The following is a 67,500-nucleotide window of genomic DNA, read 5'->3' on the forward strand; positions in this document are numbered from 1 at the left end:
AAGAGACTCAGACTCAGACTCAGACTCAGACTCAGACTCAGACTCAGACTCAGAACTTTATTACAAAAGGATAAAGGTTTTAGGCAAAGCCTATTCCTCCAACCTGTCCTTTATACAACACATAAAGACAGACGCACATAAAAAATATAAATTCAATCATATAAAATACAGAAATGAGACAATGACAAAAGGTGACGTTTTCATGTCAGTATGTCCCAAATGACATCACCAGTACATATTTCATTCTATCTAATCTGTTTTCGTTCTATTTTTTCTAATAACATGCGTTAACAATTGATTGCCAACTGGAATGGAAGAGCACAAAAAATGTAACTTGATATGTAGTTTCTCTAGAGGGAAAAACATCTTCCACTTTCATGTCAGTGTGTCCCATGCAACATACATTTGCCAAACAGCTATGTGTAAGTAGATTATTTGTTAGTGGTATAGAAAATACTGATCAACAATCAAAGTCAGTTTTCACATTCATTTTCTACCTATTTCTTATTTGTTTATTCTTTTGGCAATGGTGAAATGTCAGCAATCGTGTGTCATTCGGGACAGTAGACATGACACCTGACCTTTTGTCACTGTCTCAAATACATTGTATGGAATGCAACACAATGTGCATTTAAGGAATTACATAAGGAGAACTCAAAAAGTACAAAATTACATTGACATAGTTATACCTTTCATTTGGGAATAAAGTTGCTCCGATCAGCTACACATCCGTTAACACTAGTACAAAATGTTTAACAAAATAACAATCGAACAAGACATTTCATTCACGAATGATGTGTGAACGTGACTGTCTCTTAAATATTTTCACTGAAGTTGCATTTCTTATCTGTTGGGGGTTGATTGTGTCATCATTTGCGTAAGGAGTTCCAGAGAAACGCTCCCGAGAAGGCTAAGCTCGATTTATAGAGGTCTATGCGAGGTACAGGAGGGATGATTTTTTTGGGACCCATATCTTTTTGTGGCATGTTTGAAATGTGATTGCAAATATTTAGGACAGTCGTCATTTAGAATTTTATACATGAACACAGCCTTGTTTAACGTCAACTGATCTTTTTAAGGGGAAGAAATTCAGGAGCTTTAGTTTATCATCCGTGGAGAGAGAGAGAGAGAGAGAGAGAGAGAGAGATGAGGAGAGAGAGAGAGAGAGAGAGAGAGAGAGAGAGAGAGAGAGAGAGAGAGAGAGAGAGAGAGACCTAGCCAAGTGGACAGGAAAATCCACACAGACAGGCCGGCATTATTCCGTAGCAAGGGAGCCGCACTTGCAAGTAGGGATCAAGCTCAGGGATTTCGGGCCCCCGTGCCGTAACCTGACAGCCGTAAACCTCTCCCTTGGTCTTTAAAAGTCTCCCCCGCCCCACACACCCCGGATACCCCCCAGTCCTCCCCCAAGTCCAGTCAGGCCGGCTTCCCTTGTCTCGGCTTTCGACGCGGGCGTGGCGTTATCGGCGACCTATTCATCGCAAACTGGCTCTTTCACACCATGGCTACGACCGTCAGGTGCGCTCGCTTCAACAGTCTGTCGTCTACTTTTCTGCCGCCACAAGAAACCCCTACTGCCTGTGTTGTGTATGTATGGCAGGCTAGCTAGACCAACCGGCTAGAAAAGTAAAGGGCCCCCCCTTTCAATCGTTCATTGCTGCCCCAAGTTATTCTATTATCTTCTCTCACTACCACTACCGCTGCGTTTATCCGTGTCTCGCTCCCTCCCCCTCCCCCTCCCCCCCCCCTCATTTTTTTTGGTTTAGTTAGTTCTTCCCCTTCTTTCTTTTCTCTCCGATTCTTTTTCTTGTCACCCTGGCTCTCTTCGCTGTCAGGTGCGCGGGTGTTAAAGCCTCGGCCAGGCGACGGCGACAGTGCAGGAAGGAGCCTTCTTCAATATTCAAGCCGCCGCAAATAACATACTTTGCCGTGATCGTCTGGGCCTCGCTTTTTTCAACCAGTTAAGCCTCAGCTCACAGGCGTTTTATGGCGGCTTACTATCGCCAAAAGTCATGGTTAATGCCGGGAGGTTGCATGCACGGATGTGGTTGTTTTTCTCTAGGTAAAGTCCTTCAGGGGAGTCATCTTCTCTCCCTCGAGAAAAAAGTTCGCACATCTGCCGAAATGACAGCATTGCTTTCAGCGATTTGAAAGAAGATTCGGCATTTTGCTGACTGCGGACATCAAACGATTTTCATTGTCAATAACACGCATCACTGTGCTCTGTGTTGGTGTCCTGCATGATATGTAGTTACGACTGTTGGTGCTGATTTTCAGCCTCAGAGGTGAGCCAGAAATAAAACATGGAACAGACAGTGTTACCGGTAATTTGGCAGTGATTTTGTATATAATGCTAATAATCACAAACATTAGTGTGTTCTCATCTTTGCCACGGTACGGTCATCAACCGCCTTATTATGTAATTTTCTTGCAAGATATCGAAATTTCCACTGTGGTTATTCGAAAATAACTCCGTCGAATTTGTTTTATAAACTGTGGATGAGTTGTGCCTCTTGAAACCGAGGTTTGGACTGATCAGCGAATAATGAGCAAGCATTGATCAGTGAATAATGAGCTCTGATGTGCATTTAAATGAATTACATTGAAAGGATTGTGACATGACACTGTTCGCCCCATTGCAAACTTCAAAAACAAATCGGGTGTCACTGTTCGATGCTTTTAAGATAACTTGCCTCACCTTTCAACAGCGCAACTCATTCACAGCCCGTAAAAAAACTAACAAACAAACAAACAAACAAACAAACAAACAAACACACACACACACACACACACACACACACACACACACACACACACACACACACACACACACACACACACACACACGCACAAACACACACACACACACACACACACATACACCCACACACACACACACACACACACACACACACACACACACACACACACACGAACACACACACACACATACACACACACACAGAGCTATAGTTGCAAATATCACCGCCGAAATACCGATACCTTGCAACATAATCACAATTAAGACTTTTGGCGCTGGTATGCCACCATATATGACTCGTTGAATGTCGCCGGGTAGGTTTGGTTGGCCTGGGTGAACGAACACATTGTCTCAGCAGTGAACAGTCTACCCCACACAGCGGTGTAGCGGGTCGTGGGGCCAGCTTTGTAGGGCCTTCAATCATACTTGATGTCAATGGAGAGTTGGAAAAGGGCTGACAGCGCGGGCCCACCTTGTTTGTACCCGGGGTCTCGGCAAGGACAAGGAGGTAGCGAGAGACGGCTATTGCATGGAAAGGGGTTGCATTGCTCGTATTGGATGTAGAGGGTAGAGACATTCGGGAGATTCTGCTCGCTCGCACGTGTTGTTGGGATAGACTCTGAGGTGAAGATTTTTTTGTGAGAGAGAGAGAGAGAGAGAGAGAGAGAGAGAGAGAGAGAGAGAGAGAGAGCACAGGTGTTTGGAGCAGGGGGGTAGGGGGAGGGGGTGGAAGCAAGGAGGAGAAATGTGTGTGTGTGTGTGTGTATGTGTGCGTGTGTGTGTGTGTGTGTGTGTGTGTGTGTGTGTGTGTGTGTGTGTGTGTGTGTGTGCATTTGTGATTATTGTCACTTGAGCAGAACTAATAATGACAAGTTTTTAGAATGAGTGTATAAGTGCATTTGTGTTAGTCCCACGGTGTGATTGAGTGCATGTGTGTTCGTGCGTGAGTGAGTGCATTTGTGTAAGTGCGTTCGTGAGTGAGTGTGCGAGCGCGCAAACGCTCATGCGTTTGGATGTGCGCTCGTGTCTGATTATGCCCCTGTGATTATGCCTCTGTGGGTGCACGTTAGCACGTGATGGTGATAATGCTTTTCTTTCCGTTATTCATGAGTCGTGCCTCCTAAACTTGAACACCAAGTTGCCTTCCGGTGGTCTCGGCTAAACCGGAAGTTCCTTTTTACGTCAAATTTGCTTCAGGTGTGAGGTCTTTTTGTCAGTGACGACCTATTTTCGATTCTAATAACTGATCCTCCACAGATCAACAGTTACATTGAAGACCTCCCCCCCCCCCCCCCCCCCTCCCCCCCCCCCGCCACCGACACCCCCCACCCCCACCCCGACACCGCACACACCGTGGGCCTGTCTTCAATCTCAATATTCTCTACAGTTTCCCCTCCCTTGTATTGACAACAGTTGCTTCCAACGGCAAGTTTTTCACGGCGGCAAGTTTATGAGGCTTGTTATGGTAAACCGTTTACGACACTCGCCGTGTTTTACCACCCATGCAGCAGGCAATATGGCCGCGTCCCAAGGCGACGGAGGGTGAACAATTCATCCGCTCGCTTCTGACCGTAGCTCTATTGTTGAAAGCCCCCGAAGTCACACACAAAGCCATTCAGAGCTTTGAGCCTTGCAACGTTGTCCCCGGCCTTCAATATCGGTGACGAGAGTTCAGAACCACTGAAGGACACAAAGCGTGGTCTGTTTAGAGGTGTGATCGAGGCCCCCCCATCTCTAAGCTGTGGGTAATCCCCTCCCCCAAGGTGGCAAGAGGAAAAACCCCAGCTGGCGATAACTGAAGAGACCCCCGTTATAACGTACCACGGGGTTCGAGTCCCCTCAAGGTGATAGAAGCTAGCACCATGAATTGTGGTGACTTCATTATCGCCCGGGACTTGTATGCCGCAGGGGGCCGAGCCGCAGGTATTTAATGAGGACTCCTGTTTGCATCCATTGTGACAGACTTCACGTCGCTCAGCGTGTAAGTTCTCGCCTCAATAAAATCTGTTGTAATTGGCTAATTGCCTATCAGAGTGCAGGTGTAATAATGAATGTCCCGCGCAGTGTGAAGGATGGCTAAACATTTTGGAATCGGTGCGTGCGAACAGTTCAGGAGCGTCTTCGGACTGTAGGCACATGAAATGTGACCCGTTGTGTCAAGTGTTGGATAATTATTTTGTTCGTCAAAGATAATTTTGTTTTGTGTCCGAATCAGGATCAATGCTAAATCACATCCGACCATGACAATTTTTGAAACATTATAAATGTAAACACTTGTAATAAATAGAGAATACTACATGGCTTGCTGTGTCGTACCAGATTTACACGAGTTGTTTTTTTAAATATTGAACTGCGAGCGAAAGCGAGCTGTTCACTATTTGAAAAAGCAACGAGTTGTAAATCTGGTACGACACAGCAAGCCATGTAGTATTATGTTTATCCAACATACTGTACTTACGTGTATTTTACTGAAAATGTCTTGCAGACGAGGTAGCTAAATTGAAGACGCTTGTTTTGGAATCTCGGTCTCTTCTAAAGCCTCGTGCAATCTATTACGTCAAAGCAAAGAAACGTCACTCTGAAAGTGTGGCGTGACGTGTTAGTGCTAAAGATTCATCGAGGGTAATTAGCGAGCGCAATTTTTGTTTCTATAATGACGTTTGTCTCGGTGACTTTGGCATCATAAGCAGTGGAAAAACAGGTCCCTGCCAGACTTGCTTGACATGACCTCATTTACATGATATACACACGTGTGATTAGAACGATTATTATCTCACGGGTGTCTCTCTCACGTATGTAGGATAAACGTGTATCTTGTTGTGGCTGTATTTTTATGAGTGTGAATATGAATAACATTTTGTTTGAACCAAATCAGTCCAGATTTGCGTTTGCTGGGCAGTCTGCTGTTCCGTGGGAGGGCCTCTGACGTCAGTTCTCCACAGTTCATTGTCCAGATCCAGCTCGCTTGTCCACACAGTGCATGTGAAGTGCGATTCTCATGGCACACTTTCAACAAACTTTTCCCCAACTTAAGTTGGTTTGAAGTCGCCCTCTAGTCGCTGGGGCCAAGTCGGCGAACGTCTGCTATGTGAACGGCACAAACGATTTAGGTTCGATTTAGGACAGATTTAGCCGCGACTCGAAAACTCAGTTGAGCGCTGCTCGACTCGTCAGTGACTTGGCATACGATTTTGCGCAGACTTGTCTTATGGCGCTTACCGATTGGTTTTATCTAGCCAATGAAAACAGCGTTTGGATTTGATCCTCGGGATCACTTTAAAGATGGTGGCGTCGATGTCAGAGAGCAATCGCATTCGCATAGGTAGTTTCGATAGCTGAACTTCAAGACTCAGTTCCGTGAGAAGGCGATGAAACATATTTAATTTCAAGAGAGCAAATTTCACGGATGTTTTTTCCCCTTTACGTGCAGGAACATACAACTAGAAAAAGATTTTTCTGAGACCGTCGTTTTGTTATTTTCATTTTCAACAAAACCTGTTCTCACTGCTTATTACCTCATGGCCGGTGTTAGGTATAAGGTGTCATGACTTGTTTTTCCCCCTCCCTATGAAATGTATACCATCTACGCCGAGAAAAGTCATTAGGATTTTTTTAGACCACACAGGTGCGTGTAACAGGAGATCGTGGGTATTCATTTCACCGGAGGGTTTTCATCATTGTCTCTACTCCTAATTCTGCATGCAAAGCCGCGGCTCTCCCGTTACTGTGTGCTTTGGCATGCAATTAATTTTTTGGGTTGTAGTCCCTTCATTTGTATTGCGTTCTTGTCATCTAGGTCTGCACTTCACACAACGGCTTGAGCGAGTCTCACTATAGCTGTGTGTCTCTGCATTTCGGAGCGTCCTTATCTCCTTTTGTAGGTCAATTCTGGTGGAAAATGCAAAGAGGCACGCTTAAAGGTGCGGTGTTGTTCTTCGTGTAAACGACCACTTTCACCACCACGAGTACACAGGATATAAGAGCATCCTTCATAATTATGCAACACATCCCAAAAAGTGACCGCCTGCATGCATGAATGCTTCCTGTTTAGAGAGAGAGATGATTTTGTTGAAATAATTTGAATTAATTTGAATTAATTAATTTTGTGAATCTCAGTTGGTAATATACTGGACTTGTCATTCGCGGGTCACTGGTTCGAATCCCGGCAGACTCATAGACTGTACCCATGTCCCATCCCCGTGTCACCGCTATATGGCATCAGTCATTCTGTCATTCTGACAGAATTGCAAGTGACTGATTACACCTAAACACACACACTAGATGATTACCCGCTTCGCCGGGTACCGGCTTCGCCGGGAAGAAGTAGAGCCGAATACCAGGCTGCGCCTGGGACCCGGCTTCGCCGGCGCACGAAGGAAGGGAGATCTAAAAATAGTAACGTGCAGTGACCATCTTAAAATAGTAACGTAGTAACGGGAATATGGATTGACGCCACACGAAGGAAGGGAGATCTAAAAATAGTAACGTGCAGTGACCTTCTAAAAATAGTAACGTAGTAACGGGAATATGGATTGACGCCACACGAAGGAAGGGAGATAAACGCGCAAAACAAAACACTGGAGAAGATAAGGAAGAGTTACTGGGAATGGATATAGTGGATCTACAGAAAAACCAAAATTGGTTCAGCGCTGCGCGCTGAGAGCACGTGTTGAAATATCTCATCGATGAGGTTGTGTCCGGGGTGTAGCTGAATACGGTCTCCAAATTTGAAAAAGATCGACCGAGAACTTTGGCCGTGCATCGCGGACAGACACACAGACACACAGACACACAGACACTAGTCGTATATATATATATATATAGATATATATATAAAACATCAGAAATTGTGAAAGAAACAATTGAAAGTCAGCAGAGACTTTCTTCCGAGATTTGTTAAAATCTCTTAGCAGAGAAAGAGAGAGAGAATAAAGTATCCCTTCACAGACAGCCTATTGGGAGCATCAGACCCTCCTCAAGGGGGACCGAGATTTACAGAGCAAAGTCCCTTTGTGGGGGACGTATCGCAAGGTAATCTAGTCCTGAGGAGGACCATTGTATTTGTACCTAGACCAGACACGTGTTTCGACACTATTGTGTCTCATCAGTGGTCAGGTGGTACTGATGGCGAGAGTTGTCAACCCATGGTATCCAACTAAAAAGCAAACCACTCTCTATATTATATTATATTAAATATTATATACAGCATGTGTATATATATGCTAGCTTTCCATTGGAGGAATTGACCCGAATTTTTTCCAGCGAAAAGTACAGATAAACAAGTCGCGTAAGGCGAAAATACAATATTTAGTCAAGTAGCTGTCGAACTCACAGAATGAAACTGAACGCAACGCAACGCAGCAAGACCGTATACTCGTAGCATCGTCACTCCACCGCCCGTGGCAAAGGCAGTGCACGTGGAATTGACAAGAAGAGCGGGGTATTCGTTGCGCTAAGAAGGATAGCACGCTTTTCTGTACCTTTCTTCGTTTTAACTTTCTGAGCGTGTTTTTAATCCAAACATATCATATCTATATATTTTTGGAATCAGGAACCGACAAGGAATAAGATGAAAGTGTTTTTGAATTGATTTCGAAAAAAAAATTTTGATAATAATTTTTATATATTTAATTTTCAGAGCTTGTTTCTAACCCGAATATAACATATTTATATGTTTTTGGAATCAGCAAATGATGGAGAATACGATAAACGTAAATTTGGATCGTTTTATAAATTTTTATTTTTTTTTACAATTTTCAGATTTTTAATGACCAAAGTCATTAATTAATTTTTAAGCCACCAAGCTGAAATGCAATACCGAACCCCGGGCTTCGTCGAAGATTACTTGACCAAAATTTCAACCAATTTGGTTGAAAAATGAGGGCGTGACAGTGCCGCCTCAACTTTCACGAAAAGCCGGATATGACGTCATCAAAGACATTTATCAAAAAAATGAAAAAAACGTTCGGGGATTTCATACCCAGGAACTCTCATGTCAAATTTCATAAAGATCGGTCCAGTAGTTTAGTCTGAATCGCTCTACACACACACACAGACACACACACAGACACACGCACATACACCACGACCCTCGTTTCGATTCCCCCTCGATGTTAAAATATTTAGTCAAAACTTGACTAAATATAAAAAAGATAGTAAAACTGCACATAATGTATCAGGGCTCCCCATGGACGTCCCTCATAGAGGATCCCGGGACCTCCACTTTCAATTTTTAGAAGGTCCATGGACCCCCGCTGCAGAATTTCAGAGGGTTCCAAGGGTCCAAAAGCCAAAACTTCCCGGTGTACTTATAAAACATCGTGGTCACGTATAGTGTGCTGTGTACAATAGCTGCCAATTGCAGTCTGAACAGTCTATATGCGGTTTGCACGATAAAGGAAATTCAGTGCTTTCCAGGACCCGCTCTTTTAAAGTTTAGTGCGTCCCGGGACCCTCTCCATACATTTCAAGCACGTGTTTTCGGCTTCTAGTGCGTATAGGATGCACAGACGCGCACTATGGGGAGCCCTGTGTATAATTATACACAAATGCAACCACGTATATCTGGGATTACTCCACGAGCAAGCGTTGGCAGATCTGTGGTGGTGAGCATGAAGGTTTATACGTGAAGGACTGCCCCTTTAAAGTCTTGGTCAAGACTGCTGAATAGTTACTACACTCTGAGTTAACCATTAGGATACACATGGATTACAAGATTTAACGGACAGAGCTATTTTACTGGCATGAATTATGCTACACATGACTACACGGGATTTGACCAATCCTTGTACTAACAGACACCTTAAACCACGAGTACAAATGAACGATGTGGGTTGGTGGGGAGTTGGAGGGAGGGGGAGGGCTGGAAGCTAAAGTTAGAGAGGCAGAGGGAGGAGAGAAAAAGGGGACAATGCATGGTGGGGTGGAGGGTAGAAAGAAGAGGAGGGAATGATGAGGATGTAAAGAGAACACGAGCTAGTGATAATACAACAAATTGGAATGAAGCTAATTGATAAATAATCAACAAATAAGACCCTCCATTCTATACGACCAATGCAGTTAGTAGAGTAGAGTAGAGTAGAGTAGAGCAGAGCAGAGCAGAGCAGAGCCGCAGAGCAGAGCAGAGCACAGCAGAGCACAGCACAGCAGAGCACAGCACAGCACAGCGCAGCACAGCACAGCACAGACTGAGCAAAGCAGAGCAGAGCAGAGCAGAGTGCAGAGCGCACAGCACGGTACAGTACATCCTGTACTACACGAACGCATTTGGTCCAACATTTTCTTTATACCTTCACTTTATTTACCTCCATTATAAGAGTCCCCCTGTTTCAAGACCTCAGTTTATCACATTTTCGGGGAGATCTTAAAAACAGAGGAATCACTGTATGTACTGGACTGTGCTGTACTGTGCTGTGCTGTGCTGTGCTGTACTGTACTGTACTGTACTGTACTGTACTGTACTGTACTGTACTGTACTGCACTGCACTGCACTGCACTGCACTGCACTGCACTGCACTGCACTGCACTGCACTGTACTGCACTGCACTGCACTGCACTGCACTGCACTGCACTGTATGTACTGTACTGTACCGTACCGTACCGTACCGTACCGTACCGTACCGTACTGTACTGTACTGTACTGTACTGTACTGTACTGCACTGTACTGTACTGTACCGTGCTGTGCGCTCTGCTCTGCTCTGCTTTGCTCAGTCTGTGCTGTGCTGTGCTGTGCTGCGCTGTGCTGTGCTCTGCTGTGCTCTGCTGTGCTCTGCTGTGCTCTGCTGTGCTCTGCTGTGCTCTGCTGTGATCTGCTGTGCTCTACTCTACTCTACTCTACTTTACTAACTGCATTGGTCGTATAGAAATTGTGCAAGGAGGGTATCATCGCCGTGACACTACTGAAGAGTTTGAAAATATGGGTAGCATCCAAAAAGGGGTGGACAGCAAGGAAAAGCGGGTACGGCAGCGCACCCGTTATTTGCCCTCCAACCAGCGAGCGACACGGGGAAGCCTGTCTGTCATATTACCCTCCCCCCCCCTACCCCAAAGCTTTTCCTCCCGGTGATCCCCCCCGACGCTCGGCGCCGTGGGCGTCAGGTGTGTGCAGGTATCGCGTGGCCAGAGTTTCACACCTCCCCCCATGTCGCGACCCCTCGGCCACCCCGCCACCCGACTCTGCTGCTATGTCGTCGAACTAGCGCCAAAAGTAATGATTACAAATGATTCGTATGCAGTCGAACCTGTCCATAACAACCATCCAAGGGACCGACCAGTCCGTTGTAGAGAGGAGGTCGCTATATGGAAAGGTGAATTATTTTGGGAAAATTCGTTGGGAATCTTTTGGGGTGGTCGTAATGGGGAGGTGGTCGTTATTGAAAGGTGGTCGCCAGAGCAGGTTTGACTGTATTTATGATAATGACATAAACCACTGTGATAAATATAGGTATCTTCGGGGGTAATTATGATTTTAACACGGATAATTACAATTGTCAGAAAACACTCGTGTCGCATCCCGACGGAAGCAAGGCATGGGATACAGTTAATGCTCTCTAAGAGTTTACCTCCAGTCTATAATTATAATGTGTTTCGTGTTGGTTTTCACGCATATGTTGCATAGGTTCCTGGTTTTTGTATCTAGTTTCTTGATGTTCTTGATTGTAACGAAAGTTAACCGATCTCTCTTTATTATACCCAAAGGTTTTGATGGGAGGTGGCTTATTCGCTTTTGAATTGTGCAGTGTGCTAACAACGAATTGTTTCTTCTTTTTACTTTCCTAGAGGTTTTAAATGTTTATAGACAGGGAGATAAAAAATCATTCTGAGTTTCCTCGAAACCACCAATCATAAAATTACAAAAACAGGGTAATTATTATAATGATGATTTTTGGTGCTAGTATGCCACCATACTCTTTTCGTCACCGACTTCACCCGTCACCCGACCCCTTCCTCTTGATACCCGGCTTGAGACCCGTCTGACTCCAGCCGTTCTTCGCCGTCAGTGCCACCCGATCTTTCCCACTCCTACCGGCTGCCAGCCACCCGAGCCGGTGACTGCAACCTTTAACCTGTGGGTTATCAGCTTGTGACAACAACGGGCCAGCCATACTTCATTATTAGGCTGTTTCAAATGTTAACCTGAACGAAATAGTGACTGTTCTTGTTTGTTTGTTTTTCAACGCTGTATTTAAATGGCTTGTCTTAATTGTTTTATGTATTCATCTGTTCATTAACCTGTTGGTTATTAGCTTGTGACGACAGCAGTTCATGCAGCCATAAGCTTACTTCATCATTAAAGGCTGTTTGAAGTGTTGACATAAGCAAAACGTCGACTGCTCAGTTTTTAGACAATGTGTTCAAATGGCTTGCCCAAAGTTTTTCTATTCGATTGAATTAAAGAAATTAAATGTCATCATGAAAATGACATTATAACTGCATGCTCTTTCGTGCATTGTGATATTTCAAAGTCATGGAACGCGAACGTTTGTGTGCTGTGACAAGAACAGCAAAGTACATGGAATACGTTTAACGTACTATTCACTGAACAGAACTGCAGCTAACCCGAAAAGGTCTTTTGAATATTTCTGGTCAGTTCATAATCAGCTGCAAATACATATAATATCCATGCTCAGTGGTTTTTTTATCCGTCGATGTATACATAACGTGACGTGCATCTTGTCGGTGTCTTTACTCCAATTCAGGAGACTGTGTGCACTTAGTTCAGTTTAGCAAACAATGCCCTCAAACCACCTTCGCCTCTCTGTTAAAAAAAAATTTGGAGAATACATTCACACGCGTGAACAGCTTATTGAGCCGATGGCTGGACCCAGATTTGCATAGCGCTTGCAGCAATGATATTGTAACGCAATTGCAATTCTTACAAAAGTCTAAGTTTCGTGAATGCCCAGATTTCAAACAAGGTAACGTCTTCTTGGTTGTTTAGGTTTCCTTGAAGTTGATGAGCGAAACAACAATCCACCTTGTGAGTTTTCCCTGTTGAAGTTCGGTAAAGAGATACTTTTTAGACAGTAGTTTTCTTTGTAATACGCAGGAAAACTCACTGAAGACTAGAGATGATACCCGAAAGAGAAGAATGTTCCTGAAGGACATTTTGAGTCTGAATTTTTTCTTGGTTATACGAGACAGATGGAATTAAGAAGAACAACAGAGAGAAAAAAAACTTCCTGCACAAAATTAGAGGAAAAAGTTGAATGTCAAAGGTCGTAATGTGTAGAGCGATTTGGGTGTTACAATTGTTGTATACAAAATTCCGTCTGCGTGGCAGGGAAATATAATTTTTTTCCAAGGGTTGAAATCTAGAACTTTTTTTGGTTTAAACAAGATTTTATTCCCAAAATACAGGGTAGCATGTGTAGAACTCTTCTTATCTTGAGTTTATTTCATTTCATTGTTTACTTTGCCTAAATATGTAGTTTTGAATTCTAAAGAGAATAATATACCTGAAACCCGTCTTCATTCTGTTTGAAAACAGAGAGAAAGAGAGAGAGAGAGAGAGAGAGAGAGAGAGAGAGAGAGAGAGAGAGAGAGAGAGAGAGAGAGAGAGAGAGAGAGAGAGAGAGAGAGAGAGAGAGAGAGAGAGAGTCGAACTCAAATACTTTAACTCCAGAGAGGGAGGTGACTGTGCTATAAAGGCGCGACAGTTGGGGGTGACGTGTAAATCCTTCACACACACACACACACACACACACACACACACACACACACACACACACACACTCCCCCCACCACCCACCCACCCGCCCACCCACACACACACACACAGACGACTGCGGCGCAGACGACTTTATCCCATATCCGCGACATTTGGGAAGACGACTTGTACAGCCCATGTAGCCTGGAGACGGAACTGAGACAGGCAGCCAAGTGAAGGCAAAGGTAAACGGTAGGTATAGGCAAGAAGGCGGGGGCCACTGCTGGCGGAGAGAGCCCTTGATTGACGACCCGGCTGGGGGGTGATACGCCCTGACAGTGTCGTAGATAGCAAAGGATCTACACCGTGCTCTCTGGGCGGGAATCGTGACGACCTCAGCTAACGGAGCAGTTAAAATCGCAACGACGACGAGAGTGAGAGCGTATGACATCATCTAAAAAGACAACATCGACACCGACTATAACGACCTGGCCTGGGGATGCGCCTTGGCAGTGTCGTCGATAGCACATGATGTACACCACACTCTCAATCGGCAGTGGTGACGACTTCGTCGCAATCGGGAAGGGGATGGTAACACAGAGTCTGTGTCAACTGACGTCACCTGAAAGACAAGGCTTCAGCGGCATGACCGTGTGACCTTTCGATAAACTAAAGGCACCGTTCGTCTGGGCACCCTGAAACCAGTTTCTGCCACCGCCGATGACTCAAGACTCAAGCCTCAAAATTGTACTTACCTTATAAAAACAAGAAAAATTGTCATGCAGTGTCGGTCGGTTTCAGACATAAAATGCATCACATTTACTAAGAAATAAGAATTGCACTAAAAACACTCAAACATATAACATTTACTAAGAATTGAGAGCTGCAATCAATGGTCGGCGAAGCAGGCTCGTGGGGGATGGTGGGTGGGGGGGGGGGGGGGAGGATAGGGGTGGTGGTGCCTATATGTGAACAAGACGTCCAACATTGAACCACTGACTGACCTTAGGCCACACAAAAAAATAGGTGTGGTTAAGGTAACATAGCCACAAAAAATAGGGTAGGAAGGTAGGCAATCACTTTTTTTTGTTTACATTTTTTTCTAATGTATACAATTTAAACCTACTCGACAGGGAAGTAAGTGTGCGACTATGGATATTCTTTTGAACAATTTTGAACTAAAAAGAAGTTCGCTTTCATTGCGTTTTCTGCACTCGTTTTCTTGTTTTCATTTTTTAATTTTTTTGGACAAATGTAATAAAAAGTTATAGGGTCGGCCCCTAAAAATAGGGTAGGTCGGGTTACCGTAACCACACCTTTTTTAAAATTTTGTAGGCCTTATGTACAGACACAGTTTGCAACAACGACAAAAGGTCTTTTTAGTCTTGAAGGCCAACATCGGCGCGCGTTAGATGTAGCTCTATATAATAGTTTTGTGCTGGCAACGCTCACTTTAGCTCTGTGGCCTTCTATTGTAACGAGGCTTGGTCTCCTGGGGACGGATGTTGGGCTTTAAAACAGCAGATCTTTAAATTGGGGTTCTACTGTCCCCGTCTTGCTCCTAACGCAGCCAACATTTTGGTCTGTATGCCCTCCAATATTTAGCTTTTTGCATGTTGAATGGCGTTTTACAAATTTAAGTTGGAAAGAGCTTAATGCTCGCCCACGTTTGCACGGGATTGGCTGTCAACGCCTTCTGGCCCAAGTTGTCAACACGTTGAGCAGTTGGGCCGTGTTCACATGGTTACAATTTCTAACCGGTTTAGCACCGACAAAATTAATATCCTTCAGAAACATTCAAAAACGGGCGACAAAGCTTTTGTCTTAAAACTCTTTGACAATGGGATTAATCAGTCTCTTTGCAGCCAAGTTTTTTTGGAGAGTCCAAATTAACGCACATGCAGCGTGTATAATGTGACAGTGCACAAGACAACCCGGTTTATATAGCTTTTTTTTTTTAAACATAAGGCCTAAAAAAAAAAAATAGGTGTGGTTACGGTAACCCGACCTTCCCTATTTTTAGGGGCCGACCCTATAACTTTTTATTACATTTGTCAAAAAAAGAAAACAAACGAAAAAAAACCGAGTGCAGAAAACGCAATGAAAGCGACAGCGCTCGAGTTGCACACTTATTTCCCTGTCAAGTAGGTTTTGTACACATTAGAAAAAAAAGTTTAAAAAAAAAAAGTGATTGCCTACCTTCCTACCCTATTTTTTTTGGCTATGTTACCGTAACCACACCTATTTTTTTTTTGTTGGCCTAACTTTAAACATGCTTGTACGAGAGCAAACGATGCTGAAAAAAGCATAAAAAAACGGACTATTTCTATCTTTATCTATATTTTGAAATTTCGAGCTTCTGCAAAATGCACAGGGGCCTAGTTCTCAGGTGTGTGGTCATTCATCTTATAAGGTACCGACACTGCACACATGGTTGCAAGCAAAACAACCTGTTCTGTGTATTTAAATTTCGAGAGAAAAACACACACACACACTCACACATACACACACTTCGTATGCAGATAGATTAGACCTTGTATAGGGTCAAAGACGCTAGAAATGGAACATAAGTTAAATGTTACCTGCCTATAATCTTGAGCGCATAACTCGACAGAGTGAAGTGCGACTTTTTCCGATTTTTACACCCCCAGTATAGGGGTGTGTATAGGTTTCACTCGATGTGTTTGTGTGTTTGTGTGTTTGTGTTCGCAAGTAGATCTCAAGAATGAACGGACCGATCTTCACCAAACTTGGTGAACAGGTTCTATACATTCCTGAGACGGTCCTTACAAAAATTGGGACCAGTCAAACACACGGTTAGGGAGTTATTGGTGGATTAAGATTATACAACGACTTATAGACGGACACCCCCGTTGGTCAAAGGGAAATAACCATTCTCACTGCCACCAACTGAGAAGGTTATTTCCCTTCCCTTTGACGGGGGTGTTTTTCCTATCAGAGGAATTTCTTGTTTCTGAACGCTGTCCTATTATTGTTGTCTGCAAAACAAGTTAGTGTTTACTCTCCCTGTATCAAGTGGTGGAGATAGCTGGGTGGACGTGACCACCGGCTGAGCCAGGGTCTTGCTTTGGTGTTCGTGTCCCCAGGATCTAATGCCTGTGTCACAGCCACCAGGCGTTGCAGATCGAATCTCCCCTACAATACAAGGACAGGTCCAGGTTTTATTTATGCTTCGCGGCCAGGCTCGGGGTTTTACTGTGCCAGCTGGTCTTGGTTTTCTACTGCATGTTCAGGGTTGGTGTTGTGTGTATATAGTGTGGGTTGGGAGGTGGTGGTGGTGGTCAGTGATGCTACGTGTTTATGTGTTCTTCCTTTGGCTATTTGTGTCTATTTAACTTCCTTTTAAGTGATAGACTTTTGTCTCTATGGCTTTAACATGTTGAGTTTGCATGCCTTCTCAGATCATTCGCATTGAATTCATGCCATCCGTAAACTCTCCGAAAGTATCTTTACTACTTGACATATACTGTACCGGTCGATGCAGTCCAGTACTTATACCCAGTATAAATGTCTACATCACCTGGTATACTGTAGGTTTGGAGTCTGCCCCCCCCCCCCCTCTTCCCCCCCCCCCCATCCCCCCGCCCCCCACACTCTCCGTCCTCCTACTCGGCCTCGAACCCATCTCGTTTTCCGCCTTGAATTAAAACATCTCCTTTTACGTTGAATTTAGCACATGCTCATTATAGTATCCTCTTGTTTTACAGGTACAGTGTACCCTTCTTTCAGACCGGTGTAACACGAAATTCTTACTCCACGAAATATTTACTCCGGAGTAAAAATTTCGTACGAAATTCTTACTCCGAGTACACCTTTCGTACGAGAAAAGAACTCCCCAAGGCACGAAAAAATTACTCCCTCCACGAAATTTTGACTCCCCAATTTTTTTACTTCCAGTAAAAATCTCGTACGCGAAAATGAGATGCGGGCGAAGGGATAATGCCAATACGTGATCTCGCGCAAACAAATGTCGCGCTACCCTCCCTCCACCCCTTCCACCACCAAGACTAACAGGGGACAGGGGAGTAAAAGTTGCGTACACCTGGCGTGGGCAGTAAATTGCTCGTGTTAGGGTGGAATAATTTATTCGTTATTTATTCGTCAGGGGAGTAACATTTTCGACCGAAATGTGACTCGGAACACACCTGTCGTGGGGAGTAATTTTCTCGTGTTATGGGGGAGTAAGTTTTTCGTGAAGGGAGTACAATTTTCGTACGACATTTTTACTCCGGAGTAAAAATCTCGTGGGAGTAATTTTCTCGTGTTACACCGGCTCACCTTTATGGATTGTTGGGGTCTTTTTCGACATGTTAGATACTTACAACAAGCGATATCTCTTTTTGCGCAAGTCCATCTAGACAGTATTCTTCTGTGGCATGAGGTCTCCTGTTGAGCTTTTGAAACATCACGAACTAGCTATGAATGAACACATTTGTAGACCCGTGGGGTGAACATCAGTGTGCATTATTCAAGTAATCGGTACGTCCATAGAAATTAAATGTCGTTTTATTACTTGTGATGAAGTGGCTGCGACAGGTTTGCAAGAAGTGGACCATCAGTATAGTGGCAGGTAGAGCTCTACTATAGTATTTTAATGTGTTCGTATGTCTAGACTGTCACAAAGATGTGAGTAGCATATTTGTGAGGTGAAACCACGTCGTGTTTTTAACCTCCCTAAATGTTGTACAGGCGAGGGTAGCTGACCGGACTGGCGTTATTCACGTGTTTCGGGTGTTGCACGTAAAACTGGCTTAGCTTGATGTGAGCTGTGTTTGAGACATGTAGCTGGTCTGGGGTAACTAACGTCACAGCGTGTGAGATTTCCAACCGGGAAGGTTGTTCAGCGTGTGTCAGACTTGTTCTGGGAACAAGTACTCTTTCAAGAGACGGGTCTCTTAAGGTAAATGATTTACTATGTTGTATATTATTGACGTTGGAATACATAGCTGGAGCGTAAAGGTTAGTGTGTATAAAGTGCACCCAATCTTAGTGTGAAGCGTTGAGAGAATTCTTGATGTAATTGTTTCACGGTTTTTCATGGGAAATTTCTTGAACATAATTGCGAGGCATTTATGTTATGTTTAAGACGGTCATGCTTTGTATGGGGAGTGTTATTCATTGATTAAGTGTTAGTTTGGATATTGAATCTGTACGGAATGTGAACGTGGAATGAACGAGAATGTATGAGTGGCGGTACATGAACGTTTGGAAGAAGAGATGGTTTTAGAGAATGTTGTATTAAGACTTGGTTAAATTCTTTAGGAGTTTCCATGAGGGATTTCCATGGCGTATAAGGGAGGGACCTTACACGAGAGAAGCGCTAGACGACGGTGGAAGCAAGGGACCACCTCTGCGCAGATGACTAGACGAGTGGAGTCTTCATCGAGACCGGTCGTAGCTGACGACGGTTGTTTCCGCTACGGGCGGAAGGGTTTCTCGGGGAGAAACCTGGAAGGTGTGTGTGGGCATCTTCCATGAGATGTGTGTTGGCATCTTCAGTGGAAGGTGTGTGTTGGCATCTTCAGCGAAAGGTGTGTGTTAGCATCTCTGTGTGTTGGCATCCGATTTCATTATTCTACGACGATTCAGCGGGACAAGTAAGTGAACTGGCGACATGCAGTGAGCCGTGATACGAACTCGTGAGTGTCTGTTGGTACCTTCTTGGTGCGCTAATCTATATTTGAGAAAGTATTGTCATAATATGTATTTACATGCCTTGAGTGAAAGCTGGAAGATTGTGCGAACTGTGTGTTGAAAAGTTGTTCGTATTGATGTATTTAAAGTGAAGAAGTATGTTGTTTTGGTTGAGGAAATAATGAGCCTGCATCCTCCCAAGTTCTGTTTTTGAAGTGTTTGGTGTGAAAGGGTAGAGACAGTGCAAAAGGGCAGAACACGCATAATAAATTCACATGCAAACCACTTCGTGACAGTGGTGACCCCGATTTAGCCCTAAATAGGTTTTTGTTTCTAAGGATAGATTTTTGTGCTAGTTAAAAAGCAGTTGTTTCCCTTTCATTGGAGAAAATTGAGAAATTGAGAAAGAAGTGCCTTAGTGTAGCTAATTATACATACTTTGATACTTTGCGTGTTGTAGTGTTTGTTTATGTGTATGTTATTGGACACCCCCTCTCCAGCTCTAGGGGTCTACGTAGTTGTATAGTTCGTACGTAGAGAGGGCCTTAGTTTCTGTTTGCTTCCTTTTCTGTGTAATTATTAACTATCTTTCTATCTAAATTCTAGCTCCCTTTCCTATAAGTTTTTTTTAAAACTATTTTTCTTAGATTCTATCTTGGATTGATTGTTGTGTATGATTGTTGTCGTTGAGGTGCAGGCTTATTTTAAATAAAATAGTATAGGGTGTGCCATTTTTTTTTTGTAAATTCTGAAATTTTGTATTTTTTTTGGTTTGTTTAGACTTTGATATTTTTTTTTAGTTGTGTACTTTGGGTTTGAAAAGTGTTTTGTTTATTATTGTTATTGTTGTTCCTATTTGGAGTTGGATTAGTAATAGGGTGATTATCTCCCCTATACTACTGTTTGATATTTAGTTGTTGGTTTGGGGAAAGTTTTTTGTTTATTTTTTTGGTAAATTTATTCTTTTTGGTTAGTAGTAATTTGCAAACATTTGTACTTAGATAAATTTTTGGGTAAATTTTTTTTTGTTGTTGTCGTTGTGAAGATTTAAATTGTTTCGGTTTTGCTCTGGCGATTGATTTTCCTTAAAGGATCTGACGCTGGTTAGTGGTGTGTGGAATTGAATTTTTCATTTAAAGTGTGTTAATTGGGTTTGAGAAACTTTGACGTTTCTAGTTAATTGTTTGTTATTTTTTTGTTGTTGTTGATGTTCTAAGTTGTTAGTTTAAGTTTGACATTGATTGACAAGTGTTTGAAGCTGCTATTGATTGTTTAATTTGAAATTTTTCAAATTTAAGTTTTTTTGGTGTGACTCTATTAAGTTTATTGTTTATTTTTGAGACTGGTTGTGTAAATAGTTAAGTAGTAAACAATTTGAGGATTGTTTTTAAAAAGGCACAAGATTTCTTTTAGTTTAGTATTTTATGATACTCTTTTGTGTGTGTTTAGTATTGCGAGAAACTGGTGTATGATACAACTTTTTGATACTTAAAACAATTTTGTGAACTGGTGTTACTTGATCCATTGTATTACGTTGAGATTACTTTGATATTTTGACATTGTAAAGATGGCTGAGCATAGTGATACTGGTGGTAACACATATGCTGATTATTTGGCATTGGGAGAGAAGCATGGGTTAAACGCAGAAGCTTTGTTTAAGTTTGCCCAGGATCAGGTGGATAGAGAAGAGAGAATTCAGGAAAGGGAAGCAAAGAAAGTAGCAGCTGAGGTTGAAGCAAAGAAAGCTGAAGCTGAGGTTGAGATAAAAAGATTAGAAATTGAGGCAAATAGGGATGCAAAGAGGTTAGAAGCAGATACTGAAGCGAGGAGAATGGATTTGGAATTTAAGAAAGCAGAAGCGCAGCAAAGTACAGGTGGAAATGCGGGTGGAAGATCAGGTCCCAGCATTAGGCCCCAGTACCCAAAACTCCCCATGTTCAAGGAAGATAAGGATGACATTGACAGTTTCTTGTTCAGATTTGAAACGCATGCAAAGGCGAACAAATGGAATGATTCAGAGTGGGCTACGTACTTATCAGCTTATCTGGAAGGTGGAGCTTTGTCGTTGTTTCATTCATTGTTTTCAACGGGTACTATATCGTATGAAGACTTGAAGAAAGAGTTATTGAAGAAGTTTCAGTGCACTCGAGAGGGATTTCGTGAGAAATTTCGCAGTACGAAGCCAGAGGCTGATGAAAGTTTTGGCACATACGTAACAAGGATGACGCATTTGTTCAACCGTTGGTTGAGTTTGTCTGATATAGAAACCTCATATGAAGCATTGTTTGATTTTGTGTTATGTGAGCAGATTTTCAGCAGTGTATGCACTGATTTGTGGGTCTTTTTGAAAGAACGTGATTGTAACAATTCAAAAGACATGATTGCTAGCGCAGAAACTTACAAATCAGCCCATCCGAATAAATGTTTGGCCAAAAAGGAACTAGTAAATCCTTTGGGGACTGGAAACGTAGCTTTCAAACAGAATCGTGGATCAGGACAGTTGTACAATCGTGGTCAGGGTGATTGTGGCAGAAGACAAGATGGTATGGGCAGAAACACCAGGTTTCAAGGCAGAGGTGAGGATCGTAAGCGGGGTAGAAGAGGATGGCAGCAAGGAGGTACTAGAGGTACAGGTGCTAAACAGCGGAATAAGGACACATGTTACAGATGTGGGGAATTGGGCCATTACGTTAGAGGTTGTGCAAAGGTTGCAAATTCAGCAAAGTCGGTAGCTGATTGTCAGGACGCTGGAGTGGTGGTAAGCTCGGCAGCATTCGGGTCGTTGCCATTAGCGGAAGGTCTCGTTAATGGGAAGCAAGTGTCAGTACTGAGAGACACAGGAGCTAATGTAGCTGGGGTAAGGAAATCGTTGGTCTTACCAAGCCAGTACATAAAGGGAGAGGTCCAGAAAGTGAAGGGTTTTAGTGGTCGGAGTGATTTGTATCCATTGGCGGAAGTGGTTGTCGATACCCCATATTTTCAGGGAAGGTTGAAATGTTGTGTGCTCACAGACCCAGTCGCTGACCTAGTGATAGGTAATCTTCAGGGTGTGGTACCCAGAGTAGATTTGTTCCTTGGGAATACGCAGGGTGTTGGATTGTGTGCTGATGTAAGTCACAAGAAAATCACTGAAGACATGGTACTTGAGAAGGTCGTGTGTGGTACGAGGAGGGCAAAAGCCAAAAAGAAACTGGAGGATTCCCCGGTGCCATTGAAAAAGGTGGTTACTCCTGATTTGTCGGTTAACGAGGAGGATCTGAAAAGTTTGCTGAGAGAAGATGTGACATTGGAAGAGGTGTTGAGTTTGTCACGAGAGGATGAGAAGTATGCAGTTTGTGCAGAGAAGGTTGTTGATGTTGAGGAAGTAAGTAGTGGGTATCGCGAAGACATTCCACTGAGATCTGACTGGGGCAGTCATGATGTTTTCCCAAGTGAAGGTGGAGAGGCAAATGTTGCAGTGTTACCTCTGACTGAGGAGAGGAAAACGTTGCCGTTACCTACATTGCCTAAGGGGAAGGAAGAGACAAGCGGAGATAATGTTGTTGATCCTGGTTTGATAGATAGTCAAAAGGATGATATGGAACAGGTGTTTGGAAAGATGGTTGACATTTTCAAAACATGTGATGCGGTGGTGTCTTTAACGGCAAGAATTAGGATTCGAGGTTCATCCAATAGCATGAGACAGGAATACGTTGACAGACAGGTTGTCCAGGTCATTCGTAGATCAGAGCATACCACAGGTTTATGGGATGTGTGGAAAAAGGCTGTTTGTTTTGATCAAAAGAAAACTCAAGAATTTTCTTTTTTCCCCGGGAAGGGGGATGTCACAAAGATGTGAGTAGCATATTTGTGAGGTGAAACCACGTCGTGTTTTTAACCTCCCTAAATGTTGTACAGGCGAGGGTAGCTGACCGGACTGGCGTTATTCACGTGTTTCGGGTGTTGCACGTAAAACTGGCTTAGCTTGATGTGAGCTGTGTTTGAGACATGTAGCTGGTCTGGGGTAACTAACGTCACAGCGTGTGAGATTTCCAACCGGGAAGGTTGTTCAGCGTGTGTCAGACTTGTTCTGGGAACAAGTACTCTTTCAAGAGACGGGTCTCTTAAGGTAAATGATTTACTATGTTGTATATTATTGACGTTGGAATACATAGCTGGAGCGTAAAGGTTAGTGTGTATAAAGTGCACCCAATCTTAGTGTGAAGCGTTGAGAGAATTCTTGATGTAATTGTTTCACGGTTTTTCATGGGAAATTTCTTGAACATAATTGCGAGGCATTTATGTTATGTTTAAGACGGTCATGCTTTGTATGGGGAGTGTTATTCATTGATTAAGTGTTAGTTTGGATATTGAATCTGTACGGAATGTGAACGTGGAATGAACGAGAATGTATGAGTGGCGGTACATGAACGTTTGGAAGAAGAGATGGTTTTAGAGAATGTTGTATTAAGACTTGGTTAAATTCTTTAGGAGTTTCCATGAGGGATTTCCATGGCGTATAAGGGAGGGACCTTACACGAGAGAAGCGCTAGACGACGGTGGAAGCAAGGGACCACCTCTGCGCAGATGACTAGACGAGTGGAGTCTTCATCGAGACCGGTCGTAGCTGACGACGGTTGTTTCCGCTACGGGCGGAAGGGTTTCTCGGGGAGAAACCTGGAAGGTGTGTGTGGGCATCTTCCATGAGATGTGTGTTGGCATCTTCAGTGGAAGGTGTGTGTTGGCATCTTCAGCGAAAGGTGTGTGTTAGCATCTCTGTGTGTTGGCATCCGATTTCATTATTCTACGACGATTCAGCGGGACAAGTAAGTGAACTGGCGACATGCAGTGAGCCGTGATACGAACTCGTGAGTGTCTGTTGGTACCTTCTTGGTGCGCTAATCTATATTTGAGAAAGTATTGTCATAATATGTATTTACATGCCTTGAGTGAAAGCTGGAAGATTGTGCGAACTGTGTGTTGAAAAGTTGTTCGTATTGATGTATTTAAAGTGAAGAAGTATGTTGTTTTGGTTGAGGAAATAATGAGCCTGCATCCTCCCAAGTTCTGTTTTTGAAGTGTTTGGTGTGAAAGGGTAGAGACAGTGCAAAAGGGCAGAACACGCATAATAAATTCACATGCAAACCACTTCGTGACATAGACCCCAAAAAAAGAAAGAGAGAGAGAGAGAGAGAACAAGAGTAGCTCGTGCTTTACGATACTTGTTAATGAATGACCCGAAATTCAGGTCGAGTGTAAACTATCGAGATTTATTTTACCTGTATTTGACATAAACAGCACATATCGATCGTTTTGTTTATTTGATGAACTAGCCTGAAAACTTAACTCTCCTGATACTTTGTGTATAGATCGTTTGGGCTAAGACACTAAGGTTACTTCGTGCATGAAGACACTAAATTTTAGGCCCCCCAAAAAATTAGTCTGTTTACGGTAACATAGGCCAAAAAAAATAGGGTCGGTAGGTCGGGATTTTTATTTTTTACAATTTGTTTTTCTCCAAAAGCCTGTGCCCTTGACATCATCCAACCACTTCTCTCCCCTTTCATTCATTTCCGTTCCTAGAGTTCCTTCCCCTTTTTGCGTGTTTCCCCTCCATTTTCTTTCAAACCCTGTTCGTTCCGTGTTGCGTCTGCTTTTTGTTGTCTTTTGTGTTCTTTTCCTGATGAAGCTTCCAGAAGCGAAAATTCGTAATCGTCTTGTGTAGTTTTTGTATTGGTGAGTACAGTAATCCTTTGTTTTTTAACTTTATTTTTAAGTTATTTTGCCAAAAAAACAAAGACTTTTTTTTTTTTTTACATTTTTTTTTCTTTTTTTCTTTTCTCCCCCAAATGCCCAAAAAAAAGTCTAGGGTCACGCAAAAAAATAGGGTCGGTCGGGATACCGTAAACAGACTTTTTTTTTTGGCCTAAGACAGTGTTCTCGTTGATCTGAGTATAGCTTCCCTTTTCCACTTATTGTTTTGCCTCTCATTCTGCTTCTGCCCCTTCTCCTTCTCGCGTTCTCGGAATTCTTTCCTTACTTCTTTTTCCTCTTTTTCTGTTCCCTCTTCTTCTACTTCCCATTCTCTTCGGAAAGGGGCTTTCCGCTTCGTTCGTCTCTATGCTAACTTGTTTTTTTCTGTCCCCAGAACTAGTGTCTATTTGGGACATGACGTGGTTATACGGTTTTGAGACGAGCATTTGGCTTTGCCTTAGGCGCCAGGGTCGGTGTAACTTACACCTCTGACTTGTAGGTGAGGACAGTTGTCTAGAACAGCGCGGTGCAGTTTCCTTGAATGAGGGTGCAGTGTTCGGTATAGAACTGAGGCGCGTCCGCCGCGACGGTGCCTGAGCTAAACATTGGCGGGTACTGCTCACAGCCCGGCACACGGCACTGTAAACATTCCCCCTCCCTAAACATTCCCCCTCCCTTCACCTCTCTCGCCACCATTGGTCTCATAACTATATATGCCAGGAGTTCGTCTCTTCTCCTCCTACCCCTCCTCTTTCTTCCTGCTTCCTTCTTCTCTCTTTCTCCTGCTTCTCGTCCTCTTTTTTGTCCTACTTCTCCTCATCCTCCTTCTCCTCCTCTTTCTTTCTTCTCCTCTTCTTCTTCTTTTTCTTTCTTTTCTTTCTCCACCTCGTCTTCCATCTTTTCCTTCCTATTTTATTTATTTCTTCTCCTCCGTCTAATTCTTATCCTCATCGTCCCTCTCCTCCTCCTTTATCCTCCATTGTAAACTCTTCTCTTTTCTGCTCCTCCTTCTTGATTCCTTCTCTTTCTTTATCTTCATCGTCCCTCTCCTCCTCCTCCTCTTCCTTTCTCCGTCATAATTCCTCTTTGTCCTTCTGCTCCTTCTCTTTCTTTATCTTCATCGTCCCTCTCCTCCTCCTCCTCTTCCTTTCTCCGTCATAATTCCTCTTTGTCCTTCTGCTCCTTCTCTTTCTTTATCCTTCTCGTAACTCTCTTCCTGCCCCTAGTCTTTCGTCCTGCCCCTTTTCCTCTCTCCGTCATAATTCCTCTTTGTGTCCTTCTGCTCCTTCTCTTTCTTTATCTTCATCGTCCCTCTCCTCCTCCTCCTCCTCCTCTCTCCGTCATAATTCCTCTTTGTCCTTCTGCTCCTTCTCTTTCTTGATCTTCATCGTCCCTCTCCTCCTCCTCCTCCTCCTTTCTCCGTCATAATTCCTCTTTGTCCTTCTGCTTCTTCTCTCTTTTTTTATTTTCATCGTCCCTCTCCTCCTCCTCCTCCTTTCTCCGTCATAATTCCTCTTTGTCCTTCTGCTCCTTCTCTTTCTTTATCCTTCTCGTAACTCTCTTCTTGACCCTCTCCTAAACTCCTCCTTTTCGTTCTCCTCCTCCTTCAGCTGGAACGCACCTTTCACAGCTGGAGACCAGGCTTTTGCGATGAAGGCTTTCAACGTCAAGGCGTATACCAAAAAGTATCAAATCTTGCACACAGTGTGCGTGTCTAGTTCATTTTGGCAGTTCCTTTTTCCAGGCTTTTAAATGACAAGGACCCAAACCTTGTCCGCACAGCGAAGGACCCCTACCGTTGCCATAATCCCCAGAACATCCCCTGTAGACTCGGCCTTATCTCGCTGTCTGCCGCAGCGGGTGGGGTTGCGTTTTAAAGCCATGTCAGAACGGTCAGAAAGAGAAGTCAAGATCTCCAAGGCCTGTTTTTAGTGTATGTGTGCTGCACCACACAGGGTATGTTTTTTGAGTGTCCCTGCTTGTCTTGAGTGTGTACGAGGGTTGTTTCAAAGGTTCGTAGCCTATACACATGAAGGAGGTTAGCTAGATCTATGATAATTGGCACACTTTTGCAACTGCCTTGTGGAAGGTAGCCCACAAAATATCAGGTTTGTTGGCGGAATAGTCATGACATCATCAACGGTCAAAGTGGTCTACCTGCCATAACATTAAAAAAAAAAACCACGGACAATATTTTCCAAAGATTTATGAGGACACTGTGAAGGTTTACAGGAAGAAGGCTGTTCCCTTTGCTTTGGATTTCAAAGCCGCAGTCGTGAATTGTTTACATCGCAACAGCTAGCTTGCGTGCAAGTGCACTGTTTTGAGAAAACCACGCACATCTGGTCAGCTTTCCATGGCGTTCAGCGATGATGCTGTCTCGAAACCGTCACAAATTGCTGAGTAGCACGGGCGGGGATGTAGCTCAGTCGGTAGCGCGCTGGATTTGTATCCAGTTGGCCGCTGTCAGCGTGAGTTCGTCCCCACGTTCGGCGAGAGATTTATTTCTCAGAGTCAACTTTGTGTGCAGACTCTCAGAGAACACCCCCGTGTGTACACGCAAGCACAAGACCAAGTGCGCACGAAAAAGATCCTGTAATCCATGTCAGAGTTCGGTGGGTTATAGAAACACGAAAATACCCAGCATGCTTCCTCCGAAAACGGCGTATGGCTGCCTAAATGGCGGGGTAAAAAACGGTCATACACGTAAAATTCCACTCGTGCCAAAAAAAACCACGAGTGTACGTGGGAGTTTCAGCCCACGAACGCAGAAGAAGAAGAAGAAGAAGCTGAGTAGCACTCGCCATGCAGTAACAACGGTCTTGCCCCTTTTAAGAAAATCCACCGACAGTATTTCTATGTTATCCCATAAGATTGACGCCATGAATGTCCCTCCTGGCTTGGTCACCTTTGTCTTCTCAGTGAGTCCAAGTGCTTTCACTGCTTGGACTACTTTTCGGTTTCAGAATACATGGGTTCGTCGATGGTCGCAAATCGTTCAAGAAACTCAGCAGCTCTGGCCTGTAGATAGAAGCAATATTTTTAAATTCACTATAAACTGGAGACGTCAGTCTCTCGGTCGAAAATTGTGGAATTAGTTTTTGAAAGACTAGAAATAAAATGTAAAAATACTTGATTAATAAACGTTTAATTCAAATTACATCACACAACAGTTAAAAGACAATCCAAGAAATAACTTAAGAAAACAAGTTGGCTACGCAGTAGGCAGGCAGAAACCACACGGCAAACCCTTGAAACAAACTATGCTGGGCTATACTCGTACCACAGGTAGATAAAAAATTAAAAAAACTCTTAAAATCCACGACTCACGGACCGACTCAGTGGGTCGTTCCGTAGGGGTACACTCTTTGGTCCTACCACATCTAGCCTGTCTTAAATCCCCAGCGTGTGGTTTACGTGTGGCGCTGTGCTGCTTGCTAGCTATCAGGGACTGCAGAGATTTTAACACATTATAAACAGTCATGTTCCCTGCTATCCAGTCTCTACTGGAAACTACATGTAGCTATCAGAGGAGTACAACTAAAAGCCTCCAGGTTGACAGGCCAGGGCTCCTTGAGGTCCGACTGACGCCTCCTCTGCCTGTAGTTTGGCGACACAGGGGGTGAGGAGGATTTGCTCTAATTGGTCTAGACCTACTTCATCAACGTTTATGGACGTCCGTTTAACGTTATTAGTTATACGTACCTCATGTCAATGGCGCGCCCTATCGGTGAGGAGGTGTGGCTTTTGCTTGTGTTTGAAGCTGGTTACTTGTTCGCCATGTCTTGTTATCAGAATGTGTATTGATTATCAGTTTTAGAACGTGTCCATAAGCAGTCTGCTTGTTAACGTTCTTAATGTTGTTACTGTATATAACATGTATACAAGAAATTAATAAAAACACGCTTAAACCAAGCTGGTTGGCTTGTCGTTATGGAGTTTTTACCTGTTCTGTTGGCTGGTGTCCTGTTTGGAGTGAAATCATAGGTGTTGAGAATAAGTACCCCCGAAAGCGGCGTATGGCTGCCTAAATGGAGGGGTAAAAATGGTCATACAGGAACAAAAACGTGGGAGTTTCAGCCCATGAACGAAGAAGAAGTTAAGAATAAGTGATAAAGCGAGCAGTCACACGAACAGACGGAAACAAACTTGAGAAAGAAAAAAACCATTGTTCGACAAGAGAGCAGACCTGCCCATTGCGTCTTGCCTCAGTTTAATAGCAAGGTTTTTCAATGCAATTTCATAGAAAATGGTAACCCCTTGTCACCCGCTAGGTCATGCAGCCATTGAGACTATGTGTGCAATTAATCATAATGTCCCATGTTTGCCTTAGAACTCAGGATTTGTTCACCCGAAACGCTTTTTTGGATGTATGTGTAGGCTGCACATGTAGTGTGTCGTGCATAATCAAACACGCTTTATAATTATGTATTTACACGTCAAATACGGTGGCAACGACCTTTCTAAAGTACCTTGTACGGTATACATCCAGATACCTCAAACGTCTTACGAACACTTCCCATGGACTCATACATGATTTCACACCTTGTGCACTCTCATATACATGTATCTTTGTGCATCTGCCTTTAACGCCTTATATACTGTTTATACGTCATGAGTTTAGGTATCTGCAGACTGTATATTGTATACTCTACTCGTGCATCGTAACATGTCCAAAAAATGGATGTTTACGTCTGTAGATCTCATGTGATCTCCATGCGTCAGAATACGTGTGTTTGTTTTCATACTGACGCTAAAAGTGTTCCAATGTGGACACACTTTTTGTAACCTGTTTTTGAACACTGTGGGAGATACTATATAATTCTACCAGCAAAAGGAATACACATCGTAATCACTAAATAACGTTTAGAGTGTATGGTACTTTTGCAAGTAAAATTATATAGTATCTCACACAGTGTCCACAACTGATTACAAAAAGTGTGTTCACTTTGGAACACTTCTAGTTTAGAGTTTACTCTGTACCTTGTATGCTGTTGTTGTATTGGAAGATCTTTTTCATGTTAAAGGTACATTTTATTTGCTATTCATGCATACAACTGTTATGTGGACTGTTTACTCCGTAGACTTGATATGCTGTCCAAAAGTCAAAATACGTCTTCCATGTTTATTGTGTCACTCTGCAGGTGTAGTATGCGTTAAAAAGCGTATTTTCTTATATGAACATTTTATTCTGTAGTCTCCACTCGCTGTGTGCGCGTCAGACAGAATAGGAATTTCGATCAGTTAGATGTTGATCTTGCATCGCAAAACATTTTTTTCGTATAAACGTTTTACTCTGAACACACCATAAGTATCCTTGTTCATGCCCCGATCAGCATACCATCTCATACATACAAACGTTGTACTGTGCAAAAGCAAGTCCCGCCCCCTTTCCTCCCACACAAATCAATTAAAATCTCCAAGGTAGACTACTGAACCTGCCAGGATCAAGAAAGAGAAACCCCAGGTGACAGGAAAAGGACCCAGTTATAAACCCCAGGCGCCGAGAAGACCACGACCACCACCCCGCCGCGTCTTGCCCTCCGGACTACAAGTCGGCGAGGGAGTTTTCCGCCAAATGTTTGCTCCGTGCGGGGTCTCCGATAGCGCGGCTGGTAGTGCCCCCGTCGCTCGATCAATAGAGGCGACATTTAGAGAGCAATAAGAAGGAGATAAATCAAACTTTGTCGGCTCGAGAGAGGTCCTTTTCCTCCTTCAAGCGGCCCCTCCTCCGTTCACGATCTCCCCCTGCCAAATCCTTCCCCCCGGTTTGTGAGCCTTTCGAAGTTGTGCTCATCGGCCTGGACAATGAGGGAGGGAGGGCTAGAAACCACCCATGTGCTTATTCATCCCTCCCATCACCCTCACCATGCCCAATTCAGAATTATTTAGCCTTACGGCTAAGTAAGCCTGCAAGCGTTTTGTTTCTTGGCTCCCAGTAACAGTTTTGTTGCGCCTTGTAAAGTAACCCTCTTCTTCTTCTTTATCAACCTTGATTGGGAAGGCTAAGAAACTTAGTCCTCCCCACCCCCTCGGCCTCTCTCCCCCGCTGAATTTTTCGCTGTTTAGTTCTCAAGACCTATCGCTTTTGCCTTGTGTGTGAGCATGATGCGTAGAGCTTGGTGACAGAGGTGTGCGGTGTTTGGGAGGTTGTGGCGGAGAGATTAATGACGCTGCTTGCTGACATGTGGCCATTCAGCCTGGTGCAGGTGGCCTGGAGGATATATTGTAGGTGTGAGAGTGGTATATTTACGCGAATAGAAATCAAGGCGTTCATGATACGGTTGACACCCCGTGGCCGCATTGGCACAGCTGTAACAGCGTTAAAACCTTATTTCCGATTTTTACAAAAAGAAACGAAACGTATAGCTCATGCAGTATACCTTTACATATAATATTGGCCAGAAAGGGCTCGCAAAATCCCTGGCTTTATATTTGAAGTAACAGAAATGAAGTGGATATAAGCCTAGAACTATTTGTTTGAAGGTTGTACATAAGGCAAGTACTATGCTTATACACGTATAGATTAGAATTTCTTCTTCTTCTTGTCGTTCGCTGTTAGATCGTCAGTCCGGACTGCAGGGCAAAACGTGCTGTTCTCTCTGATTAGAATTTGATTAGACATTTGTTGGACAACTAATCGATAAGATGCACCTTAGTCCATATGCGGCGAACAAACGTGTGTAGCCATAAATCCGACTCCTTAAATGTATCGTTAGGGCCGTACACATGGCAGACTTTTCGCCGATTCGGCCTCGACAACTCGGGAGCGATTTCAAACCGAAAAAAGTTGAGGAAAAGATAGCTGAAAGTCTGCCATTTGAACGGCACTTCGGGCTGTAACCACTGCATGGAAGACTTCAATGATCTGTGAGACCGGAGCAAATGATTTTTACATGGGTGACATTTCAGCTGTATATGAGAATGATAGAGGGTAACATGGTGGAGGTTAAGGGTGGAGGTATCTACCCGTTCGAGGGGTGTAACGTTATACATCAAAATGAAACGACCTCCAATGCAAAGAAAGAAAGAAAAGTTCTTGTAATTTATGCTCGGGAGCTCTGCATGCATGGGGGAAAGCGCAGAAGGGCAAAAACAGCAGGGCACAATCCCTTATCGTGCACGGTTGGCCTTCTCGCGATCATACAAAACTTTTTGAAAGCGCCTCCCATGCAATCTCGCTTGCTTGAAGGCATGCACAAGCAAAAGCTTTTTTCGCTCCCCGCTATCTCATCTTCATAACCGCACGACTCCCATGGCTGTTTTGTTCGTTCTCCTCACACCCAGTCTTGATTTTTTTTCAAACTCTAGTTTTCCAATAGGCCGTAGAGCAGTTCTTCTTCTCTTTCTACTATACCTTCCTTGTTTTTCTTCTGTTCTTTTTTTCATTGCCCTTTTCTCTTTGTTAGGCGGCTAAAGCCCATTCGATCCGCGGTCTTTCAGGTCGGTCTTGACGTGCCGTGTGTGTTGAGACACATAAATTCGCGGCGAGCGCCCTTTCAGTGTCGTCGATGGAAACGATATGAATGTCGTTGGCGCTCGGCTCATCTAGGAAACGCGTCTGTGATTTTCTTTGCGGCTAGGACCGCGGGTGTCAAAGGCTCCTGGATAGTCTTTCGTCCTAAATCATCAGCTCTGACTAAGGAGGGCTGGAATTTCAGCCCCTGCAGTTGTTCAGGCCTTCGGATCAGGTTGTGAGCTTCTGGCTTGGCTTTTCTCTCACTGCTCTGTGAATGCCACACCGTCACCTTTGTGTGTGGCCGATGTCTGAGTCCTTGAATGTCTGTCTTTCGGTCCGAACGGCTGTATAGGTCTTGTCTGTTCGTCTGTCTGTCTGACCCAGTGTGTGCATGGTGTTTTTGTTCTTTTGTTTTGATACTTGTGAACTCTGCTTGTCAATACCCTATTCATTGAGGACTTCATGTGTTTGTGGTGTTTGTTTGAACTTGTGTTTCTCTGCTTTGTGAAGCCTACTGCATTAAATGTCCTCCATCATGAAAGAAAAGAAGCACCCTATATAGCTAGCTAACAAATTGGATGTTTTTCCCCGCTGTTTTGAGTTTATGTATGTTTCCCGTTCGTTGTGCTTCTTTATACTGACTGACGTTCTCCTCTCTTCTGCTTCTGGTCGAGCGAACGTGTGTGTCTGTCCTGCCTTCGAGAAGATTCCCTGTTTTAGAACTGCCGCTGTCTCTAATAAAAAAACAAGATGTCAACAAACAGTCCCAGGCCTAATCAGTGCAAGTCAAGAACATTAACACAGCCTCTACCTAAAAAAACATGGCAACTGTACGGTCCACAAACACAGTTCGGTCAACCTGCATGTGTGTGAATAATCATGTCGTTATCACTTGCTTTTTTAATGCTTCTGAAGCCTGGATAACCAAAGCAATTTGATCTCAAAGACTTTTTGTTTTTGGCCAGCGATGAAGGACAGGGTAATGCATTGCCCTAAAACTGAGACAGGCCACGACTGTCTATGACGTTTGCATGGCACTTTCATGCAAAAAGGTCACGATCACGTCAAAAGTGAAGTAACGTTGATCATGTTTGCTAAGGTGTGCCACTGAAAGGGAAAGGAAAAAAAGCTGCTGTGGTCCTGATGCCATCAAGCCTGGCTGAGAAGGGAAGAAGGAAGTAAGGAATAACATTATTAACACACTGACGAGAAAGAAACCAAAAGAACTCTTGGGAACAAAGAAATAAAATAAAATAAAATTATCAGACGGAAAGAATAGAAAACAAGTCGCGTAAGGCGAAAATACAACATTTAGTCAAGTAGCTGTCGAACTCACAGAATGAAACTGAACGCAATGCCATTTTTCAGCAAGACCGTATACTCGTAGCATCGTCAGTCCACCGCTCATGGCAAAGGCAGTGAAATTGACAAGAAGAGCGGGGTAGTAGTTGCGCTAAGAAAGATAGCACGCTTTTCTGTACCTCTCTTTGTTTTAACTTTCTGAGCGTGTTTTTAATCCAAACATATCATATCGATATGTTTTTGGAATCAGGAACCGACAAGGAATAAGATGAAAGTGTTTTTAAATTGATTTCGACAATTTAATTTTGATAATAATTTTTATATATTTAATTTTCAGAGCTTGTTTTTAATCCAAACATAACATATTTATATGTTTTTGGAATCAGAAAATGATGGAGAATAAGATGAACGTAAATTTGGATAGTTTTATAAAACACATTTTTTTTTTTACAATTTTCCGATTTTTAATGACCAAAGTCATTAATTAATTTTTAAGCCACCAAGCTGAAATGCAATACCGAAGTCCGGGCTTCGTCGAAGATTACTTGACCAAAATTTCAACCAATTTGGTTGAAAAATGAGGGCGTGACAGTGCCGCCTCAACTTTCACGAAAAGCCGGATATGACGTCATCAAAGACATTTATCAAAAAAATGAAAAAAACGTTCGGGGATTTCATACCCAGGAACTCTCATGTCAAATTTCATAAAGATCGGTCCAGTAGTTTAGTCTGAATCGCTCTACACACACACACACACAGACAGACACACACACACACACACACGCACATACACCACGACCCTCGTCTCGATTCCCCCCTCTACGTTAAAATATTTAGTCAAAACTTGACCAAATGTAAAAAGAAAGAAGAATAAGATCAGGTGTAGGAAGTAACCAAGACGATTACAAGACAAAAACAAGAAAGATGGAGAACAGGAACCCGATCTCATCACACACACACACACACACACACACAAAAACACACACACACACACACACAAAAACACACACACATACACACACACACACACGTCACCGATTCCACCACGCCACCTCCACCTCCACCTCCACCGACTCACACACACACACACACACACACACACACACACACACACACACACACACACACACACAGATATCCAACCAAGGCCTGATGATGATATACGTGCCTCCCAACCCATTAAAACCCGACACTGCGACTCCGTCATTTTGCCGTGGACAATTTTATCGATTCGAGCAACACCTTCGACATTCCCTATCACCTCGCCCTGTTGTTAACCGCTGACTAACTGGTCGAACTTGTCTATCTTGGCGACGGGGGGCATCGATATATCGATCTCGCCCTGTAACTCCTCCGTCGTTTCATTCTCATCGCAGCAAGGGGCAGAGACGCCCGAGTAGAGATCTCCACAAGGGATGACTTGGAGGAGGCTGTATTCTCATGCACATGACACCGCCTGGATGGGTTAGAGTCGGGGTGGGAGTGTAGGGTGGGTGGGTGGGCGCTACGTTTTACTATGATCATACAACTCTTTAGTGGTGTGAGGCAGAACAGCATCCCGGCCCCCACCCACTCCGTGTCAAGTTATTTTGGTTGTATTTTGCATACAACTTAAGAAGGGTTATCAAATGCAGTTTTGACGGAAGAACTGAGGATTTTAGCTTGTCGTTGAGTACATGTACCACGTGCATGCATTCATTCATGACCTGGACAAATAGTAATCTTGACAAGAGTGCGATTGAAAGAAGGCTGTATATATACATTTGGTATTGGGGTGATGGAGGACTGGTGTGTATGTCGTTTTTTAGTGGAAGGATTGAAGATGTTGCTAGTCGACGTGCACGTGCTTTAGAACTAGGACTTTCGTGTTGCTGTTGGGGCAGAAGACCGCGTTGAGATCCCCAGAAGGGTGTGCCTTTGGTCGAAAAGAATTGTATTTGGTATTGGAGTGATGAAGGGTCGTATGGTGTGTTTTATAGTGAAAGGATTGAAGATTTTGCTTGTCGATGTGTACGTTCTCTGGAACTAGGACTTCTGTTCGTGTTGCTAGCGAAGCAGAAGACATGGTATACATCTCAACAAGCACATGGGCTTGGAAGAAGGCTGTATGTAGCCCGTTATTGGAATGAAGAAGGGTGGATGGGTTTGGGATGGAAGGATTGAGGATTTGGGTTGCAGGTGTGTCATGCAGTTCGTGCGCCACGTGTTTTGAAACTAAGGGGTTTTATTTCGTGTTGCTGTCAGCGTCAGATATGTCTGGAGTGTCGTGCGAAAATAACCAGACGTAGCGAAACCTTCCCCCTGTGAACCTTGTTTTTTAGGGAACGCCGGGTTTGGGCCTACAACTGGGGCAGGGAGAGGGAATTTCAAACACTATCATTTTAAGATTATATGCCACGTGGGCATCCTCATTTTGTCGTTACGGGCGTCACGTGCTGCGTTTCTGTCTCCTTTCCGTTGCTGTTCGGTGTTGAAAGGCAAACAGCGAGTTTCCGCTGTGCGATGTTTCGATCACTTCTACTATTGACGATGTGTCAAGCTTTGCGTTCGTGCTGTACAGCTGTGTTAGTTTATGTCTGACTATAACAACCCCCCCCCCCCCCCCCCCCCCTGCCCTCCAAACCACCGTCACTGTACTCTCCTTCTTGCCAACCTTTCATTGTGTCACGGCCCGATTTCGACTCAAAACGTCAATACTCGATCGTTCCCTTGCGTCTCTTGCAGGCAGACAAACAGACAGGCAGACAGACTGACAGAAACACACACACACACACACACACACACTAACATTAACACTAACATGAACACCAACATGAACACATTACCCCCAACAATCAGTCCTCCATCGGATAGACACAGCAATGAACTTAACTCCCTCCACCCCAACACACACTACCACGCCCCCCCCCGCATGCATAAACACACACACACACACACACACACACACACACACACACACACCTCCTTCCCTTTCCAAATCTCCCCCAACTCACACACACACACACACACACACACAAACGTATTCTACCACCTACGCTTCTTCCCTTCTCCAATTCCTCATGTTCCAACCTTTCTACCTCGAAAAAAAGTTAGTCCCCAACATTCGCAGCTATGTCGCACGCTAGCCAGAAACTTCATCATTTATTTATACGCAACTACGGCTTCCCGCGTGCTTCTAGCTTTGCCGTTTCTCGTTTCCGCTAGCGGGGGCGACGGTTGTCGACTTGAGACCCTAGAGACCCGTCGCCGCGCTGATCATGAGACAAAGACAGCGTGCCGCTAAAGCCAGTTAAAATTTCAAAGGGTCAAGTTGCAATGTTGAGCTCTCCAGCCACGCAGAGAGCTCCGCTGCGGAGTGGGTGTTGAGATGGGGACGAGGGGGCGAGGGCGTGTGGATAGGATGAGGATGCGTGGAGAGAGAGGGGGGAGGGGGATAGGCCGGTGGGAGAGAAAGTAAGAGACAGAGAGAGAAAGTGAAAGGGGGGGGGGGGGGGGAGAAAAACTGAAACTATACGCTTTTTCAAAAGGATAAAGTTCTCAGCCAAAGCCGAAAACCTGGCAACAGAGAGAGAGAGAGAGAGAGAGAGAGAGAGAGAGAGAGAGAGAGAGAGAGAGAGAGAGAGAGAGAGAGAGAGAGAGAGAGAGAGAGAGAGAGAGAGAGAGAGAGAGAGAGAGCGACCGACCGACAGACAGACAGACAGACAGACAGACTGATTGAAAAGTATAAAAAAGTTCGTTCCGTTCACATATTGTGAGAAAAGTAATACTGATACATTCACAAAGGAAATCACGGTTGTCGACAAATGACTCGAATAAAAAGCTGCCTGCCAAACGGTTGTGTGACGTGTCTAGTGTGTTGGCGAAGTGTCTTGTGCTTGTCACTTCTCGCTTTCAGCCCTCACCGCTGGCTAGCACCGTCTGTCCTTTTTAGGACAATGCGAAAAGAGAGCAGAATGCGTCAGTCTCTCCTGCCAGTACAATAACCTCTCCACAACAAGCCCTATGTAGTGCCTCCATCGCGGCGACAGGCGTAAACTGGGTACCGCAAGGCCCCAGGCTAGACTACAAGGACTCGGAGGAGGTTGGCCCCTAGACGTGCGGCATGCGGGCCCACCGGTGTGTGGAAACGCCCAGGTGCCCACAAACCAACCTCCAGCTATGGGTCAAATAGCCGGGCAGGATAGGCTCGTCAACCCTGGCAGGCAGCTATCCTAAGAGAAGACCACTCTGAATTCAAAACGAGGGTAGAGGAGGCTCATCATCCATGGAAGGAAACTCGTCTAGGAGAAGGAAAACTCCGAAATGAAACCCACGCAGTCCCTCGAAGACGGAACGGCACTGGCCTTTTTTAGGCGGGGAGCAGACCGGGTGCCTACGCTATCCTCGACAAATGGTTGTGTCATCAACGAATAAAAAGCTATCAATTTGAAGACAATAAAGATGGATTCCTTTTTCCAGACAATCTTCACTGCGGCAAACAAAAGACCACAGTGAGTACTTCTACAACAATCATACATTTTTGATGAAAAGACCATGAGTGAAAAATTCTATAATGGCGACAGACGAACCTTTTCAACTGCCTTAACCAACACAGACCATTCTTGTCATAGTAGTTTTGTTGTAATGCAGTGCCGTATTTTGACTTTGCATTCGATAGACGATGCTTGTAAATAACTCTGTCGGTATTTGTGTGTGCACATGTCTGTGTGTGTGAAGGGTGGGGGGTGGGGGGTGTTGCGCTCTTTGAAAACAGTGAGGCAGACATTGTCATTGTTCAGTTGAAGCAAGCGATCGTCAGTATAGTGAAAATTGGAGCTCCGATGTGCATTTTGTGCAGTGTCCGCTCGGCACAACCCCCCCCCCCCCTTTTTTTCTTTTAAACATGTATTACACAGCGGAGCTTGCTTACTAGCTTGCACTGATTGATCCGTGGCCAAGTGAAATGAGGAAAATTAATACTCTCCATTGTCTATCAAAAATCTCCACAGAGTTATTTTCAGAATGTTTCTGTTCTGACTCAATTTTACAGAAGAGTTACCGAGTTCTCCGTTGCCGTTTCAGATCAGTGTAACATTCGCAACACTTCCATAGTGCCTGCACAGACACAGAGCAGAACAATCGTGAATTCTATACGTACATGTATAATGATCCCAAATATTCAGATTTGTTTTCATTTCCATTACAAAAATGCGTGCAATGAATGGACATGTATGCTCTGTCGTCGTTTCACTGACTTACCAGACTGCTTCATTTCTGTTTTTACCTTCACGGAGAATCATCTTGCAGACTAGGAAGCACCATCACTATAACATGTGTCGCGAGATGCTCAGATGCCGAAAAGGTGTATTGGTCACCGCTGCCACTGATGACGATAAGTCTGAATGACCTGATCACCGTTCCACCTCGGTATAGTGCGTAAGAAGGAGAAGGGTACTTGGCTTGCTGCTTCATCTCGGTTCTTAGTGACAGACAATTCGAGTTTGACGGTCACGTCCTCGCAGGACCAATTGGTTTACCGTACCTTCCATTCTGATGATAATCGGTCCACGCTATCGCTCATGTCTCTCTGACAGGATGGATAATTGCTGCGCTAAGAAGCGGAGCTAAAAGACGAAATCTATCAAAACAAGAATACAGAGTTATCTCCCATATGTTTTTCGCTAATGTTTCTGATAAAAGACGTAAGATGAATGTGATTGTAGAGTGGCAGACTTCGACAGTGATCTCCGTTCTGTTCTTCACAGTTATGATAAAGACATCGTTCTAAGGTCAGAACAAGTCGAACTTTTGAGACTGCTGTGGGAAGGAGACCGTGATATTGTTGCATCAGTCCCAACTGGTTACGGAAAAAGTATCGTCTGCTCCGTAGCCATTTTGTTATGATCACGTGACAAAGTTGATTATCACGTGACACTTTTGCCATATTTAGAGTTGTTTCCACAGTAAATACATCCGCGAAAGATAGCTCGCTTGAAACTGTCTTACATAACAATTCCTTTGTAATTAAAAAATTACACAACACCATGAAAAATCATTATCGACGATCGCGAATCTGCTTATATCAATAACACATTACGAAAAGCTCTAAATATATAAAATTTAAAAAAATTCGATTTTCTCTCCAGAGAAGGAAAACAAAGGCATCCTGTCAGGGATAAATGAGACCCGCAGGGAAGTAAACCATTTTGACCTGAGTTCAGGATGGTTACCTTCTTGAAGCTATCGTCAAAGATATTTATAATGATACGCTAGAGTAGCAGTAGAAGATCTTTGCTATCATATTGCACAGAAGCGAGCACCAGTATGAGGACAAAGAGAAACAGTACCGTACTAATACTGTATAGTGGGAAAAGAGAAGGGCACTTCTGAAGACATCAGGCATTGGTGTTTGTCCTGGGACCCGAAGCCTGCATGCATGTGCTACCCCGCTGGTTCTCGCCGGGTGAATGAAATGAGCCATGATTGCTGTAACCTTCTCCCTGTTTGTCCAGGTGCATTGTTTGGGGAAGGGAAGATTCCTCTCTCTTTCTCCCTGGCTGAGTTCAGCCAGAGATATTCTACAGCTATAGAAGAACATCTTTGGTTCAACCGGCGTTCACCTGTGCGCGCCGAGCAGTATTTGAGGCCTGTGTCATTCAAGGGTAAAAACCAATGTGCACAGATTCTCAGTTTTGTGTCTGTGGGTAAAACTCCATACGGCATTTCAGAGACTGTAACTGATATAGACATGGAGCAGTGATCCACAATGGTGTTCTCAAGAAAACGAAGCGTGCAAGGTTTAAAATCCCCAATGGTTAAATAGAGCCATGTTTTGTTAATACGCGGTCAGAAGCCTAAAATACAGCCAGTAAACTGTAGAAGGTATCTTCTAGTGTGCTCTACTCGCAGAATGTCTACTCTGCCGTTTTTTGTCGTTTTTTAATTACCACCTGGTCCTAGGATGTCTCACCACAAAAATGGCACTTTGTCTCCAAAACGCATTTTACATTTCAGTAAGAGACCTTATGTGTATGTATGTGTACGTGTGTGTGTGTGTGTGTGTGTGTGTGTGTATGTGTGTGTGTGTGTGTGTGTGTGTGTCCCACGGTGTGTGTGTGTGTGTGTGTTTGTGCGCATAATGATCGTGTGCGTGCGTGCGTCCATTTGAGAATGCATGTGTGTTAAAAGGGGGGGACTCCAATTTGTTTTCTGTTCTTCTTCTTCTTCTTCGTCGTTCGCTGTTTTCTGTTCAGGACAGACCTTATGCTCCCAAGACGTCAAAACAGTGAACTTATTGTTGAGAAACTGGGGATGCTTCTCACGAAGACGTGAAATGCAGAGACAAACGTTCAAATACTCTTCGGCTGGAGGCTGCAGTAATCTTCTTCTTCAGCCCTCTCCCCCTCCGCCCTTTCCCCGCTCACCGCTCTCCATCTCTTTTCCCATCGTCTTCGTCTCTCGTCGCATTTTTTCTTTCTTTTTTTACTCCCCGCGTGTGAAAACAATATGGTTGTTGCCAGAGCGTTGCGAAGCAAGAGTTGTTTGCCAGTCGGCGGCGTCTAATCACCAGAATCCATCGCATTTTCACGAAACTTAATCCCCCGCACATCTGCGGCCGCCGACGAGGCTGTCTACTTTCCGAAACCCAGCGAATTCGATCCACTGCGAATATCTTTGAGGCGAAGACAACCTGACGCGTTCGTGCGCTGCGGTGAAAGTGGGGGTGTCTCGGTTATTATGGCGCGATGAATTTCTTTCCGCAGCCGGGTAAGGTGAGGTTGTGTGGCACGGCAAACATAACAATGATTTGGCTTTCTATGTCATGTCTTTCAGATGAAGATTTGAACAACTGTGAGATATGGAGGCAGGGAGACGTGGTGGAAGGGGGGGGGGGGGGTGGAGGGGTGGAGGCCGGAAGATGTGTGTGTCCGAACCAAAATCTTCTGCTGCTACGTTAACCTAGCAGTACAATATCTTTGATCCGAATGTGTGTGTGTGTGTGTGTGTGTGTGTGTGTGTGTGTGTGTGTGTTTGTGTGTGTGTTTGTGTGTGTGTGTGTGTGTGTGTGTGTGTGTGTGCGCCTGTGTGTGTGTGTGTGTGTGTGTGAATGCGTGTGTGTGTATGTGTGTGTGTGTGTGTATGTGTGTGTGTGTGTGTGTCACTTTTACTTCTAAAGACATTTTTGTGCTGCATGTATTGTTTGTGCGATTGTATTTCGTGTTCATGATGCTTTTTTGAGCTTCTTTTCTTTTTACGTTTAGTCAAGTTTTGACTAAATGTTTTAACGTAGAGGGGGGAATCGAGACGAGGGTCGTGGTGTATGTGTGTGTGTGTGTGTGTGTGTGTGTGTGTGTGTGTAGAGCGATTCAGAGAAAACTACTGGACCGATCTTCATGAAACTTGACATGAGAGATCCTGCGTATGGTATCTCCAGACGTTTTTATATTTAATCAAGTTTTGACTAAATATTTTAACATCGAGGGGGTATCGAAACGAGGGTCGTGGTGTATGTGCGTGTGTGTGTGTGTGTGTGTCTGTGTGTGTGTGTGTGTGTGTGTGTGTGTGTAGAGCGATTCAGACTAAACTACTGGACCGATCTTTATGAAATTTGACGTGAGAGTTCCTGGGTATGAAATCCCCGAACGTTTTTTTCATTTTTTTGATAAATGTCTTTGATGACGTCATATCCGGCTTTTCGTGAAAGTTGAGGCGGCACTGTCACGCCCTCATTTTTCAACCAAATTGGTTGAAATTTTGGTCAAGTAATCTTCGACGAAGCCCGGACTTCGGTATTGCATTTCAGCTTGGTGGCTTAAAAATTAATTAATGACTTTGGTCATTAAAAATCTGAAAATTGTAAAAAAAAATAAAAATTTATAAAACGATCCAAATTTACGTTTATCTTATTCTCCATCATTTGCTGATTCCAAAAACATATAAATATGTTATATTCGGATTAAAAACAAGCTCTGAAAATTAAATATATAAAAATTATTATCAAAATTAAATTGTCCAAATCAATTTAAAACTACTTTCATCTTATTCCTTGTCGGTTCCTGATTCCAAAAACATATAGATATGATATGTTTGGATTAAAAACACGCTCAGAAAGTTAAAACAAAGAGAGGTACAGAAAAGCGTGCTATCCTTCTTAGCGCAACTACTACCCCGCTCTTCTTGTCAATTTCACTGCCTTTGCCATGAGCGGTGGACTGACGATGCTACGAGTATACGGTCTTGCTGAAAAATGGCATTGCGTTCACTTTCATTCTGTGAGTTCGACAGCTACTTGACTAAATATTGTATTTTCGCCTTACGCGACTTGTTTTCATTGTTTTGATAAATAGCTTTGATGACGTCATGTCCGGCTTTTTGTGAAAGTTGAGGCGGCACTGTCACGCTCTCATTTTTCAACCAAATTGGTTGAAATTTTGGTCAAGTAATCTTCGACGAAGCCCGGACTTTGGTATTGCATTTCAGTTTGGAGGCTTAAAAATTAATTGATGAGTTTGTCATTAAAATCATTTTGCAAACAGACTTTAAATTGATTGCATCGTATTCCTCATCATATTCTGAATCTAAAAATATATACATATGTCATGTTTACTCTTAAAATGTGATCACAATTAACGAAAATAGATAGGGCGGGGATGTAGCTCAGTCGGTAGCGCGCTGGATTTGTATCCAGTTGGCTGCTGTCAGCGTGAGTTCGTCCCCACGTTCGGCGAGAGATTTATTTCTCAGAGTCAACTTTGTGTGCAGACTCTCCTCGGTGTCCGAACACCCCCGTGTGTTCACGCAAGCACAAGACCAAGTGCGCACGAAAAAGATCCTGTAATCCATGTCAGAGTTCGGGGTGTTATAGAAACACGAAAATACCCAGCATGGTTCCTCCGAAAACGGCGTATGGCTGCCTAAATGGCGGGGTAAATAAAACGGTCATACACGTAAAATTCCACTCGTGCAAAAAAACACACGAGTGTACGTGGGAGTTTCAGCCCACGAACGCAGAAGAAGAAGAAGAACGAAAATAGATTAATTAGTCTTACGATAAAAATTTAAGAAATCGATCCAAAAATGATTTCATCTTATTCTTTATCATTTCCTGATTCCAAAAACATATAGATATGATAGGTTGTATTCAAAACAAGCTCCGAAAGTTAAGAAGAATACAGAAAAGCGCGCTTTCCTGCTTAGCACAATATGCAATACGCTACCGCGCTATTCTGGCGTGTTCATTTCACTGTGTTTTGCACGTGGGAGGTGAGCGATTTCCTTCTCGCGGTGATTGACGAAGCTGAAGTGTCTTGGTGAAAAACAACAGTGCGTTCAGTTTCATTCCGTGAGTTCGACGGCTTGACTAAATGTAGTAATTTCGCCTTACGCGCCTTTTTTTTTTCTCTCGTTGTCGTGGGGATTTGATTAGCAGCTTGGTTCTTGTCTTACTGTGAAACTTTTGTTCTTTCTTGCTTCTGATGCACGTGCTTCAGTTCGGGTCCAAGGTGTATATGAAGGCTGCACACAGAAATCATCATCATTTTGACTGCAAAAGTTGGACATGTATTTTACATTTTTAGGCATGTGGTCGTGACAGTCCAAACATACGTTTTTCTTTAACGAAAAATAGAAACAAATTGTGGTCAGTTTTAGTTGTTTCTTGTGTAAAAGTGACCTGTGCTTCTTAGACAAGCGGGGACAGAGACAGAGACACTGACAGACAGACAGACAGACATATAGACAGACAGACAGACAGACATATAGACAGACAGACAGACATATAGACAGACAGACAGGCGGGGACAGATAGACAGATAGACAAGCGGGGACAGAGACAGAGACAGACAGACAGACAGACAGACAGGCAGACAGACTGACTGACTCATACCCTGATAGACGGGGACAAACAAACACACACAGACACACACACACACAGACACACACACACACACACACACACACACACACACACACTCCCCCTTACCCCCATCAATACTCTTTTTGTCTACTCAGTGACACACACCCAAAACGGATCCGGTCCACATCATCACCCAATCAACAGAGTTGCAAACAGAAATTAAAAGCTGCGCTCGACTGAGTCAGCGTGGAGTACAAACAGGGGCGTGGCCCAGGGGCGTGGAGCGTCAGCAGGCGGATAATTACTATGGGGAGGAATATGGGCGTGTTCCCCCGGCCCAGGGGGGAGGGGCTAAGGGTGAGGAAGTGCGGTGGCTTTTTCCTCCCGGAGGACACAGCACGGCTGTCACACAGGCGGCAAGAAAGTTCGGGGTTTTAGTGGAGAGTGGAGAAAAGCGCGGCTAAAGTTGAAAATCGTAATGTAAACGAGATTTTCTGTTTTGACAAAAGTGTGTCCGTGCGTCCTGAAACGTCATGACTTGGAGAAAAGCGCAGTAAAAGTATAAAATCGTATGCAAACGAGATTTCTATTTCGGCAAACGTTTGTCTTGTACCTTCTGAGGAGATTGGAAAGCTGGAGGTTGTGAAAAGCGCGGAAAAGGTTGAAAATTAAGCGAAGAAGGGATTTTCTGTTTGCTGAAAGTGTGAATTCATTAATTCCGGCTTAATTTTTGAGTTCGTCTGTGGTGGCGGTCCTACTGTGCAAGCGAGCGTGAACTGTGAAGTTGTCAGTTTTCAGGTTAATGAGAGAACCGGACTTTAGGCTCCGCTGGGATGACAGAAACCCACAAAAGTTCTGTTGCAGACATAAAAGGCCTGGCTGTTCCATTATCAGTGTGGCTGCCTATAGTATTGTGCAGCATTATAAGTCCGATATTGCTCTTAATGTTATCAATACATTAAACAGCCACAGTCTTCAATATCTTAAAAAAAATACATACAATTTAAAGAGAGTGTATTCCAGGCCGAAAGAAAAGGTAGAGTCAAAGCATAGACCTAAGGCTTCTAAATCCAGGTGGTTATTAATGTTGGTTTGCAATGCCATTAACCTAAGTTTTGGGGCACCAATGCCGCCATTGACTAAAAGTGACATTTTTGTTATCTTTTCTCGCTGCATATCTTGTTCTTTTGCGTATCCTGTTCCTCGTAGGATTTTTAATCTTCCTATACCGTAAACTGAAGTGTTCCACGTTTGAACGCACTTTTTGTAACCAGTTGTGAACACTGTGAATGACTGTCATTCTTCTGGCAAAAGTAGCACACATTGTAAACAATATAATATATAGCGTATGCTACTTTTGCTGGGAGAATTATATAGGTCGTCTCACAGTGTTCACAACTGGTTACAAAAAGTGTGTTCAAACGTGGAGCACTTCAGTTTACAGTGTATTATTTTGCTTATTTTTTTCTTCTTCTTCTTCTTCTGCGTTCGTGGGCTGAAACTCCCATGTACACTCGTGTTTTTTGCCCGAGTGGAATTTTACGTGTATGACCGTTTTTTACCCCGCCATTTAGGCAGCCATACGCCGTTTTCGGAGGAAGCATGCTGGGTATTTTCGTGTTTCTATAACCCACCGAACTCTGACATGGATTACAGGATCTTTTTCGTGCGCACTTGGTCTTGTGCTTGCCGCGTGTACACACGGGGGTGTTCGGACACCGAGGAGAGTCTGCACACAAAGTTGACTCTGAGAAATAAATTTCTCGCCGAACGTGGGGACGAACTCACGCTGACAGCGGCCAACTGGATACAAATCCAGCGCGCTACCGACTGAGCTACATCCCCGCCCTTTTTGCTTATTTTAAGAATGAAGATAAACAGACAGGAAGCGACGGACAGGTTTCCACGGACAAACTACCAGACATTCTTCACACAGTCGGCGTCAATGGGTTTTTCAGGCCCTGGTGCCAGCAACACTCTCAACTCACACTGCCACACCAAGAAGGTTACACCGTCTACACCGACGCCGCTGCAACATCCAGAAGACTATCAACGAGTTCATACCCATTTTGCTTGAGTGTAGTTCTATATGTTATTTTCTCGAAACGAATGTGTATTACCAAAAGTGAATAAAAACATGTTTAAACCAAGATTTGCATTATAACATGAACAGCTTAATATTCGATTTTTTTTTGGCTACGTCAGACAACCTTCTCAATACGAACTTGACTTCTCGGTTTTGGCGCAAAAACAGTCTCGCTTCGCCGCCAGGCACGGATGGATAGATAGTTATCTGTTAAACAAAGGGGAGTAACCGCTCTTAGATAAATAAATATATAGATAGATAGATAGATAGATAGATAGACAGATATATAGATAGATAGATACGTAGATAAATAGATAGACAGACAGAAAGACAGACAGACAGACAGGTGTATGAAGGCAGATGACGGAAATCCGAAGAGGAGAAAGCTCTTTGCTAAGAGAGAGAGAGAGAGAGAGAGAGAGAGAGAGAGAGAGAGAGAGAGAGAGAGAGAGAGAGAGAGAGAGAGAGAGAGAGAGAGAGAGAGAGAGAGAGAGAGAGAGAGAGAGAGAGAGAGAGAGAGAGAGAGAGAGAGAGAGAGAGAGAGAGAGAGAGAGAGAGAGAGAGAGAGAGAGAGAGAGAGAGAGAGAGAGAGAGAGAGAGAGAGAGGTTTATCACGCGGAGAAAGTCAGAGAGAACCTGGCAGAGACCGAGAGCAAAAAAAGACAAGGAAAGCGCGCGAAAAAAAAATTTGGTTTCGTTTAAAAAAACAAAGCAAAAAATAAGGCGGCGGGCAGCGACGCCTGTTTATTTGCGCCTTCCCTTCACACGTGCTGCTCGGAGCGAGCGCGGCAGGGCGTGCAGGGCGCGATGACGGCAAAGCGGGCACAGGAACTGCGGCTCGCTGGCTTGAAATAATACGCTCGTCTGCTTCTAACATCAGGAAGCGAGCAACTCTACTCCTCGGCCGAAGGTTTTCAAGTTTTGCGCCTTCGTCAGTCTCGATTTGTTTCCGCTCTTCCGCGGCTTCTTCTTCTTCATCATCTTCTTTGTTGTATTTCCTGCATGTATTCTGAATTCCTATATAGAAAAGAACACTGGGAAGAACAGTGGTTATCCGCTTAGTGGAAATCTCCTTGTTCTTCTATTGTTCGTTTTCCCCCGGCTATTGGTCTGATTTCCTGTTAAAAAGAACTCTGGGTAAAACAAAAGAACTCTGGGTAAAACACCAATGGGGAAGAGCTACCGGTTATCAACTCAGGTGAGATGTTCAGTTTTCTTCTTTTTCTTCTTCTGGTTTCTGCGCTGACGTGATGTGATAGCGAGTGCATGTGACATGCATCCGTCTGCTTTCTGGGTTTTTTTTGCATTCTGCAGGAGATTTCACACTTTAAAACTTCCATCACTAAAACTTCCATAACTGTCCTTTTGTTGTGCTTGAATTAGCATCAATATTTTGTCAGCTGAAACGAACTAGTCACCGATTGATCGGTCCAGAAGAAATATTGGGCTTCCTTTGTATCCTTTTCTTCTTCAGTATTCTTCAATCAATCAATATCAATCAATCAATATGAGGCTTATATCGCGCGTATTCCGTGGGTACAGTTCTAAGCGCAGGGATTTATTTATATTTTTTAAATTTTTATTTTATGCAATTTATATCGCGCACATATTCAAGGCGCAGGGATTTATTTATGCCGTGTGAGATGGATTTTTTTTACACAACACATCACGCATTCACATCGGCCAGCAGATCGCAGCCATTTCGGCGCATTTCCTACTTGTCACGGCCTATTATTCCAAGGCGCACGGGTATTTTGGTGGACATTTTTATCTATGCCTATACAATTTTGCCAGGAAAGACCCTTTTGTCAATCGTGGGATCTTAAACGTGCACACCCCAATGTAGTGTACACGAAGGGACCTCGGGTTTTCGTCTCATCCGAAAGACTAGCACTTGAACCCACCACCTAGGTTAGGAAAGGGGGGAGAAAATTGCTAACGCCCTGACACAGGGTCGAACTCGCAGCCTTTCGCTTACGAGCGCAAGTGCGTTACCACTCGACCACCCAGTCCTCCTTCTTCTTCTTTCTCATCCTCACCCTCTTTCTTCTTCTTCTTGTAAATTTGATTTCCTGTGTTGTGGAACTCTGGGATGATGAAAAACTCACCAGAAAAGACGAGTGTCAGTTCTTTATAAATAACAGTTTTACCACCTGCACTTTCGATGGATTTGACTTCCTGTCAAGAGAAACTCTGGGAACAACAGGTGATTAGTCGAGGTCAGATGTACATTTGTCTCCATTTTAAGTGTTATTGGTTTTTGTTGTTATTGTTGTGTGTGTGTGTGTGTGTGTGTGTGTGTGTGTGTGTGTGTGTGTGTGTGTGTGTGTGTGTGTGTGTGTTTGTCCTTGTGTGCGCGTGTGTGTGGTTTTGATTGGATCAGATTCGAACATGTGACCCGCGGTGGTCTGCCAACTAAACTACTGGACCCCAAGGTTCGCTCTGAGCTTTTCTCGACATTTTTTTGTACTTTTGATCAGTACAAAATATGGCGACAAACTTGATGGTCTTGGTAAATTTAAACTCTACATGGCAACAAATCTGCAAGGTCTTGGTAAACCATTGTCAAGTCGGCCAAGGAACTGGAGCCACCTTGTGATTTTACCTTCACCTCGTCGATCATTCCTTGAAGTTGCATCCTCAACTCAGAGCTTGATTTGCTTGCCTTTCCTCTAAAGCCCTTTAATTATTTAGGTATATATCTTAGTTTCATTGTTCCCACGTCAATCTCTCACAAGAGTCCATTTTTTTTCTGCCGATTGAATAAAAGTAGATTTTTTTCTATTTTTTTTCTTCTATTTTTCTAATAACCAACTTGACATTTACGAAAATATCAACAACACGATAGTTTGTGAGAGTGCTAACTCTGCGTCCGTCTTCGTGTGGTCATTCAAGGGGTACCCAGTCGAAGACCACAGTGGCCATGTGTGAAAACATCGGTACATGCAAAATGTATAATCCCTGAACACTTTGCTGCACAAAGCCGTCAGACACTCAAAGCCAGCTGTTCTACCAGCAGTACAACAATGTAGTGGACACTTCAGCAACCATTCATTACCTGTGATAGCCTTGCAGAATCAAGATCCGCGGACTCTGCAGTCTGTGATTTCAATGTGATATGTAAGAATCCCTAATTGATTTGACTTTTTACATTTAGTCAAGTTTTGACTAAATGTTTTAACATAGAGGGGGAATCGAGACGAGGGTCATGGTGTGTGTGTGTGTCTGTGTGTGTGTGTGTGTGTGTGTGTGTGTGTGTGTGTGTGTGTGTGTGTGTGTGTGTGTGTGTGTGTGTGTGTGTTTGTGTGTGTGTGTCTGTCTGTCTTGTCTGTCTTGTCTGTCTGTGCGTGTGTGTGTGTAGAGCGATTCAGACCAAACTATAGGACCGATCTTTATGAAATTTTACATGAGAGTTCCTGGGAATGATATCCCCCTTTTTTTTCGATAAATACTTTTGATGACGTCATATCCGGCTTTTTGTAAAAGTTGAGGCGGCACTGTCACACCCTCATTTTTCAATCAAATTGATTGACATTTTTGTAAAGCAATCTTCGACGAAGGCCGGACTTCGGTATTGCATTTCAGCTTAGTGGCTTAAAAATTAATTAATGACTTTAGACATTAAAAATCTGAAAATTGCAATTAAAATGGTTTTTTTTTATAAAACGATCCAAATTTACGTTCATCTTATTCTTCATCATTTTCTGATTCTAAAAACATATAAATATGTTGTATTTGGATTAAAAACAAGCTCTGAAAATTAAAAATTATGATCAAAATTAAATTTCCAAAATCCAGTTAAAAACAATTTCATCGTATTCCTTGTCGGTTCCTGATTCCAAAAACATATAGAGATGATATGTTTGGATTAAAACACGCTCAGAAAGTTAAAACGAAGAGAGGCCGTACAGAAAAGCGTGCTATGCAGCACAGCGAAACCACTACCGCGCTGAACAGGCTCGTCAGTTTCACTCCGTTTTGCACAAGCGGCGGACTACGGTCATTGTGAACAAATGCAGTGCGTTCAGTTTCATTCTGTGCGTTCCACAGCTTGACTAAATGTAGTGATTTCGCCTTACGCGACTAGTTTGTTCTGACACTGATGTTTGTCTTTTCTTTGTTTTCCTGGCTGTATTTTTCACTCACCTGAGTAATGGGTGAGTCTTGGAATATTCATCCGTGTCCGTCCAAGTGGACCAAAACAGTTAACGTTGAGGTTATCTCGGATGTTTTTGAAGCTAAAGCTTTGAAACTGTGCACTCGTCTAGGGTTTGATCATCTCCAGATTGACATAAGTTTGATTGACCCTCGTCAAGTTTTGAGGTCACAGGGGGTCATGTTCCATTCATAACAACTTATAGCATTGACGTTATCTCAGGCGTTTTTGAAGCTACAGCTTTGAAACTGTGAACACTTCAAGGGTTTGATCATCAGCCAACAGGACCCTAGCTTGGTTGTCACATTTTGGGCTCACAGTGGGGTTATGTTCGTAAAAACTTCACGTTGAGGTTTTCTCAGTTATTTTGTCAGCAAAAGCCTCTAAATTTCACACAATTGTAGGTGTTGACCATCAGCAGACATGGCCAACATTTGGTTTGTTTTCGTCAAATGTCGGAAGCAAAAGCCTCCGAATTTCCAAATTTTGGATGAAGTCCGATAGATTTTAAAATAAAAAATCGATTCACTCGAAACGCAGAAAAGTGCGATTTTACGACGAAGCTATTTTTTTTATGTCAAAATATCATTTATCACCATGAATTAGATACATGAGTGGAATATATGGTCCAAAGTTCGATTAGCAGTACTTTGGAGTGGAAGGGGACAGTCAGTATGGAGTTTTTGTGAGATAAACAAGGCCTGACGTCCTACCTATCCAGGCATCGCGGACCCGACATTCACATGCACTGACTGCTAGCTTATTCTTCTTCGCTGCTCGAGCTGCCGCAAGTTGTACCTTCCTCTGCCTCTTGCATAAAGTATTCCTGCAGTATTTATTTTTGGGAGGCAGAGTTGAGAGGAAATAGCGCTGTTTGAGACGTCAAACCGACATCGAATAACGTTCGCGTGTGTTTTTGGATATGGTGTGCACGCATGCGCAGAACGACTTCCGGGTTGACATTTATTGGTAATGACCAATCAGCGAATATATTTTGAAAGGTTCAAGGTCACTCTTCCAAATATTAAACATTTGCATGTGAAAGCATCCTTCGCCAGGCTATGTGTTTTGGCCGTTGAGAGGAATAACGGAATTTATTTTTGTGACTGTGATATCGTCAAAAAACAGGAATTCCCGCTCAGTACGCTCGCATGAAAAGAATCCGACAAATTCATCGACAAGTTGCTGCTCTGCCTTGAAAACATCGATTTTTCACCAAGTTTCAAGATGTGTAACATTCACTCACTTCGCAAATCATGACTTTAATACAAAAAAGAGGATGAAATTGACAAAATAAACATCATGCAGCTATTCTAGGGTGTTCAAAGTACCTAAATATGCTGAAAATCCAAATCATGTCATGGAACGATTTAGGATGAAAATTCGGTGCCACCTCTTCTCTTTAAAGTGTATATCTCACAACCTTTCAATCTATTCTTCAGATTTTAAAAGTTATCTTGCGCCCTAACGAGGCTTCCAACTGATACCTAGATACGTGCTTGCAAAATCTCGTCCTCGTCCGATTGAAACCACTTACTCGATTTTTAAGGTTTTGAGAAAAACACAAAAAACGCCATTAAAAAAAATAACTTGTAATCAAAATAGGCACATGTTTTTTGCGCGTGATCTAGAAACACAAACCAAGTTCTGTGTGTAATCAAATGGAATTTCAAGCATGTGATCATCGGCATCCATCGGTCCCGTGGGGCCATGGATCTGCGCCTGGAAGGAATGATCAGTTGGCGCTCGAACAGCGCGTGCGGTGGCTGTGTAGGCCGATGCGCGAGTGACAGTCTCTGCCGCAGCGACTACACTTGTGAATCGTATCTGATGGTGTTGATACTTTAATCTTCTTTTCTTTGGCTTTGTGCTTCCGTTGGCCAGTTGGAGGTTCTCTTCTCCCTTGGCTAGGCCTCTATTCCGTTAGAGCCTCCATCGGGCTCGGTCTTGGACAAGGTCTTCCCAGTCGTTGATGTCCATGTCGAGGGCCCTCATGTCTCTTTTGAAGACATATCTTCAGCGGAGTTGGGGGCGTCTCTGTGCTCTCTTGCCTGACGCCAGCTCACCGTACAGTAGGTCCTTGGGGATCCTTCCGTCTTCCATTCTGCGCACATGACCGAGCCAGCGGAGTTGGTGTTGCCGAAGCAGTTTGTACATGCTGGGCATACTAGCACATTTTAATCCAGGACCTCATTGTTGGTCACCCTGTCTGACAATTTGATTCCTAAGATCCGCCGTAAGTTGCGCATGTGGAATGTGTTCAGCCTCTTTTCCTGCTTTTAGAACAGAGTCCACGACTCGCTGCCATGTAGAAGGTTACTGATGATACATGATCGATAGACAGCCATCTTGGTTTTTTGCTGTCAATTTTCTTCTTCTTCCATAAACCATTTTTTGTGAGCCTGGCGAATGTTAAGGCTGCACGACCATTTCTCCTGTTGATTTCAGGGTCCATGCCAGGATTGTCAGTCACTGATGAGCCCAGGTACGTGAATTCGTTCACGACATCCAGCTGATAGTTGTTGATGGGGATGATTGGTGGGCTTTCAGTGTCCTGGCCTATCGGATGTTGGTCTTTTTCAGGCTGGTGGTTTTGGTTTGTTGATTCATTTTGTCGTAAGCAGCCATTTCAAAACCTCGACAGTATAATAAAAATAATAAAAAATAAACTCCTTTCTAAAGCAGACTTGAAATGTGTCAGTTATACGCTCAAGCAAGGTTTGGAGTTATGACTGATATACTCATTAAACTATAGCAAATCACCGCCAGTCGTAAAAGAGTGTGTGCCTCATAGTTCAGTCACGGCCAATTAATTCTACGCGCTGAAGCGAAAACTGTTGAAGATGAGTTTGACCTGCAACCCTGCGATACTCTTTCTAAAGCAGTTTTCTTGGCTTTAGGGGAAAAACAGAGATAATACAATCTGTAGTTTCAGAACGTTTTTGAGATATTTGGAAGCGATTCCAAAGCGTTTGAAATATTGAGACAATGATGCTCCACCCTTCTGGATTGCAGACTGTTACTGCAAACGTGTGACGAAGTATGCAATCGGTAGTGACAAAGTATAATTATGTGGCATTATGTGGTGGGTGGATAGAGCAGAAGGGGATTCAACTAAGCGTTGCTTAAATTACCGTACATTTCACTAAGCAAAAGACAACAGGCAGCGGTGTCCTTTGTGTGTGTGTGTGTGTGTGTGTGTGTGCGTGCGTGCGCGTGCGCGCGCGTGCGTGCGTGCGTGTTTGTAAGTGTGTGTGTGTGTGTGTGTGTGTGCGCGCGCGCGTGCGTGAGTGCGTGTTTGTAAGTGTGTGTGTGTGTGTGTTTCCCTGCCTTTGGCATTTTTTCCCTTCACCACTGTGTACCTGTGTACGTTAGACTCAAACTACGCACTGGTAACCCTCGTAGTATTTTGTCTCTCAGCCAGCAGTGTCAGCGCGCCTACGATCCAGCGTCTTCAGAGAATCTCTGATCTGTGGCGGGAGGAATTCTCAGAGGGATTTTCCGCAGCGCCACAACGACATCCACCCCCACCCCCATCCATCTCTGCTGTCACCACCGGCATCTCACAATGACACGCTTCGCTGCCTCTTGCCTCCGCTGATGCTTTTCCTCCCCGAGCCTCCCGTCTGACACCCGCTGTGCTGATTGGCGGCGGCCATGTTGGTAGTACAGGCACCTGAAGCAGGAAGATGTGATACATATAGGCGGGTGTCAAGATGTGTGCTATCGTACATTTTTGTTTTTCTGTAGGCCTAGTGGGTTTTCTTTTTGAACGAATAAGAAGTAGACAAAAAATATACAAATAAACAGTGAAATCGATCAATCCATCGACCAATCAATCCATCATCCTATGGATCCATTTATCAATCAATCAAACACAAAGAGAAACATTTTAATCCATCAATCCTTTATCCATATATCCATCCATCCATCCATCCATCCATCCATCCATCCATCCATCCATCCATCCATCAATAAACAAATAAACAAAAACAAAAAAACAAAAAACAGACAAATATGTCCAGTATTTAGAGAAAAACGAACAAGTCGGTCAATCGATGAATTAAAAGATCAAAGAAAAGACTGATAGAAAATAACAGGTGTGTTTATCTTCAATTCCGTAACAGATTATACGAGCTATAGGATGAACTGAACAACAACGTGACTGAACAGCAACACCACCATCAACCAGCAACATCATCAACCAGCAACACCATCAACCAGCAACACCATCAACCAGCAACACCATCAACCAGCAACACCATCAACCAGCAACACCATCAACCAGCAACATCATCAACCAGCAACACCATCAACCAGCAACATCATCAACCAGCAACATCATCAACCAGCAACACCATCAACCAGCAACACCATCAACCAGCAACACCATCAACCAGCAACACCATCAACCAGCAACATCATCAACAGATTGAAGCCGCAACAACAACATAAATATATATACATGTGCAAACCACCCCTTTACGATAGGCTCTATCAAAACAGGTCGCTGCTGACACATACGCACGCCTATTTGCTCTTATATTCTGTGGCTGCTGTCACAACTTTTATAATCCTTCAGGAAAACGACATCTGCTATCTGGGAAAAGTTGCCTGCGCTGTCAATACATTGTTAATGCTCTCTCTCTCTCTCTCTCTCTCTCTCTCTCTCTCTCTCTCTCTCTCTCTCTCTCTCTCTCTCTCTCTCTCTTCGCCACCGAAGCCTGTAAATGCATGTATTAGTACTGGCTGGTGTCATGGTTTAGATAAGGGTGCGGTAAACGTGAATAGCATCGGCAGCTGTTGGTAGTTGGTTATTGATGAGCGAAACGCTGTGTTGCGGATGCAACCCCCCCCCCCCCCCCCCCATCCCTCTCCCCAGAATAAGAACGCATTTTTGGGCCACTCACTATTGTGTCGTGAAATTGGGTCCCTGAAATCTCGAGGACACAGGTCAAAAAGAAAAGAAAAGGATGACCATCACAGGTGAAAATAATACAGGAGACCGAAATTAGGCATTGACTCAGGTGAACTCATTGCACGAATACTGATCTACAACTGCCGTCAACATGTGCAGTTAGAGGCACATCCCACTGCCTCTGCTTCCCACACATTGACAAGACAGACACGTTTTGTATGAGGCCGGTATGTTTTGTATGTTTACCACAGTATATACATTGTGATCGTGTACACGAAAAAACACAACCATCGTTTATGGAAAAGAATTGTTTGCTTGCATTCAAGAGTAAGGCACAATTTATTTCAGAAACCCCAAGTGGTACACCAAAGGGTAAATAAATCTCCAGAAAAGGAGAACCAAAGTATGACAATGAGACACACCACTAAATATCAAACATACATAACACGATATCGCTAGCTTGTTAGTTCATTTGTTGTAGTCGCATTTTCAGAAGAATTTTTTTTTTAATTTTGCAATGTAAGTTCGGCATTATTCCTCCAATCTGCCAGACCTCCAACACGGTTTTTTTATTATTCTTTTTACCCACACAAAGCTGTTTTTGTCGGTTGTTGTTTGTCTTCCGGTTGCCAAGCAACGAGCAGGACGCCAAGAAATTGATTTCAATGTGCAAATTGTTCACGTGCGCGCATCTATGGCACGAGGAATTGCATCTTATCACACCATCTTTGTTGGCCAAGGCTCAATGCAATGAATGGGCGTTTTTTAAATTTTATTTCTTTAATGATTTGAGAAAGGGGTGGATAGAGATGGAGGGAAGCGGTATTGGAGGATGAGGGAAGGAGTGAGTGGGCGTCAGCAGAAGGAGCTAACAGTTTGTTTGTGTTTTGTTTAAAACAAGAAGCACTCAAAAATGTAATTGCTAACTCCTTTGAGAGATCGACTGGAGTGTTTATTGGTACTCGTGGGGAAGTCCTTGTTACTGGTAGGCACCTCAGTAATGACATGTTTGTGTTTAGCAAAACTAAGTGATTGTATAAGCACACGTAGTATAGAAACTGGGGATATCCGTACACATTAGAGAGGGAACAAGGGATGTTGTTTATCCACTTGACATACGACGCATAATTCGTAAGTGTGACAAAAATAACGTCCAGTTTGGAATGTAAACAATGTTTAACCATAGGTCGTATAGAAGAAAACCTTTCTTGCTTCGGAAGATATTCTCATTTGGCCATGTAACCCGGTACCCATGTAACCGGAAGTGGCCAATTTAAGACTGTCTCTGGTCTGTTTTTACCCGTGTATTATTCATGGCATTGACAATCAAAGCGCATGGAAGCGCAGGTGTATGTCTACTACGCGACCGGTCACTAAAATTGCTCTCCAATCCAGGTTCGATCTAAAAACAAAGTACACAAAAGGGCCTCTGGCGTGCAGAGGAACCTCGACTGTCCATAGAATAACAGAAGAGAAAACCACTGTTTTTGACTTTTGGATGGAACATTTCAAAGAATATATATACTAATGTGCATGTGGTGTACGAGACATTTAAAGCCCCACTTTGCATACCAGAAGAGAAACCAACTGTCTTACTACCGACTATTTAATACAACATATCGAAGAATACTACTGACGTGTCTGTAGTGTACAGAAAACCCGTTGTGCATGTGCCCTGTCTGGCATAGCATACGAGAAAATCACTGTGAAATGCAAGATTAGACTTTTTGGTAAAATATCTCGAAAAATATATTATCCAAACACAGATAAGACTGCTAACAATCCAAAATCCAGAATCAATAAATACCATTAAGTCGATGTACTTGTGAATATTTTGTTTTGTGAAAAAGGAAACGTTCCAATAACTAATCACGAAGAATATAGGCTTACTGAAGTGCCTGTGGCGTACGGGAAACCCAGAGCCCCGCCTGGCACACCAGAAGAGAAAAACAGACAGAACGAAACGAATAGAAACACATTCAACACAACTGAGCCAGATAGAGACTGTGAACAGGGAACTCTACAGCTTCTGACTGAGCCAAGAAGAGTAGCGGCGAAGTTTTTTTCCCAAAAGCTGTCAGCATGCAGTGATCCCAGCAGGGCGTCAGATGGCCTGGACATCCCCATCTCGTGAATGATGCATCCCGACAGGCCGCTGCTTCTCGCGCCCTGCACGCACACGTCTCGCCTCCCGGGCCCTGTGGCATGCTCCGCATCGCTGGCGGGCGCACAGCGCGTGTCTGCGCACTGTGCGTGATGCACGTGCAGGCCTGATCGGGGCCAGATGTCGGCCGCTGTCATGCGCTCCGCTGCTACTTGCTCCTGGCTCTCTGCGGTAGCGGCGAGGATTTGGGGCTTGGGGCTTGGGGGCGGCACTCTGACGACGAACGCCGAAGACTTTACTAGATCTGAATTGCTTGTGTTGCTTGAAGTCGACCAGCGACATGATTTCACTCTGGCGACGAACGTTGAAAAACAGCTAAATAGAGATTATGCTCCACGGACGACGTTGAATGGCCAAGAATGTCCACAAAAGTGTCTGAGGACAGGTTGAGGTCATAGGTTCTGTAGATGCACACATAATGTGCATGTAGAGGTGTCAGCCAATGTCATGAACGCTTTCCGCTGGTCAGTTTGTGATGAGGGATGAACTCAGGTGCTAAACCTAGAGACTGTTAGATCTAGGTTTGCGGCTTAGATAACTTAGTTGACAAAAGAACCAGGGTCTTACCCTCACCAAGAAAGGAAGTCAAAAGAAAAACAAAACAAAAAGGAAAGATCAACAGAACCCAAAAATTAAAAATATTAAATAAACGACACAAAGAAGTAGAAGCAAACAAAAAGAGTATTCACGTCCCAGACAATAAATGTTGTACTTCATCTAGAGGGTTAGTAGATCTATAGGCCTACCAAGGCATGCGCTACACTGGCGAGCGCTTGTAGCATAATAGGCCTATAATTATAGGAGGCCTTCTACTGCTGATCCTCATCTTGGGGAAAGAACATTCAGACGTACCTACGATGTTACTTACTGAATGCAGAACTTTTGGCTAGATGTCGGGGAATGTCTAGCGTCAACAGGGGGCACGATGGGGGCACATTTTGGCGAATAACTGCTGGAGACTGTATGACTAAATGACTATGCAACTATATGACTACATTTCATCTTGTTCTGTTTAGATAAAATAAATTGCATAGTACAGATTAGGTTTAAGTAAATGTTGACGAGAATTGTTGTTGCTCAAAGCAATTATTATCTTTTTCTCAGTAATAAGCCTTGATTTGATTAAAAAGTTCACGAAGAGAACAAGAAATTCCTCCGAGGTAGGAAAAACACCCCCGTCAAAGGGAAATAACCTTCTCAGTTGGTGGCAGTGACTGAGTGAGAATGGTTATTTCCCTTTGACCATTAAGATGTCCCTCTATAAGTCCTTAACAATATTGTGACTCGGTGGCAAGCAAAGGCTGAGGCGGGTGAGGTCGACATACTGTGACCTGCTGGAAGTTAAAACGACAGAGGGATGAGTTTTGCTTTGTTCTGAGCAAGATAGAACCAGGGGGGTCATGCCGTCTGGTGTCCCTTGCTTGTGGAATAAAGTGACTCAAACATTTTCCATCGTTGTGTTATGACTTTATTTTGTTTTGTTTACCTAAGGTAACATCAGTTCTTCTTTTTCTTCTCCTCCTCCTCCTTGTTGTTGTTGTTGTTGTTGTTGTTGTAGTTGTAGTTGTTGTTGTTGTTGTTGGTTGTTGTTGTTGTTGGGTTTTTTGTTTTTGTTTTTGTTTTTGTTTTTACATTTAGTCAAGTTTTGACTAAATGTTTTAACATAGAGGGGGAATCGAGACGAGGGTCGTGGTGTATGTGTGTGTGTGTGTGTGTGTGTGTGTGTGTGTGTGTGTGTGTGTGTGTGTGTGTGTGTGTTTGAGTGTGTGTGTCTGTCTGTCTGTGCGTGTGTGTGTGTAGAGCGATTCAGAGTAAACTACTTGACCGATCTTTATGAAATTTGACATGAGAGTTCCTGGGTATGATATCCCCAGACGTTTTTTTCATTTTTTCAATTAATACCTTTGATGACGTCATATCCGGCTTTTTGTAAAAGTTGAGGCGGCACTGTCACACCCTCAATTTTCAATCAAATTGATTGACATTTTGGCAAAGCAATCTTCGACGAAGGCCGGACTTCGGTATTGCATTTCAGCATGGAGGCTAACAAATTAATTAATGCCTTTGGTCATTAAAAATCTGAAAATTGTAATTAAAATTATTTTTTATAAAACGATCCAAAATTACTTTTATTTTATTCTTCATCCTGTTATGATTCCAAAAACATATAAATATGTTATATTCGGATTAAAAACAAGCTCTGAAAATTAAAAATATAAAAATTATGATTAAAATTAAATTTCCGAAATCGTTTTAAAAACTATTTCATCTTATTCCTTGTCGGTTCCTGATTCCAAAAACATATAGATATGATATGTTTGGATTAAAAACACGCTCAGAAAGTTAAAACGAAGAGAGGTACAGTAAAGCGTGCTATGAAGCACAGCGCAACCGCTACCGCGCCAAACAGGCTCGTCACTTTCACTGCTTTTTGCACTAGCGGCGGACTACGTTCAGTTTCATTCTGTGAGTTCCACAGCTTGACTAAATGTAGTAATTTCGCCTTACGCGACTTGTTCTTCTTCTTCTTCTGCGTTCCTGGGCCTTTTCCTCTCAGGGTCAGCTTATGGTGACAGTTACGTGCCACACTGTTTCTTACCCTGCCATGTGGACAGCATAACGTCGTCTTCGAGAGTGTTCGTGCTGGGTATCTGTGTGTTTCCAAATCCCCACACTTTCGATGAAAACTCAAGATCTTTCACGTGTGCCGCATCGACCTTTCTGCATGCATTTGCACGCGAGGGTGGTGCGATTCCGTCTGCACTACTCAATCTTTTCACTGATCGTAACCGTTCGTTCAAAAGTTGGCTGCACAACGATAATAATTATTTTCTTGTAGCAGGAAGCAAGAAAGTGTGACAAGGAAAATGCACACATTTTGAACCAAAACAGCGAGTTTGTCCCTTCCGCTTAGGTATTGAGAACACGATTCTGGCTCGAGGGTAAGGAAAACCAGGATTGCAGCGTGGTGCACCTTGAGGCTTTTAGCACCCGGAGTCAGCGGCAGTGCGCGTACAAACCTGGGCGAGAAAAAATCTTGCGTCGAGGGATATGCAGAGAAAATGCGAGCTGCTGGCAGACACGACTCGCACCTTGTGATGGGAAATGTCAGTCTGTTCCTGATAGGAAACCATGCGCCAGAGGTTTTGTCGGAGAGAAACTCAAGTCATCAACAACAGTCGTCGGGCGTTTCTCTCACGCAAACGAGCTGGGAAGCTAACACAGAGTTATATACTAGGTGTATAGAACTCAGTGGAAACTACCCGCTTGGTTGAACATAAGTGAAAGCATCTATGAAACAATTTTGTGCTAGCCGGGCGAGAATCGGAAATCCGATTCAGTGCTTGACATCGGAAGTGTCCTGTGTCACCGTTGAAATGCCAAACAAAATATTGCGAGCTGTGCGGTTTACGCCTATAGATAAAGAATTATGTGGTGCAGCCGCAATGTATTCTCGTGTATGAGCACCTCCAGAGGGATGCTCGCCTTGTTTCGCCAAATCCTCGCCTTCCCCACGACAAACAGTCACGACTTGAGAAACGCTCTGGCCTAGCTTTACTCACGCAACCCTAGCCACTAGCCATCTCGCCTTAAAAACTGGGGGCAAAGATCGTGTTGCAGTGCCATTTCTGTGAAGATCTTTGATGGAGGTTAGCACCACAACACAATGGGGATGGATGGATGGTTACGCAGAATGAGCCAAAACAAGCCAAGCCAATTTTGCAGGGATTGCCTTACTACCTATCTTAACTTGCCAAAACCCCAGCCATCTCACCGCTAAGAAACGGGGGCCAGCACCACAACAATGCACGGGATGGCTACACAGAAGGAACCAAGTCAAGCCAGAATTGCAGGCATTGGAGGCAAGACTTCAGGGAATGACTACAGAGGGAGCGAGAAGGCTGTTCAGGGGTTGTTGTTCCGTTGTGTGTGTATATCATACAGCTGAGCAAAGCCCGGTATTGAACCCCCCCCTGTGCACCGCACATCAAACATTTAAGTCTTCACCCCGGGTCGGATCGTTGTCAAATGCTGCCCCCCTTTGAAGCGGGTCCCGAAGGAATGGCGCCTACGCCCTCCCGGAAAATCAATGGGCTGAACAATACCGTTGTGTGTGAGAGTGAGTGCATGGTGTGAGGCACTGCAAAACAAAAGACAAGAAGTGACTTGGATGCAGTTTTTGTGTCAGTTTTTGTGTGCGTATGTTTTTTGGGTGCCCATTTGGCTGGAAATTGGAAACAGTACCAGTGACAGCTGAAAGAAGGGGCACTGCAAAACAAAAACCAAGAAGTCACTTGGACGCAGCATTTGTGCGTGTATGCGGGATTTTTGTGTCGCTTTGGTTGGAACTTGCAAACAGAGCAAGTGAAATCTCACAGAAATGACACTGCAAAACAAAAGGGAAGGATTTGGACGTTGGGTTTGTACAGCCGCTTTGGGCTGGAATTTGAATATGATACACGCGGGATGTCACTTGCATGGACTCATTTTGGTTCAGCCAAAATTGCATTTACCGGTACTAGTTTGGCCGAAGACCAAAAATATCAAAGGACAGAGGCTGGCGCGGAGGAGGGGCGGGGGGGCGGAAAAGGGGATGTTATTCGGCAAAGGTGGTTAGGTTCGTCCCTGATCATGACAATTCAGCAACAACAACGCAAAGCAACCCCCCCCCCCCCCCACAAAAAAGCAACAACAACCCACAATTTACACACACACACACACACACACACACACACACACGCACAGATTGTGCCACGCGCTGTTTCTTGAGTGAGTTCGATGTGCAGCCTTATACCCTCCTAATTGGTATTCTAAGTCACGGCTTGTACTTCTGACTTCGCAAGTCTTTGGTGGTAGAAATGTACTGATCAGTCTCAACGCGGCCTTGCTGCGAGCGATTCACTGCAACCCTGGCGAGAGAAAATGTAAGTTTTACGCCCTCACGGCAAAGCCATTAGGGGCATGTTACACGGGAAACCCCGGCTTTGTATCAATAAAAAATAAAAATGTAGGGGGGGGGGGGGGGGGGTTGTAGACAGCTGGCTGCCGGCTGCTAGAGGAGACCTGAAATGGGCTAGGGACCGGGTTGGGTCGTCTTGGGTCAGTGCTGAAATGGTTACTTTATTGGCTGTTGGTCGAACGGACACCCGGGCTTCATATTTTTGCATGCATGTATTCGTGTTTCCAAGGCTTGAGGCTTTCGCTGTGACCCTGGGATGTTTATCGTGCGCATGCGTGCACACGGGGGTGTTCGGACACCGAGGAGAGTCTGCACAAAGTTGACTCTGGGACACACATCCCGCGCCGAACTTGGGGGTTGAACCCACGCTGATAGTAACAACCGGTTTTAAAGCCAATCTACCGACTGGGCAAACTCCCCCCCCCCCTCCCCCCAATTGGTTGGGGTCAAGAAGTTCCATGGAGGGCGGGGGGTATGGAGTAACACATAGTGTTTTGCTCAGAACATTCCCACCCAAGCAGAGCCGCGCTAGGGGTACGCATTACCGTGAAGGTGGCAGTCAGTGCTACCAAATGTCGTCTGTGTCTACCACTCGGTGGTGACTTAATGTGGGTCTATGTAAGCAGATGCCAGCGCAAGCAATCTGATGCAGAGTCGGGAGGCGGTTTGGTACAAGAGAACCTTAGAGGCCACAGCCTCGGCCGTCTAAGGGATCTGTGTGTCTGGAGGCACATTTGGTTTCTGAGGTTCAAGCGGAGCTGTTGCCTCTGCTCCCAAGTTCCCGTGTCTGGAGGCGTTTTAGGTATGGAAGCAAACCTGTAGGTTGGGACCTCTGCCTTTCAGGATGCCAGGACTACAAAATATGTGTCTTGGGACACATTTAGCTTAAGATTCCAGAAGTGGATCTGTGCTGTGCTGGGTCTGCTGCAAGCACACTAGAACCAGCTCGCAACAGTTGAGGTGAACAGATTGGTGACCAAGACCATCATCGGTTTCTCTCCGAGTGATGGGTGTGGGCGGAGAAAGTTTCCCAGACTGAGAGCATTCTCCCTTCTGTAGCGGATGAGACTAGACATCTCTTCCTTGAGAGTGTCACAACCTTCAAACACGTGTGTGAGGTGTCCAGTCTTGCCACACTGACAGACTACCTTGTCCCAGTGCGCAAGCGACGCAACAGGCTCATGGGTCTCGGGGGGAGTGGGAGGTGGTGCCCTTTCCTATTGTAGGGGAGGTGTATCCATCCTCTCTCTTCACATGTTTGTGACAGTGTCTGCTCTCTTTCCTCTCTTTTTAGCTTGGCTAGCAGCAGTTTGGCTTCCTGGCAGGAGAGCCGAATGTCTGTCACTGGCATGGTTGACATAGCCGCTGCTTTTGCTGCTCTGTCCGCCATTTCATTTCCCCGGATTCCTGTGTCGGCCTTGCTGCGAGCGATTCACTGCAACCCTGGCATCTGCGCACTGCCTAAATATAATGTCAGGGACCCAAACTTTTGCTGAAATGTCACTGTGTGCGTCGGCCCAGGGACATATTGTTCTACTTCTCCCATAGGGTTCTTCCTGGTAGTTAAAAACACGACAACCAACACATACACGGGCGTGCGTACAAACGCAAGCACACACAAACGTACGCACGTACAAACGCGCAAATACACACACACACACACACACACACACACACATGCACGTATTTGTACGTGCCTCATAAATACACACAACACCACTATAACAACCACCACCATCATGCAACAACCACAACATCCTCCTTCCCTCCTCGCCCTCTCCCCCCCCCCCCCTCCCCCTCCTCCCCCCGACCTCCTGCCGCCTGACTTCGACGCCCCTCTGTCCGCCGACTCACACACACAGCAGAATAACGGCAGAAACAGGAGCAAAATGAGGTGGCAGGGAAGCCTACAAGAGAAGATAATTACCCAGGAGACCCGGGATCCAGTGATGGAGTTACGGGCCCCTTTCATTGCCAAGACTATACTGAGAGTACCGAGACACGACACTGATTCGACTCTGTTTTGCCTTGCTCCGGCCTTTGTTCCTTCATTACGACTGTGACCATACATGTGTCCGGCTCTGTATATGGGCAAAACCAGAATAAAAATAATACAAACACACAATGAAGAAATAATGCCACGACCACTCTGCATCAATGTCGAAGCATCTGCAAACGTCCAGGAGTTATCTGAACGCACTGCATTTTAGACCTGCATGAAATATTTCTATAATACGATGTTTCTCGCCATTGTTCGGAAGCCGGACACAAACAAACTAAAACACAAAGCTGAAATGATGATGTCCTCTCTGCTCCACTGTCCACACATTCGTAAACGTCAAAATGTTATCAATACACGCACTGCCTTTTAGACTTTGATGACATTTTTCTTGTGTGAAGTTCCTTGCCCGTGAGGACTGTTGAGCTTTTTTGTTTATATATAGCGAAGACTGCCGCCATGCTTATATATAAGGCAGGTCATGCTGGTTGTGGAAGTCTGTATCTCTAGTCTTGGGTTCAAGGTCTTCTTCGGTTCCTTTGGCGTGTCCCATTTACGGTGCTCCCAGGATTAAAGTAGAATGTCTTTCAAGACTGCATGAATGTCATCGTCAGGAGCCCAGAGGCAGAGACCCCACTGCAAAAACACAACAAGAAAAAGCTGCTCGATCGGCGCAGGACAGCACACAACTGGAGAGAAAAGCAAAGGTTGCCTTGCAAACTGACGGGACGGACAGTTTGATAAGTATACGAACGACAAAGGAGAAGATTTTCCTGGGGCGGATTAATATACTTTTACGCTGTAGGCTTGCAAAAAAGAGCTTCCTTGCCTGGCTGCATGTTTGATATCACACAGAGACAGATTTATCTGACAGACCATTTGACCACATAATAGAACTCAAGGTACACAACCAGTTCAAAATTGTCGTCGTGTAAATGTGAACAGGTTGGTAGGTCGCTGAAAAAAAATTAACAATTCAGATGTCAACTTGCTGCCAAAGGCACTGCTCCAAGTTCAAAAGTTTCGTCGTGAGAATTGTAACGTATGATAAACGCAGTGCAGTGCCCCAGTGCCCTATAGAATAAACTGATGGGGAGCAATCCGTAGGATCGTCTAACTTGTATAGTGGTCAGACATTCTTCTGAAGTAATTGCTCATGCAGGCACTGAGTACAATCGGAGCAGAATGTCAAGGTCTCCAATTTAATAACAAACAGTCGTTAGTTGGGATTCCAGCTCTGGCCAGCCGCATGGACAAATGCTGATCCATTTGGAGAGATATTGTATGTTCTGAATGCATTTGTTGGGAAAACTGAATCCGGATTACACATACTGCCACTTGGACTCCCTCCAAGCCACAAATGAAACCTTCAAAACTCACACTTCACTCTAAATTTTACTTTGAGCACTCTTTCTGTAACCATCCAGTTTTCAAAACTGGTTACAGACAGTGCATGTGTTCCAAGGTGGAACATGTCAGTTAATGGTGTATACTACTTACCGTCACAGAATGTATGGAAAACCGGTCTCTGTGAATCAGCATTGAGCCAATGAGCACCATCAACACTTTGGACAGTAACAGCCTTACCTGTAAACCGTTCGATCCGGCAAGACTCGAGCTGGTCGTTTCCAGGACGGATGGTCGCCTAATTCCGTTACAGCGGCGACGCGCGCCGACACGATTTCACGGCCCGCTTGGTCAGTGGTACTTATTGCCGTACAGTCTGCCTGGCATCCACTGAAGGTCCGTGTGACTGTGTGACTGGCAGTCCTCTTGATAACATGATGCGCTTTGACACCCAGTCTTGTAGTCACGACGCCGAAGGAGAGGGAAGGGAGAGAGAGAGAGAGAGAGAGAGAGAGAGAGAGAGGGGGGGGGTGGAGAGAGGAGGGAGGGATGAGGGGAGGGAGAGAGAGATTGAGTGGGGACGCGAGAGAGAGAGAGAGAGAGGAAGAGAGAGAGAGAGAGAGAGAGAGAGAGAGAGATTGTGTGCGTGTGTGTGTGTGTGTATGTGTGTGCATGCGTGCGTGTGTGTATACGTGTATATAAATCTCTCGCCGAACGTGGGGACGAACCCACGCTGACAGCGGCCAACTGGATACAAATCCAGCGCGCTACCGACTGAGCTACATCCCCGCCCTTGTTTTGTCATAAATTAAAGGAACAAAAGTGTCTATTTTCATTTTTCACGTAATTCATTACATTATTCTGGTGGCTTCTATTGCGGGAGGTATACTTATTTGGGTCAGCAATACTTATTCCCATACGGTCTGTCTGGCTGCGAATGAAGGTATGTGAGCGGCAGTCCTGTAGATGAGGTGATAAGCTTTGACACTTCTTGTAGTCAAAGCCCTGAAAACACCATTGCATGAACGCTGTGTACTATGTGTGGGTGCTGCGTGTTGGGGGGGGGGGGGGTGGAGGGGTGAAGAAAGACCTTGAGTGGGGAAAAGGGAATAAATGTGAATCGATCCGGTCAGTAAAACAAAATTTGTTTTTCATAATACATTTAACATGATTGACAGAGAAAGTGAATACTTTGGTGGCTTTGCCTTAACCTTTGTCAGCAATACTTTCTGTAACTGTAAAAGAATAAAATAAAAAAATAAAAAGTGACTGAAAACAAACCCATACCTGAGCAGATGATAATTATGCTTTGACACCCTACCCGCCCTTGTTCCTGCTCTCCCTGTCCTTGCATTCTAGTCACTATATAAGGTAATAACTTTGGGGGCGTTTTAATTTTAGCACATATAATAATAATAACCACGCCATGTCCCAAAATAGTCATTAGCACTGGGGACAGTAAATAGAAATTTAGCAT

General features: G+C 44.1%; 1 protein-coding gene across 1 annotated transcript; it reads left to right on the forward strand.

The window, feature by feature from the left end:
- The first annotated feature begins 20,632 nt into the window (after positions 1 to 20,632).
- LOC138952748 (M protein, serotype 49-like) lies at positions 20,633 to 55,071 on the forward strand. Its single transcript, XM_070324470.1, has 5 exons — positions 20,633 to 20,868; positions 21,584 to 21,692; positions 22,154 to 22,429; positions 53,084 to 53,120; positions 54,809 to 55,071. Exons 1-5 carry the CDS (start codon positions 20,633 to 20,635, stop codon positions 55,069 to 55,071), a joined length of 921 nt encoding a protein of 306 aa, XP_070180571.1.
- Positions 55,072 to 67,500: the final 12,429 nt, after the last annotated feature.

This window comes from Littorina saxatilis, linkage group LG2 (assembly GCF_037325665.1).
Source record: "Littorina saxatilis isolate snail1 linkage group LG2, US_GU_Lsax_2.0, whole genome shotgun sequence".
In the NCBI taxonomy this organism is placed as follows: domain Eukaryota; kingdom Metazoa; phylum Mollusca; class Gastropoda; order Littorinimorpha; family Littorinidae; genus Littorina; species Littorina saxatilis.

What these genes read in the sequence shown, in the direction of transcription:
- LOC138952748 (XM_070324470.1), top strand. Translation starts at nt 20,633, where the DNA reads ATGGCTGAGCATAGTGATACTGGTGGTAACACATATGCTGATTATTTG. An exon ending in GCAAATAGGGATGCAAAGAG is followed by an intron (nt 20,869 to 21,583) that starts GTTAGAAGCAGA and finishes AATCGTGGTCAG; the next exon opens with GGTGATTGTGGCAGAAGACA. An exon ending in GCAGCAAGGAGGTACTAGAG is followed by an intron (nt 21,693 to 22,153) that starts GTACAGGTGCTA and finishes GGGAATACGCAG; the next exon opens with GGTGTTGGATTGTGTGCTGA.